This window comes from Bidens hawaiensis, unplaced genomic scaffold (assembly GCF_021521415.1).
Source record: "Bidens hawaiensis isolate Kalapana, Puna unplaced genomic scaffold, B.hawaiensis_p1.1 tig00053960_1, whole genome shotgun sequence".
NCBI lineage: Eukaryota > Viridiplantae > Streptophyta > Magnoliopsida > Asterales > Asteraceae > Bidens > Bidens hawaiensis.
This window is the reverse complement of record NW_027499713.1, coordinates 47,795-110,867: the sequence shown is the minus strand read 5'-3', so window position 1 is coordinate 110,867 and position 63,073 is coordinate 47,795. Positions and strand designations below refer to the sequence as shown.

The 63,073-nt window shown below is 41.0% G+C and overlaps 4 protein-coding genes and 2 pseudogenes across 5 annotated transcripts; 4 read left to right on the top strand and 2 right to left on the bottom strand.

Moving 5' to 3' along the window:
* Positions 1-2,334: 2,334 nt before the first annotated feature.
* LOC143600342 (uncharacterized) lies at positions 2,335-14,306 on the top strand (annotated as a pseudogene). The gene is made up of 9 exons (XR_013147458.1): positions 2,335-2,445; positions 2,538-2,600; positions 2,697-2,810; positions 13,115-13,264; positions 13,327-13,403; positions 13,479-13,700; positions 13,772-13,858; positions 13,948-14,160; positions 14,256-14,306. The product of XR_013147458.1 is annotated as an uncharacterized LOC143600342 (transcript).
* A 2,640-nt stretch (positions 14,307-16,946) lies between these two features.
* LOC143600340 (calcineurin B-like protein 9) lies at positions 16,947-17,929 on the bottom strand (annotated as a pseudogene).
* Positions 17,930-18,106: 177 nt separating this feature from the next.
* Positions 18,107-19,216, bottom strand: LOC143600339 (replication protein A 70 kDa DNA-binding subunit B-like). The gene is made up of 5 exons (XM_077078061.1): positions 19,049-19,216; positions 18,704-18,974; positions 18,526-18,628; positions 18,299-18,445; positions 18,107-18,221 (listed from the first exon to the last, which is right to left on the bottom strand). The coding sequence occupies exons 1-5, from the start codon at positions 19,214-19,216 to the stop codon at positions 18,107-18,109; spliced, it is 804 nt and encodes a 267-aa protein (XP_076934176.1).
* A 24,507-nt stretch (positions 19,217-43,723) lies between these two features.
* LOC143600336 (uncharacterized) lies at positions 43,724-46,551 on the top strand. The gene is made up of 4 exons (XM_077078058.1): positions 43,724-44,035; positions 44,104-44,226; positions 45,245-45,535; positions 46,299-46,551. The coding sequence occupies exons 1-4, from the start codon at positions 43,787-43,789 to the stop codon at positions 46,494-46,496; spliced, it is 861 nt and encodes a 286-aa protein (XP_076934173.1). The 5' UTR covers positions 43,724-43,786; the 3' UTR covers positions 46,497-46,551.
* Positions 46,552-46,874: 323 nt separating this feature from the next.
* LOC143600338 (uncharacterized) lies at positions 46,875-49,839 on the top strand. The gene is made up of 5 exons (XM_077078060.1): positions 46,875-46,940; positions 48,327-48,503; positions 48,585-48,662; positions 49,631-49,665; positions 49,764-49,839. Exons 1-5 carry the CDS (start codon positions 46,875-46,877, stop codon positions 49,837-49,839), a joined length of 432 nt encoding a protein of 143 aa, XP_076934175.1.
* Positions 49,840-52,204: 2,365 nt separating this feature from the next.
* LOC143600335 (ADP-ribosylation factor GTPase-activating protein AGD5-like) lies at positions 52,205-60,098 on the top strand. The gene is made up of 11 exons (XM_077078057.1): positions 52,205-52,321; positions 54,643-54,701; positions 54,803-54,893; positions 55,006-55,060; positions 55,137-55,227; positions 55,314-55,510; positions 56,479-56,658; positions 56,767-56,948; positions 57,718-57,972; positions 59,545-59,603; positions 59,697-60,098. The coding sequence occupies exons 1-11, from the start codon at positions 52,271-52,273 to the stop codon at positions 59,899-59,901; spliced, it is 1,425 nt and encodes a 474-aa protein (XP_076934172.1). The 5' UTR covers positions 52,205-52,270; the 3' UTR covers positions 59,902-60,098.
* Positions 60,099-63,073: the final 2,975 nt, after the last annotated feature.

Below are 63,073 nucleotides of genomic sequence, written 5' to 3'. Positions count from 1 at the left end.
GTAAAATTTGTGTGGTCGCCGGTGTTTCCCCCAGTAGCTGTGGTTGTGGTTACCGGGTCTTCCTGGTAACTCGTTGGCCTTTGGACCGGGAGTAACGTTAACCATCTTTCCAGAAGTTTTGAAAAAACTGGAGAAAAATTAGTTCTAGCTTTTATGCACGGATGGCGCCAATGAAGAAACACTAATCGACCCCGGGCAGATTACGGATAATCTGGGGGTTAAATAGATGTTTCCCACGAGGGGTTAGACCCAGCAAAGATGGTTCTTCTGATAACCTGCAAAACAGACACCGTGAGCTCGTCACTGAGAAGGGGGGGGGGTACCTCCTTGTGACCACCCTCCGGCGTGAGAATCAGACTAGATTGCTATTGAATATAAATGTATATTAAGAGATTGCTAGAGCAGATATCAGGTATAAGATGTAAGATACAAGATAAGATGAGATGATCATACCATTTGGGGTATTTATAGCCGAAGGTAGGTTTCCAAGAGGGTATAGCCGGCTGAATAGTATTCCTGTTCTACCAACTGTGGTCTACGCACGTGCCATGCTGGCAGTTGGTGGGTAGGCAGCGGCTGACAATGACCAGGCCTGCTGTGCACTATTCCTTTTCCACCAACTGCAGGCTATGCACGTGGTATGACAGGAGTTGGTGAGTAGGTAGCGGCTAATAGTGACATACAGTACAAGAGCATGCTGCTCGCCATACTGTTGTCAATGAGCTGTCGTATCTTTGGTCAGATCTTTTGCCCATACCTCGTCAGGTACAGTATAAAAGATCTTCCAGTATCGTACGGACTGGCTCATTTGGGCGGGAGTATTCCCCCTCCCGCCTTTGTGCGGGAGTGTTCCCGGCTTGCTCATTCCTTCAGGTGACATTACTGAATTATTATGAGTTAAGTACCTTGTGCGTGCAGCCTTGCTGCGCGGGTAGCCTTCCCTGATGGCTGGTATCCATAGCTGCGGGAACAGGCGGAGTACTTGGAAACCATTGGGAGGCTTTTCCTGCGGGAACAGCTTGCGTACTGCGCGTAAGGACGTCACGTCTCTGAGCATGGTGGGTCATGCCGATCCAGTTGGTTTCTGCGCAGACGTCTCTCTTTGAGGTGAGTCTTGCGAGTTCAACTGGGCTCTGCTGGGACCTAGAGTTGGATCACATGTATGTCGTCTAATTTATTATTATATTCATCTTAAATTGTTATTATTATACAAATTGTTAGTGGCTTCATTTGAATGTTGTTGCACAATAATAATAATAATAATAATAATAATAATAAGAAGCAGCAGCTTTGCTTTCAGAGTTGTAAAAATTGCTAGTCGGGTGGTGGGGTGGGGACTAGTGATTAAGCGGTATTAATCTTATCGAACTTTAATGTATACGTTTCGGTTTTATATATACAAGCACACATTTTTATATGTAATTTTCAGTTTTATACATACACAAACACATTTCGGCCGGAAATTGATTGGAATCTTGCTGGAAACTGCTGATTTTTGCTGGAATCTTGCCGGAAACCGCTGATTTTGGTGGGAATCTTGCCGGAAACTGGCGATTTTGGCCAGACCTCATCAGAAAAAGCCGATTAATCTTGATTTTGGCCGGATTTGACCATTAACCAATTAATTGGCCAAGTAGCCCAAAATTGGGGATTATTGCTACACTGGCTTCAAGATAATAAAAGTATTTTAGGGGCAAGATGATCATTGATAAGATTTAATGTAAGCGAAAATTTGAGCGGTGACGTTTTCGTAATTACTTTAAGTAGCGTAATTACGCTACAACAAAAATATGAGTAGAGTGATAATAAGTTAATAATTAATCTACACTTTACAAGTAGAGTATTATTATTAGGGATAATGAACAAAATGCCCATGCTAAAGATTATGCCATTCGTTCAAAATAATCTTGTCATGCATCAAAATAATCTAGTTGAACTGACGGTTTTAGGACAAGTGGCAGAATCTGGTTGGCTAAAAGTTCTGTGGAGTTAATGATTAAATGTCTGCATGTTGACATGGTTTAACATGGACATTTTGGGAAGAGATTGGTTAAATGGACATTCTCTTGACGTAGTCAAATGGAGATTTTGGTCATTATCCCTTATTGTTAGTTACGCTACAACAAAATACAAGTAGAGTAATAATAATTACGCTAAGCAGTGCAATTATTATTACTCCACTTGTATTTTGTTGTAGCGTAACTAATATATTCCTAATAATTACAAAAATGCCACGACGTATTTTTTTTTTGTCTTCAATTTGTATGTTTCGCATGATAAAAATCATTTGTGTTTTATTCAACCCCTAAGTTTTTAATGATTATTTTAATTTAGCATTTTGGTGGTTGTACCGGCTATGGTCATGAAGAAGCCGGAGGCCGAGAAGCCCTTGATCAAGCTTTTGCGGAAATATTTGGTGCTGAATCCGCAATTGTTCGATCACAGGTTTTAATTATTTTTAATCAATCATATGTTTTAAAAATTTTATTACCATTTTTGTGTGCACATTTGATATACTCAACACCCTTTAATTGCAGTTTTTCTCAGGGACTCATGCTATTACATGCGCCCTTTTTGCTTTCTTAAGGCCAGGTGATGAGGTAACAGTTCATTGTATTGTATATTTAGTTTTATTTTTGTAATGCATATGCTTATTTTGTTAGTTTTAAACTATTTGTTGATTTTGTTATTGCCAGCTTTTGGCGGTTGCGGGTGCACCTTATGATACACTTGACGAAGTGATAGGAATCAGAGATAGCAATGGATTAGGTTCTTTTAAAGATTTTGGAATCAGTTATCGAGAAGTTGCAGTAAGTTTCTTGTTTTTTTTTTCAGTTCAACATTTATGTAGATGTGGCATTTTGGTCCGTTTCCTTATTAATGCGTTGATTTGGGCTATGTTTTAGTTATTAACGGGTTAAACGAGTGAATAGGTAGGTCCCAGCAGAGCCCAGTTGGACCCGCAAGACTCACCTTGAAGAGGGACGTTCTGCGCAGAAACCAACTGGATCCGCAGGACCAACCATGCTCAGAGACGTGACGTCCTTACGCGCAGTACGCAAGCTGGTCCCGCAGGAAATGCCTCCCGATGGTGAAGGACTCCGCCTGTCCCCGCAGCCTCGGATACAAGCCATCAGGGAAGGCCACCCGCGCAGCAAGGCTACACGCACAAGGCACTTAGCTCTCAAATCACTCAGTGTCACCTGAAGGAATGAGCGAAGCCGGGAACAATCCCGCACAAGGGCGGGAGGGGGAATACTCCCGCCCAAATAAGCCAGTCCGTACGATACGGGAAGATCTTCTGTACTGTACCTGACGAGGTATGGGAAAAAGATCTGACTAAAGATACGACAGCTTATTAACAGTATGGCGAGCAGCATGCTCCTGTACTGTGTCACTATTAGCCGCTGCCTACTCACCAACTACTGCCATACCACGTGCGTAGCCGGCAGTTGGTGGAAAAGGAATGGTACACAGCAGGCCTGGTCACTATCAGCCGCTGCCTACCCACCAACTACCAGCAGGGCACGTGCGTAGGCCACTGTTGGTGGAACAGGAACACTGTTGCAGCCGGCCACACCTCCTTGGAAACCTACCTTCGGCTATAAATACCACAAATGGTATGACCATCTCATCTTATCTTGTATCATCATATTATACCTGATATCTGCTCTAGCAATCTCTTAATATACGTTTATATTAAAGAGCAATCTAGTCTGATTCTCACGCCGGAGGGTGGTCACAAGGAGGAACCCCCCCCTTCTCAGTGAGAAGCTCACGGTGTCTGTTTTGCAGGTTATCAGAAGAACCATCTTCTCAGGGTCTCACCCCTCGTGGGAAACATCTATCTAACCCCCAGGTTACCAGTAATCTGCCCGGGGTCCGGTTAGTGTTTCTTCATTGGCGCCATCCGTGCATAAAGCTAGAACTTTATTTTTCTCAGTTTTTTCAAACTTCCAAGATGGTTAAAGAAATTCCGGTAACCACAACCCCAGCTACTGGGGGGACTACCGGCTACACAGTTTTTACAAACACTACCCCGGCTACCCAAGCCGGGGCAAGTGAAGTAAATTTTACGAACACTACCCCAGTTACCCAAGCTGGGGCAAGTGCAGTAAATGATCGCCCACTGGGATTCACCGATACCCAGTTTGAAAAACGAACAAGACTCCCCCGCCAAACACTCGATGAAGTTAAGGCATGGGCGGAGGAACGTCAGAGGGAATTCCAAGCCGAGTTGGACGAACGCTTACGCTCCGTCCAACAGGCTGACGAATTCGAAGATTACTTGGATGACTCGGAGGAATCCGACTCCGACGCGAACCCTCGCCATAGGGCAAAAGGGAAGCGTAAGGAAACGGATTGCCAACCGAGAAGGCATTTTGGACAAGCCTTCAAACCAAAAAGCACAAGTGGAAGTCCACGAGACTTCTCCAAAACATTCAGACCAAACGTTGCAAATGCGGGAACGTCCAAATTTGCAAGGGACGTTGCAGAAGCAATCGCCCCAAAAAGTGCCAAACAAATGTCCAGCATAGGCACATATGATGGTATATCCGACCCAGATGATCATTTGAACAGATTCATAGCGGGGGCAACCGTCAGTAGTTGGACGGAACCTACATGGTGTTACATGTTCCAAATGACGCTGGTCGGGGTTGCTAGAGCGTGGTTCGATCGTCTACCGGTCAACCACATCTACGACTGGGCTGACTTCCAACAGAAGTTCAGCCAACACTTCAGCCAGCAAAGAAAGTATACCGAGGAGCAATGGACAATCCTCAAATGCATTCGGGAGAAAGATGAATCTTTGCTGGACTTCATCACTCGCTTCAACTCGAAGAAGCTAAGTCTGGGTAACATTAGCGAAGATCTTGTTCGCGCTGCCTTTATTCAGGGTGCGAACGACCCAGAGCTCATCCGCACCTTAACGGGTAAAGATGGCATGCCATCCACATGGGATGCCATCATGATAGCAGCTAAACGCTTTACGGAAACGGAAAAGCAACTGGGAAGAGATCTCCCACAGAGCACAAACCTCTACACCCAGAAAACAAGGGAAGAGAACGTCCTTACCGCCCGATTAAACAAAAAGCGGAAGCTAGGCATTTGGCAGTCAAGGGTAAACTTTGACACCTCATCCGGCTTGCAGCATCGGTTAGGCGGAAGGGATAACGTACAGTCCAACAAGAACTCCAGATGGACGCCGCTCACCAAAAGCGTCACCGAGATATTCGCCACAGAGGAGCTCCCATGGCCAAAGCCTCAAATAATCCGACATCGTCACAATGCTGATCGGAGCAAATACTGTGACTTTCACAGGACGAAAGGCCACAACACCGAAGAATGCATAGACGTGAAGGACATGGTCGAAGCATTCGTCAGAGATGGGACGCTCGCGCACCTCGTGGCGCAATGAACGCTGAGCAGGCTGATGCGTGTAGAACCCCAGCTGGGAAAAACACGAATAAAATTCAAGCTTCAATGTGGAGACTACATGCTGCGTAAAGAACGAGATCCCGAACCAGGTGCGTATCGGCTCGATGGCACTCCCATCCCAGCAACATGGAAGGGAGCTCATTTACACAGTTTGCATGTAAATCAATTCCAAATTTGTAAAGAAAAGGCCAAGAGCCACTTCTAATGGAAACGATTCTCCTTAAAACATTGACGCTGATGATTTTACATTTTTATGAACTATCAACACGGATATGCCGGTTTTCACCGCATAAATACGTGGAAAGTCGTTGCGTGGGGAAGGCGGAAAAACCCGCATAAACCCAAAAAACGACAAACCTTCACGCAGGTCAGTCGAAGGGGAAAAGTTCAGTCCTCCCATTAAATGAAAGTGCCGGTCTATCCGCATGAATCATGAAAAAGGGAACTGAACACTAACCTATTGACAACCGCGCGTCGAACGGTTAATTTATTTAACACGGATATGCCGGTTTTCACCGCATAAATACGTGGAAAGTCGTTGCATGGGGAAGGCGGCAAAACCCGCATAAACCCAAAAAACGACAAACCTTCACGCATGTCAGTCGAAGGGGAAAAGTTCAGTCCTCCCATTAAATGAAAGTGCCGGTCTATCCGCATGAATCATGAAAAAGGGAACTGAACACTAACCTATTGACAACCGCGCGTCGAACGGTTAATTTATTTAACACGGATATGCCGGTTTTCACCGCATAAATACGTGGAAAGTCGTTGCGTGGGGAAGGCGGCAAAACCCGCATAAACCCAAAAAATGACAAACCTTCACGCAGGTCAGTCGAAGGGGAAAAGTTCAGTCCCCATTAAATGAAAGTGCCGGTCTATCCGCATGAATCATGAAAAAGGGAACTGAACACTAACCTATTGACAACCGCGCGTCGAACGGTTCAAGACAATTTCTAACAAAAAGATAAGGAAAACCTACACGCAGGTCAGATGGTAAAGTTTAGCCATCCTACTACGTGCAAGTGACGGTCCTACCCGCACAATCACGGAAGAGGAAGCAAAACTTCACACCTATCTACCACGTTCAAAGGTTAACTTATCCTCAAAAGATGAGGAAAACCTACACGCAGGTCAGATGGTAAAGTTTAGCCATCCTACTACGTGCAAGTGACGGTCCTACCCGCACAATCACGGAAGAGGAAGCAAAACTTCACACCTATCTACCACGTTCAAAGGTTAACTTATCCTCAAAAGATGAGGAAAACCTACACGCAGGTCAGATGGTAAAGTTTAGCCATCCTACTACGTGCAAGTGACGGTCCTACCCGCACAATCACGGAAGAGGAAGCAAAACTTCACACCTATCTACCACGTTCAAAGGTTAACTTATCCTCAAAAGATGAAAACCTACACGCAGGTCAGATGGTAAAGTTTAGCCATCCTACTACGTGCAAGTGACGGTCCTACCCGCACAATCACGGAAGAGGAAGCAAAACTTCAACCTATTATCTACCACGTTCAAAGGTTAACTTATTCTAAAACACTTGGAAAATTGCTAATTTAAACTAAAGTATGCAAGTCATACAACGTTTACCAAGCAAGAAACCCAACGAAAGTAGCGGTCTTACCCGCAAAAAGATTTACATTTCACAATGGTTGATTACAAGAATGGCCGGGTAACTACCCGCCTACAAGAAAATAAATCTATACAAGCTAAATCTATCCTAGCAGCGGGAAGGGATCTTCAGGATCAGGCTTCAGGGCCACTTCCACTTGGACCAGCCCCATCAGTAGAGCGTGGCAGTTCAAGGAAAGCTTTGAGGATAGCTAGCCCATCATCAGCAGCAGCAACTTCGTTTACCTTCTCCACCACCGGATGCGGGAAGGCGGCGTATTGATTTACTGCTTGGTCATATATGGCTTCAGTATCTACATCGAATAAAGGGAAGTTGGAAGGCGGGATGCCTTTCTCAACGAACCCTAGACCAAGCAGGAAGCCGGCCTTTTCCCCGTCCTCGTGAGAAGCGTTGAGGGCTGCGCTCATAGCATCGTCGTAAGATGTCTCTGAGAAGACCCGATGCACAACCTACAAAGAAAAATACAAGTGTCAGAACCTTTTCTATTTATAAGGAAAAGCGTGAAGACATGAAGTTAGACTTACCTGAGACAACGCTTCTCGAAGAAGCCATTCCTTGGCAACCAGAGCTTCTTGGAGGGCAGCTTGAGCTTCGTTACGGGCGCGTTCGGCTTCACTCTTGTTGAGGTTGGCAAGCAACACTTCTTTAGCCGCAGCCTCTTCGACGCCCTTTAGCTTACGCTCGGTATGGTCAAGCACCCCCCTCTGGTCCAAGATTTCTTGAAGCTTCTTAGCATCCTCCATCGCCAAGGCATCATGAGCCTGCTGGAGAGCCTCTAATTTGGCTTTAAGTTCTTCATTCTCCACGCGTAGAGGCTCAGCAACAGCTTCAGCCTTGGTGGCCCTCTCGGTTGCGTTCCTGGCAGTCTCCTTAGCCAGCCGAAGCTGTTCATTAACAGCTTGGGCAGCCTTGGAACGGGCCTCGAGTCGAGCCTGAACTTCAACCTCGAGGGCCTTGAAGGCCTTCTCCTTTTCCGCAGCTATAGCGGAAAGCCTTTGGTTCTCCTCCCGGATGGCCCGCGCCTGAGCAACTTCTTTAAGGCGAGCTGCTTTTAACTTGTCGTTTTCACGACAAAGCAGCTCGACGCTCGGCTGCATCCGAGCTAGGAGAACCCGAAGCTCATTGGTTAGCCTACCCTCCTGGTAGCTAGCCATGGCTTCCCCCAACGCACCACTAGGAGCAGCGTGACGAGCCCATTCCACGCACTCCACAGGGGTGCGAAGGGTTGTTCCTCGGCGAATGTTCCATCGTGGAACATACACTTCATTGGAATCCGACACTGCAAAAAACATAAAGCAGTTAGGAAAAGATAATAAAGAAAATATATATATATAAATGGGCCAAAAGAACCCTACGCACCTGTAGGGTCAATTACAGGCCGATAGCCGCCGAACCCATCACCTGAACCCAACGGAAATCCATCCAAGAGGTCAGGCAGATGGGAAGGTGGCGGAGAGATGCGAGAATCCCCATGCGTACCTGATTGATCGGCCGTCGTTGCCGATGGCGGGGGCATCGTAACAGCCGCCGCGGTCGCTGCCGCGGAATCCGCAGCAATTGTAACCGCCGGCTCAGTGAAAGATGCTGTAAAAATCGCACTCACGGCCGGCGGTGACGTCATCTCGGCTGGAACAGTCGGCTCAAAGGAGTGAGCAACTGAACCAGCGGGCGCAGGCGCAGCCGCCTGGGTCGTCGCCTCAGGTAGGCTGACCGGGCCTACCGTCATTGGCGTGGAGGTACCACTCTGCGCTCCACCCTGGAATGCGTCAACATCCACGCCTGCGTAAAGAAGATAAGTGTTAACGATATTAAGCTATGAAGATAAAAGCAAAAGAAAATTGTACTTACGGGTTTTCTTGAGCCTGAAGGTACGGAGAGGCGGGGACGAACCCGATGGAGCCGGCCTCTTTGCGCCTGTTACCGTCGTCTTCTTGGGCTCTCCGGAGGTGACAGTCACAGCCTCTGGAGCAGTGGTCTTATCACCACCGGGATTCCCCGCCACCTCTTCGCTCTCGGTCTCCGAATCAGACCGAGGCGCTGGATCGGCAGTGGAGGCCTTCTCCTTCCCCTTCCCGCCGGCAGCCTTCTTCTTCCGCACCAACGGAGGACCATCTGCGGATTCCTCATCAGAACATACGATTAGAGGAATTCCAGCAGAGGTTTCAACATTGAGGGGTCGAGGGTCGAAGAGCGCCTTACCTGGCCGACGGGCGCTAAGGATCTCATGGCCTTGCGGATAGACCTCCACGAACCGATCCGCCGTTTGTTCTAGGATGGGCAACTCGTTCTCGTCTAGAGCGCGAGTACCCATCCGAGCGGGACCGTCAGCCTCCCGCGGGTTTAGGAGCGACTGAAGGTCGTTCCCCTCTGAAATAAACAGGAAAGAAGTTAGAAGAAATTCAAAATCAACAAAAGGGAAAAAAGCATACCGTAAGGAACAGAGTTCGAACTGTATTCGAGGACGATTGGGATCTTTTGCGCATCGGCAGCCTTCCACACTCGGCTCATCCCCAGCATCACCATCCTGGACTCCGCAAACCGGTAAACCGGAGATTGGACCCGAGATATCTTCGCAAACCATTCCGCCTCCTGGTAGCTGGAGGCGTGAAGGCTGGGAAGTGCTTGCCCGTTTTTGAACTTCATGGCAATGGGGATGGCGCGAGCGGATATGAAGAAGAACTCCCGCTTCCACGAGCGAAGACTGCGCTCGGTCGCGCAGATCTTTAAACCCTTGATTCGGGTTGTCAACGTGTACCACCCCTGGATGCACCTCCAAGTGTAGAAGGTCATCAGGCGGTCAACGTAGGGCTCAACACCCAAAATCCGGCACACCCACTCGAAGTGGCGAATCTTCGCGATCGCCATCCGGTGCAACTCGGTCAGATGAACACCGTGCCTCTCGAGGACACGGTAAACAAACTTTGTCAATGGGAACCTAAGATTCCCATAAACAAAGAATGCTGCATAAACCCCGATCTTGCCTCTGGGGGCATCGTACACAGTATGGTGGGGTTCAGGAAACTCAGGCTCGAGAGACTCGAGCATGAACTTCCTGACGACATACCGGTACAGATCGCCAGGCAGAGCACACTGGCACTCACCAGCAGTACTCTTGTCATCGGCTATGGATTCAACATCACGAGATGACATCTTGTGAAGGAAAGAAGAAAACGATTTCGGGAGAATGCTTGCCCGAAAAGGGGAGTATTCGCCGGAAATCGCTTAAGAGATGAAGAGAAGAGTGAAAGTGTGGATTACAAAGAACCCTCTCCCCCTTTATATACTAATCGCAATTAATGCGATGAAATTAATGCGGAGGAGAGAGAAATCGAAGGTGCAATGAAACTATGACACGTGGCAAAAAGCAAGCTGGCAACAGCTGTTGACAGGACGCGTACCATTAATTTCGCGGCCACGCGCCCGAAAAATAGCGCCCACGCGCCTGAAAAAGCGTCTGGAATGACCATGTACTGTCACGTCACCATAACTTCCTGCACGTCCTGACACAGTCAGAAGAAACCGTCGCACGACGTTTCAGATGTTTGGACAGTTCTTATCCTCACCAACCTTTCGAATTTCAAAATTCAAAATTCAAAAAGATCAAATAAAAAGCGGGAAAATACCCCTTACCTTGGCGAACAAGTAACCGTAAGACGGATGCGGTTACAGTGTTAAGGCAAAACCCTTCACATACCTAGCACCCGCAGGGAATTGAAGCCAAGAACCTTGGCGAACAAGTAACCGTAAGACGGCTGCGGGTACAGTGTTAAGGCAAAACCCTTCACATACCTAGCACCCGCAGGGAATTGAAGCCAAGAACCTTGGCGAACAAGTAACCGTAAGACGGATGCGGGTACAGTGTTTAAGGCAAAACCCTTCACATACCTAGCACCCGCAGGGAATTGAAGCCAAGTATACATTGGGAACCAAGTAACTATAAGACGGGTGCGGGTACAGTGTAAAGGCAAAACCCTTCACATACCTAGCACCCGCAAGGAATTGACGCCAGGAATACCTTGGAAGTAAAGTAACCGTAAGACGAGCGCAGGTACAGTGTTAAGGTAAAACCCTTCACATACCTAGCGCTCCGCTGGGAATTGAAACCAAGAAGGATCTTCTGGGCAATGCTTGCGGAAACGGAAATAACATCCCCGCATAGCGGGAACGTCGAGAATTACGTTGTTTGAAGCTCCAGGATGGAATTGGTGGTCTTAACATAATTGATCACTATGTTCAAAACTACCAAAACCTCATGGAGAATCCACACAAGTGGGACTCAACGCTCCTGACGTGCGAGGAGGTTACAGCCTACCCGCATCATACCCAAAGACCAAGCAAGAAACTCGGGCATTTCTGCAAGTGACAAGGACTTCCGCGGGAGGAATCCCCATGGAAAACCTTAAAAAACCCTTTTCAAAACCCTCTGCTTAAGTCCAAAAGTTCACCTCACTTTATTAAACACTCATGAGAAGAACATTGGACTGGGGGGACTTGAAGAGGTAGGTCCCAGCAGAGCCCAATTGGACCAGCAAGACTCACCTTGAAGAGGGACGTCTGCGCAGAAACCAACTGGATCCGCAGGACCAACCATGCTCAGAGACGTGACGTCCTTACGCGCAGTACGCAAGCTGGTCCCGCAGGAAATGCCTCCCGATGGTGAAGGACTCCGCCTGTCCCCGCAGCCTCGGATACAAGCCATCAGGGAAGGCCACCCGCGCAGCAAGGCTACACGCACAAGGCACTTAGCTCTCAAATCACTCAGTGTCACCTGAAGGAATGAGCGAAGCCGGGAACAATCCCGCACAAGGGCGGGAGGGGGAATACTCCCGCCCAAATAAGCCAGTCCGTACGATACGGGAAGATCTTCTGTACTGTACCTGACGAGGTATGGGAAAAAGATCTGACTAAAGATACGACAGCTTATTAACAGTATGGCGAGCAGCATGCTCCTGTACTTTGTCACTATTAGCCGCTGCCTACTCACCAACTACTGCTATACCACGTGCGTAGCCGGCAGTTGGTGGAAAAGGAATGGTACACAGCAGGCCTGGTCACTATCAGCCGCTGCCTACCCACCAACTACCAGCAGGGCACGTGCGTAGGCCACTGTTGGTGGAACAGGAACACTGTTGCAGCCGGCCACACCTCCTTGGAAACCTACCTTCGGCTATAAATACCACAAATGGTATGACCATCTCATCTTATCTTGTATCATCATATTATACCTGATATCTGCTCTAGCAATCTCTTAATATACGTTTATATTTAAAGAGCAATCTAGTCTGATTCTCACGCCGGAGGGTGGTCACAAGGAGGAACCCCCCCCCTTCTCAGTGACAAGCTCACGGTGTCTGTTTTGCAGGTTATCAGAAGAACCATCTTCTCAGGGTCTCACCCCTCGTGGGAAACATCTATCTAACCCCCAGGTTACCAGTAATCTGCCCGGGGTCCGGTTAGTGTTTCTTCAACGAGCTACACAAGTAATATAATTTTTGGAATCGTATATGTCATACTGACTAATGATAGTCTGTTTTAGCTGGTACCAAATTACACATCTTGACACGAGCCCACTTCACCTTATCAACTCACCTGCCTTACCCATTTTGCCACCTCTGCTTCAACTACGGGCGTGCATTGGCCGGTTTTGGGCTCAAACCGATTTTCGGTTTTTGAAAAATGTCCGGTTTTCGGTTTTTGATTTTCACAATGGGCTCAGTTCGCTTTCGATATTTTTTGGTTTTACCATTTGGCTTTGAAAATTTTGGGCCAGAAAAAAAACTCAAAATAGTGACTTTGGACCTGAAACGCTGGGCTTACTTTTTCGTTAATTTATTATTACATATTTGAACCTAAAGTTTTTGGACTACACAGTTTATTAATTTCTTATAAATTATTTAAAATTGTTTCTTTTGTTTTTTGGTTGATGCAAAACTTCACCGAAAAAACGGACCAAAATGTCGGTATCTATTGGGTATGGTTTCGGTTATTCCAGTTATGGTTCGGTTTATTTCGGTATCGACTTGCATACTTTGTTTCAGCTTGCAGAAGATGGAGGGCTTGATTGGGATGCTCTTGAGGTTGCTTTAAAACCTCAAACAAAATGTGCTCTTATTCAAAGATCATGCGGTTATTCTTGGCGTAAAAGTTTAAGCGTTGATGAAATTTCCAGAGCAATAAGCATCATCAAGGTGTTTAATTTATTTTTTATAATTTTTGTTCTATGTTTACTGACAATATCAAGTTATTGCAGTCACAAAATCCAAATTTTTGGTTATGGTGGATAATTGCTATGGTGAATTCACAGAAGCCATCGAACCTCCAATGGTGGTATGCTATTATCTTTTCGTTTCGTTTTTTTTTTTAAATGAGTTATTTTTTATTTGGGTGGTAACGAATAAACAGGGTGCAGATCTTATTGCAGGAAGTTTAATTAAAAACCCCGGTGGAACAATCGCGCCATGTGGCGGATACGTTGCAGGAAAAGAAAAATGGGTAAAAGCAGCAGCAGCCCGTCTCTCTGCACCGGTTCTCGGGGTTGACTGCGGGTCAACTCCCGGTGATATGATGAGAACATTCTTTCAAGGGTTATATCTCTCGCCTCAAATGGTTGGCAAAGCAATTAAGGTATTTTAACTTGTTTTTGAAAGGGTAAATAGGTAATTTTGTCAATGACAATCTTGTTTCGTTGTTATAAGGGCGGGTTACTTATAGCTGAAGTTATGTCTACAAAAGGTTACAAAGTGCAACCGCTTCCTCGAGTACCTCGTCACGATATAGTACAGGTTTGTTATGCCAAATTATAATTATAATTTATTTTATATATTTTTATTAAAGAAAAGGAAATGAAGTATTTGTTGTGGTTAATATTCAGGCTGTACAACTGGGAAGCCGAGAGAAGCTTCTTGCGTTCTGTGAGGCGGTACAAAGAAGTTTGCCTGTAAGCTCGTATACAAAACCGATTGCGGGCATGACAGCTGGCTATGCATCGGAGGTGATTTTTGCTGATGGGACGTTTATTGATGGCAGCACAAGTGAGCTCTCGTGTGATGGACCATTAAGGGAGCCTTTATGTGCCTTCTGTCAGGTTCTGATCGTTTTTAACACGAAAAAAAATTAAAAAATAAATAATAATAAATGGTTATACATTGGTGATGATTTTGTTGAAATTTGTGAATGCAGGGTGGTACTCATTGGACTCAGTGGGGACTGGTTTTGGGTGAGGTTTTGTAGAAAGCTAGAAACCATATGAAGGAGGTTACATGAAAAGAAGCTTTGACTTTTTTAGTCAATTTTGAATATGTGATTTTTGAGCTGGTCCTATTATCTTTAACTAGCCCCCAGTTCCCTTGTAAAAATGACTTGTGATGAGTTCGACATGCAATACTAGGAAAAAAATTCATCATGTCTGGAAAAGTTAATATTATTGTGGGACGGAATGTGATTCCGTGATGCTACCCGAGCAGTACAAAATCATGTATCCATCCGAATGGCTTATCCACATAACCAATGCTTGACATCAATGATTAATATTGAGATATGATCAGAGGCATAACATACTTAAAGAGACTTTTAGCACATGCATGTACCTATGGATATTATTATCATGCAAAGCCATATTACATTTATATAATAAAAACGATAAAAAAAATTCATTAATGTTTATTAGATTTCACCAAATTCTAAAATCTAATTAAAATAAAGCATTACAAATACCATTTTTTTAAGAGTTACTATGTTATAAACATATTTATTATACAGATTAATTAAAATAAATATTAGTAATGAAGATTTATAAATTGTAACACATTATTTTTATGTAAAAAGAAAAAAAGATATTATCTAACTACTTGTTCATTTCACCTGTTCAGGTGCCTGGTGATGCTAAAAGGAAGTACGCTCTAATATTAACATGACAACTCACGAGTTTTCTATCTTTTTGTTTTGTTGTAATCCACATTGTCCACTGCAACTTTAGCGCCTAGGGGGCAACCTTTTGTCTGCTTATTAATGTTTAGCGATTCCTTTATTATACGGATTAATTAAAATAAATATTAGTAATGAAGATTTATAAATTGTAACACATTATTTTTATGTAAAAAGAAAAAAAAGATATTATCCAACTACTTGTTTATTTCATTTGTTCAGGTGCCTGATGATGCTAAAAGGAAGCACGCTCTAATATTAACATGATAGCTCACGGGTTTTCTATCTTTTTGTTGTAATCCACATTATCCACTGCAACTTTAGCGCCTAGGTGGGCAACCTTCTGTCTGCTTATTAATGTTTAGTGATTCCTTTCCACCTCGATTCCCTTTTATGTCACAACAACACTTCAATAAACACTTGGATTAAGTTCTCTCATTATTGGATCTTTAAATTTAAATAACTTTATGTCAAACTCCGGTCACCGAAGTAGATGAAGGTAAAAACTTTTGCATAGAATATTATATATAAAACTAGTATAAGAGCCCGCGCGTTGCGGCGAGAACACATTGATGATTCGGTTGGTACGATAACTAACTGAACCATTACCAATCTGCACAAGTTAATATCAAATTAAGACACGTTCAATTACGTCTATCTTAAATTAGGGCTTCAATTAAACGCTTTCAATCCTTCCATTCCAGCCCGATTTGGGAGGAACTCCATAAATATTCAGGTACCAATGCAACATCTCTAAGGTTCTGGTTTCAGTTTAACTGTCTATTGTTTTTCAAGTTTAGTTTCATCTATGAGGTTCAAATTTCGTCTCTGAATGTCAACACCCGTGCTTCGCGGCAGGTCGAAGGAGGGTGTTTGCGAGAATGTATTTGTTTGCGAGAATGCATTTGTTACTTGGTATATTGATGAATTTATATACCATATGCCATTTTCGTATACTGATCAAAAGTTAGAAACCATAAGTGTAAACACGTACTGTCTATAAAACTTGTAGACACAAAAACCGGAAGCAAATACATGCCGTGATATGTTTATTTTGGGTAAAAATTAACAAGTGCAATTTCGTAACCAAATTAGTAAGTGAGGTATGGTGTTTTTAATTGAAATGAACGTTTAGTTGGTTTATCAATCCATCCCTCACGTTGCGACCATTCCAAAAAAATTTAACAGCATTCTATAGGCAAAAGATTTGAAGTACAAAAGTTAGTAAAGTACAATCCATATAATTGAACATAGGTGAACCATAATATGAACATATGAACAGTGGAGATTAATTTTTGTTTTTACCAATTAAATATTGTAACGTTTAATGCAATTACAGTCTCAAATCATTCACTCCATTGCTCTTAAAATACGAACTTGAAAAATAATAACACAACTTTTTTTAAAAAGACCTCACTGTTTGGATAACACAAAACCAAGTTTAACACAAATCTCTAAAAATGAGCAAAAGCATGTCCCTCAATGTAATAACCAAAACACACGTTGCAATCTGGCTTCAATTACCACTACATATCGCACTTCTGTAACAATAACGCAACATTTAGAGCCTATACGGATCAGAACCATGAATGAATACAGGCCACACACCAATGATATTAATGCCTGAATAAAAAAAAAAAGAGAAGAGCCAATATAAACTATCAGATCATGTACAGACCATGTACATACCCTGAAGTTAGAATTAACTTTTTTGTCTACTAATTGCAATGCCTAAGTCACAAAATAAACAAACAAAATAAGTGTTTATTAAATATTAATAAAGATAACTAAAAAGGTTACTTGAGGGCTATGGTTGCATTATGAAGCTGAAAACCTTCTAAAGAAAATGTTAATTAGGCTTCCTTTATAACTAAAAATATGTATTGAGGTTATACATTGCTGAATCATAAAAAAGAACCAACGGAAATAGACTCAAGAAGATCATAACTAATTTGATCTTACTTTGTCAATAATAGCCTCAAGAAGATCATCAGATAAATTCACCTCAAATTCTATTAATATTGCTATCAGCATTTGCTACACCTATTCACATTAAAATGCCAACTTTTGTGCCCACTTTGACATGATAATAAAAACTATATATTATAACAATAATCATATAAAACTTTTGTTTGCATTGGTAAGTTAATGGGTTGAAATTACTAATGTTACAGCATACTTACTTCCTCTCGCTCAATATGCCCTGTCTGTCTCAGATCATAGAGCCTAAAAGCAACTGCAGAAATCAAATCAAACTATCTTATGATATGTATATAATTTAGAGAAAATCACAAAAGTAGTCATTGCCTAATGACTGATTTGTTTCTGCCATAGCAGTATAGGTACAATAGACTCACAAAAACAACTACTTTGTGATATTCTCTATAATTTACTACTGTTTATGAAAGATTCGAAGTATATAAGCTTTAACATCTTACAATTTATTTTTATCTTCTATAGGTGCATAGGGATGGAAGATACTAAGATCATGAACAAATTCCTCAAACTCTATTACACCATTCCTCTTTTCATCAAAAAGATCAAAAACCTACAAACAAAATAGCATTATTGTATGTATTTGTACCAAAACAAGACAAGTTAGCATTCAATTTATAATAGAGCATCTACCCGATCCAAAAATAGGTTGTCGTCTTGAGGGGTATTGAATACTGCTAACCGGAGCTCTTCCTACACCAAAGTATACATCAAATTATTAGCATTGCCTTCATCTATAATATGATGCAATAAGCTTTTATAAAATATAAATTCACTGCTAACCTTGTGTATCAATCCATCATCAATAATGGAGGAACTCAAGCTTTTAAACAGTTCAAAAAGCGCCTCGACTTCATTAACACTAACTGCAAAAGAACATGGAGAATGTGTAAAGGGTAGTTCTTGAAACAATATTCTTAACTCATGCCAGACATTGTCACATGACTACTATAAGCTAATAACAGAAGGCATTTGTGGCATTAGAATATATCATCCTAATCACAAAACAAGTGTTATAGATATATATTTGCAGCTTAAAGACACTCTATTGATTCTCTAATCACCCGGTTAAGTTGCATTAAAACCATTCACCACAATTACACTGTTTCCCATTATAACCTAAATAAATAGGGGTGTAATGAGCCGTCTGAAAGTGGACCCCACAGATTCAAAGTTCGTGACGTCTCCTTCTCGATGATGGTTTTGGTGATTGTTGACAATGTTATACTTAAAGTAAATAATCAACAACAAATAAGCAAGACATAAGTAAACATGGTATGCAAGCATGTGCATTTAAGATATACAGAGGTTGTCTTAATAGATTAACTCCAAAATCAGATACTCTTAGCAATTTGATTGCAACAATTGGTGAGGCATCAAACATGTCCAGTAGTTTGTTACCAATACCGGTGGCAAGGGGGTCCCACAAAGATACAATTACTGACTTCATCCTGAAAGATCCACAAGCAAACCTCACGTACGTATAAAAGGGTATATAAATGTTAAAAGTGACTAAAAAAAGTGGTTTTGCGTGTCATCGGCTATAGTTATGTCACGTTTTGGAACCGTCTCATTATCAACCTTCCTCCGGATGCTCATTGTTGATGATACATGTTGTACGACACCAATAACATCTGCAGTTAATAAATTAAAGAGTTAAAATTTTAAGTCAAACAAACTACAAAGAGGAAAAACTAAAAGTTTGATACCAATTAATTCTTTTTGGTGTACATATGGGCCTAATTGATCAATTGGGACAAAGTTGAACTTCATTTCAGGGATAAAAACTGGCTCGTTAACTGCCTCCTCCACTTGAGAATTTTCATTCAAGGTCATTTCATAATCATTATCAACACGATTGTATGCTTTGTTAGCCCTTTTTAAGTATCCGTTCGATATGTAGTAAACTTTCCCCATGTCAAATACTTCAAAAAACTTCCTTGAAGCGGTGTTAAACATGGTTGCTTGAATTTGAGTACCCTAAAAATATATTTATTCTAATTTCCATTTGGTTGCAGTTATATTTAATGACTATCGAGATAACGGAAACTTACATCGTCGTCAGTTAGCTCGACACTAAAAACATAGCCTTCACCTCGTGTCTTGTTGTAGTGACGCATGGACCCTTTAGCCATGATAAGGACTTTAATGGTCCAGCTTCCTTGATACGGGTTCAAAGAAGCGAAGGGGTAAACCTGCCTTGGTATAGACGTACGTGACATGCTGTAATAAAAAGACCATGAATTACTATATATATAAAAGATTAACAAGTAACAACAGAAGTCATGATAACAAAAACATGGCATAACCAGAAGACATCACCAACATAGTATCATGTATCCAAAATAATATATCCAAATCACATAAAATTTTGTTACAAATCATCACAACTAAAATTTGTGTAAAACATATAAAGAGTTAAAATTTGTGTAAAACATATAAAGAGTTAAAGGACATTTACAACTATCATATATGTTACATTAGGCGACAATTACTTACTTTAGTTATCTCTATGACTTGTATCAAATTAGTTGAACTTACACATATGAATAAGATTTTGGAGAAAAAAAAACCCAAACCAGTATGGCTGGTTGATTCAGCTTGATGGGTTAAAATTTACAGGCGGGTCGACATTGTTCTTGCACCAGGTAAACTCATTGTTCATTTATTTTTTGGTGATTAAACTTAATCCTTTGGTGCAGAGTAATACATAATTTAAAAAGGGTGATCAAATCCTATTCGTGTTGGCTATTGTTACGAATGGATGCGATGCGAGGCCCCGGCATTTTATATGACAAATAAGATGTCACATACTAAATGATTAACAAGTCAGATGCTATAGGCACTAATAAAATGTGACTCGGTTGATATAATTAGTAATAGACTGTTTGCATCAATGTTATGGTAGCTGAGGTAGTCTGGTGTAATTTTAACATGTAAACATACCTAAATATGAGTAATCAAGAATCATGGGAATTGACAATGCATAATACAAAGGAAGAGTATAACATACCTAATTATCCACCAATAAACCCCAATTAAACCCTGGTGATGATGATGATGAAGAATTTCGAGATAGAAAGTAACAATTAGAATGATTATATTGCATAGAAACTGACATCAATTAAACGAAATTGATTGATTGTTGAAGAAGAAATTGATTGAGTAATTGATGATTGAGGCTGTAATTGATTATTTGTTATATAGTAATAACTTGGCGCGTTGTGCAACCGGTCGTTGGTATTACGACCGATGAGTCGACACGAATTCAGCCAATACCAACTTAAGGTATCAGAATTAAAATAAAAGGGTCGGTAAAACTCGGGTGTTACGGTGGTGAATCGGTAAAATTTGAGCGTTGTTGGTCTCGGGATTTGTGGTGGTAAATCGACACAAATTTAATTTGTTTCAATTATGCTCGTTACGATACTGGAACTACGAAACCAAAAAAGAAAAAAAACTTTGTCCAATATCGGACCGCCACTTGGACCAATAAGATGCTACCGTCGCCAAACTTTCAAATTGTATATATTAGATAATTGGGATTATATATTATATTCATAAGAAATTACACATGTACGCTTATTTATCATATAAGTTATTATTATTATTGTTTATAAAATAAGGTAAATTGGATTTTAATAATCCCAACTAATTGTTGTTGTCCGATAATAATCTCAACCTCATTTGTTGCCACTGGTTGTCCAAAATTTAAAAAAACTGGCTCTCAATGGTTTCCTGTTAAAAAAACTTATCGGTGTTAAGTTTTTCCCAAATTTCAAACTGATATTTTGGGCCTTTGATCGGAAGGAGTGTACAAGTCGATTGATATAAAATGTAGCTCGAAATGATTCTCCAAACAGCTTTATTTTTTTGTTAATTTGAAGTTCAAAAACCCGATTTGAAGCACTAATCAAGCCGTTTGGAGCATCGTTTCAAGCTACGTTTTACATCTATGTAATCGTATCATTTTTCCGTTCAAAAGCCCTAAAAAATTAGTTTGAAATTCGGAAAAAAATTAACGTCGTAAGTTTTTTTAACGTAGGACCATTGAGAGCAATTTTTTTTTTAAATTTAGGACCACCAGTGGCAATAAATGAGACTGAAATTATTATCGGCTAATAACATTTAGTTGGGATTATTAAAATCCAATTTGCCATAAAATAAAGGGGCATTTACATATTTCCCCTCTTTAAAGTTATTTATTACATATTTCCCCAATCATTAAAAATAAATTACATATTTCCTCTTCTTAAACTTTATATGTATCATATTTATCCTTTTCATTTAAAATGATGATTAAATAACTAAAATACCCTCATTGCAAATAAAGAATATAATTTTAATACCACTAACAATTTTAACATTTTTTGTTTTTATGTCTGGTTTAGTTTTCTAAATATTTTAATATTATTAATTATTAATTTATACAATAATAGAAACAAGTAGCATCATTTTTTTTAATAGCGTTTGGATCTCATTTTGACGTTTCAGGCCTGACTCACTCAAGAACACCATCAAGGAGGAAACTCACACCACTGTAAGAAAACCCCCTTGAGTCAGGTTTCGAACATAAGACCTCTAGGATCCCAAGCCTTAACCATCATCCCCATGCCATTGAACCAGAAGGTCAATGGCAAACAAGTAGCATCATCATCTTAATAACTGTGAAAAAAAATCACATTCAAAATGGTGCCCTCCAAGACTACTGTTACTTTTTGGAGTTCTTTGCCCAAAAACCACCGTAGTTGACTCACGTTGCCGGTGGTTGACTCACTTTCCCCTCTTCACCTTCCTCTCAAGGGCCGGCTCAACGTCCTCAGAGGCCTAAAACTAACTAAAATGTTGAGACCTTTTTCTTTTATTTTCTTTATGCGTATAGCGCTAGAGAGTATACAAGGTTTATATAATATGGATGATATACAGTGATAATGAATATGAAGCAATCCTTCTTGCTTGTGGTCCATCAATAAATTACTAATTCTAAAATAACTTTACTTTCAAAATCTCATAATGCATAGCTTCTATTTAAGATGAAGACCCTATAAAAGTGGAGGCCAAAAATTGTTGCCATATTTAGCTTACCCACTAGACGACCCTGTTTCCCCCGCCGGTGGTTGCAGGTGGTTCGACGATGGCCGGAGGTGGGAATTTCAGATCTGAAAATCGGCGATGGCGGACAAAGATGGTGGAGCGGCGATGGTTCCGGCCGGTCAGAAACAAACCTATCTACGAATTCGGGTTTGAAAATTAGAAGGTGTGGTTTCCGGTGGGTAAAGTCATTGTTTAGTTTTTACTTTTTATCTTCATTATGTTCAGACACCAAAGGTTATTATAAATTATAAAAGGGTAAATAGGTAATTTTATATGAAAATAGGATATATGTAAATTCACTTTTTAGGTTGAATAAATATGTAATTAATAGTCTTAGCAATAGAATATATGTAAAAATCCCAAAAATAAACATAAACAATAGTGTTAGTAAGCTCAAATTATTTGTTTGTATGGGGAGATTGGTAGACCCCCTTAATTGATGGATATTGAGATCTACACTTTGCTTCAATTATGCTACGATATAATCCCATGCCATGTGTATGACCCACAATCACCTTTATTTTCGTATGTCAATGGAAACACGGAACCTTATTGATTAAGAAATTATTATATAAAAATGTAATATAGACACCACAATGAGTATAACTTGTGTATTTTTATCACAACCGTCCCATATGTTCTAAATCGACTCAGACCGATGGTTTTGATTTTCAGTTTAGTGGGTTCTAACTTTCTACCATTGAACCTATTAAAACTAATCATACTTATTTTGTTGTAATTGCAATACTTTAATTGATGTAATGTTTAATCATACCTTTATCTACATATTTACTAAGTTGTATTCAGATTCAGTTTAATTTTTCAAATTGCAAATATTACTCTATTTTATACCAATAATTCTAAACTACTCATTTGCTCAATGTGTAAAGTCGGTCGGTTTGGTTATGGGGGCTTAACCATAATCATATCGGAATGGTTGGTTAACCGTAGTTCGGTCAACCGTCGGTTACGTGTAAGTTTTGATTAATTTTAGTTAATTGTTCAATGCATTTTTATGTTTTTCCCCTTTGTTCTAGTTAAAATTGGCCTTGTTATGACATTTTAAGCTCAATTATGAAGTTTCGAAACTGAAATATGTCGGTTCCAAGCTATCTTATATATATACACACTGTTGCAACATAATAAATGTTCGGAGTTGGATAAAGAGGTGTAATATTGAAATGGATATAAAAAATTTGGAAAAAAAACATAAACATACAAGGTTTTATCTGCTTCGGTTAAAGCTGGTTAACGTAGACACATTAACCGTAACCATAACCGAATGATCGGTTTTGCTCGCTTATAATTAATTTCGGTCAATTTTCCGGTTAAGTCTTCGATTTTTTGTTATGGTTCGGTTTTTGCTCGTCTCTGTCTAGGTGATTCTTTTTATGACTCTACCAAGTGTGTTAGCCCCAAATTGACTTATTTTACATATTCGAATTTAAAGTTCCAAATCCACTACTATAAGGGGGTGTTTGGCCTAGCTTTTATTTTTTGGCTTATGCTTATATTTTAAAGTAGCCTATAGCTTATTTTTCATTTATTTGATAAGCTCTTTTTAAGTGTTTGGATTAGCTTATATTCTACAAGTTGAATAAGTTGTTAAATCCATCATTCTTTAATTTGTTATATTAATAAGTTGTTTCAATAATTAAATCCACTATCATTTGAGAGCAAATGTGAAACTTACACCCTTTGAAGAGGTAGGTCCCAGCAGAGCCCAGTTGGACCCGCAAGACTCACCTTAAACAGGGACGTCTGCGCAGAGACCAACTGGATCCGCAGGACCAACCATGCTCAGAGACGTGACGTCCTTACACGCAGTACGCAAGCTGGTCCCGCAGGAAAAGCCTCCCAATGGTGAAGGACTCCGCCTGTCCCCGCAGCCTCGGATACAAGCCATTAGGGAAGGCCACCCGCGCAGCATGGCTACACGCACAAGGCACTTAGCTCTCGATCAGTGTCACCTGAAGGAATGAGCAAAGCCGGGAGCAATCCCGCACAGAGGCGGGAGGGGGAATACTCCCGCCCAAATAAGCCAGTCTGTATACTGAAGGATCTTTTACTGTACCTGACGAGGTATGGGCGAAAGATCTGATCAGAGATACGACAGCTCACTGATACAGTATGGCGAGCAGCATGCTCCTGTACTGTATCACTATTAGCCGCTGCCTACTCACCAACTACTGTCATACCACGTGCGTAGCCGGCAGTTGGTGGAAAGGGAATAGTATACAGCAGGCCTGGTCACTATCAGCCGCTGCCTACTCACCAACTACCAGCAAGGCACGTGCGTAGGCTACTGTTGATGAACAGGAACACTGTTGCAGCTGGCCATACCTCCTTGGAAACCTACCTTCGGCTATAAATACCCCAAATGGTATGATCATCTAAACACATTACATTATCTTATATCATCATAATATACCTGATATCTGCTCTAGCAATCTCTTAATATACTTTTATATTTAAAGAGCAATCTAGTCTGATTCTCACGCCGGAGGGTGGTCACAAGGAGGAACCCCCCCCCTTCTCAGTGACGAGCTCACGGTGTCTGTTTTGCAGGTTATCAGAAGAACCATCTTCCAAGGGTCTAACCCCTCGTGGGAAACAGCTATCCAACCCCCAGGTTACCAGTAATCTGTCCGGGGTCCGGTTAGTGTTTCTTCATTGGCGCCATCCGTGCATAAAGCTAGAACTTTATTTTTCTCCAGTTTTTTCAAACTTCTACAAAGATGGTTAGAGAAATTCCGGTAACCACAACCCCAGCTACTAGGGGGAATACCGGCAACACAGTTTTTACGAACACTACCCCGGCTACCGAAGCCGGGGCAAGTGAAGTAAATTTTACGAACACTACCCCACTTACCAAAGCTGGGGCAAGTGCAGTAAATGATCGCCTACTGGGATCCACCGATACCCAGTTTGAGAAACGAAGACTCCCCCGCCAGACTCTCGATGAAGTTAAGGCATGGGCGGAGGCACGACAAAAGGAATTCCAGGCTGAGTTGGACGAACGCTTGCGTTCCGTGCAACAGGCCGACGAATTCGAGTACTGGGAGGATGACTCGGAGGAATCCGACTCCGACGCGAACCCTCGCCATAGGGCAAAAGGGAAGCGTAAGGAAACGGAATCCCAACCGAAAAGGCATTTTGGACAAGCCTTCAAACCAAAAAGCACAGGTGGAAGTCCACGAGACTTCTCCAAAACGTTCAGACCAAACGTTGCAAATGCAGGAATGTCCAAGTTTGCAAGGGACATTGCGGAAGCAATCGCCTCAAAGAGTGCCAAACAAATGCCTAACATAGGCACATATGACGGTTTATCTGATCCAGACGATCATTTGAACAGGTTCATAGCGGGGGCAACCGTCAGCAATTGGACGGAACCCACGTGGTGCTACATGTTCCAAATGACGCTTGTTGGGGCTGCTAGAGCTTGGTTTGATCGTCTACCGGTCAACCACATCTACGACTGGGCAGACTTCCAACAGAAGTTTAGCCAACACTTCAGCCAGCAACGGAAGTATACCGAGGAGCAATGGACAATCCTCAAATGCATACGAGAGGAAGATGAATCTCTGCCAAACTTCATCACTCGCTTCAACTCAAAGAAGCTAAGTTTGGGCAATATCAGCGAAGATCTTGTTCGCGCTGCCTTCATCCAGGGCGCACATGACCCAGAGCTCATCCGCACCCTAACGGGTAAAGATGGCATGCCATCCACATGGGATGGCATCATGACAGCAGCAAAACGCTATGCGGAAACAGAGAAGCAACTGGGTAGTGATCTCCCACAGAGCACAAACCTCTACACTCAGAAGACGAGAGAAGACAACGTCCTCACCGCCAGACTAAATAAAAAACGGAAGCTAGGCATTTGGCAGTCAAGGGTAAACTTTGACACCTCATCCGGCTTGCAACATCGAGTGGGCGGAAGGGATAATGTACAGTCGCACCGGAACTCCAGATGGACGCCACTCACCAAAAGCGTCACTGAGATATTCGCCACTGAAGAGCTCCCATTGCCAAAGCCTCCAATAATCCGACATCGTCACGATGCTGATCGGAGCAAATACTGTGACTTCCACAAGACAAAAGGCCACAACACTGAAGAATGCATAGACGTAAAGGACATGGTCGAAGCATTTGTCAGAGATGGGACGCTCGCGCACCTCGTGGCACAATAAAGGCTGAGCAGGCGGGTGCGTATAGAACCTCAGCTGGGGAAAACACGAATCAATTCCAGCTTCAAAATCGAGACTACATGCTGCGTAAAGAACGAGATCCCGAACCAGGTGCGTATCGGCTCGATGGCACTCCCATCCCAACATGGAAGGGAGCTCATTTACACAGTCTGCATGTAAATCAATTCCAATTTGTAAAGAAAAGGCCAAGAGCCACTTCTAATGGAAATGATTCTCTTTAAGAACATCGAAGCTGATGATTTTACATTTATACTTTTCTGAACACTAATATGCCGGTTTTCACCGCATAATTACGTGAAGTCATTGCATGGGAAGGCGGTCCTACCCGCACGAACCCAATAACGTGACAAACCTTCACGCAGGTCAGTTTGGGAAAAAGTTCAGCACCCAAAAATGAAAATGCCGGTCTATCCGCATGAATCATTAAAGGAAACTGAATAATAACCTATCAACAACCGCGCGTCGAACGGTTAAACTATGCAACACTGGTGACGGCGTTCACATTACGTGAAGTCATTGCGTGGGAAGGCGGTCCTACCCGCACGAACCCAATAACTTGACAAACCTTCACGCAGGTCAATTGAAGGGGAAGAGTTCAATTATCCCATTAAATGAAAGTGCCGGTCTATCCGCATGAATCATGAAAGGAAACCGAACACTAACCTATCGACAACCGCGCGTCGAACGGTTCAAAACAAAATTCTTAAAAAGGATAAGGAAAACCTACACGCAGGTCAGATAAGGGTAAAGTTTTGCCATCCTACTAAGTGCAAGTGACGGTTCTACCCGCACAATCACGAAAGAGGAAGCAAGACTTCCTGTTATCAACCACGTTCAAAGGTTAACTTATCCTCAAAAGGTGAGGAAAACCTACACGCAGGTCAGATAAGGGTAAAATTTTGCAATCCTATTAAGTGCAAGTGACGGTTCTACCCGCACAATCACGAAAGAGGAAGCAAGACTTCCTGTTATCAACCACGTTCAAAGGTTAACTTATCCTCAAAAGGTGAAGAAAACCTACACGCAGGTCAGATAAGGGTAAAGTTTTGCCATCCTACTAAGTGCAAGTGACGGTTCTACCCGCACAATCACGAAAGAGGAAGCGAAAACTTTAATCCATTATCAACCACGTTCAAAGGTTAACTTATCTTAATGCCTTAGAAATTTCGAAAAGGAAAACCTACACGCAGGTCAGATGAAGGTTAAAGTTTAGCCATCCTACCAAGTGCAAGTGACGGTTCTACCCGCACAATCACGAAGGAGGGAGCGGAACTTTAACCCATTATCAACCACGTTCAAAGGTTCTTATTCTAAACACTTGGAAAATTGCTAATTTAAACTAAGTATGCAAGTCATAAGTTTATAAAGCAAGGAACCCAAAGAAGGAAATAACAATCTTATACGCAAAAAGATTAATATTTCAAGAATATATTACAAGAATGGCCGGGTAACTACCCGCCTAAAAGAATAAAACTATACAAGTCTATCTTAGCAGTGGGAAGGGATCTTCAGGATCAAGCTTCAGGGCCGCTTCCACTTGGACCCGCTCCGTCAGAAGAACGGGGTGGTTCGAGGAACGCTTTGAGGACAGCTAACCCATCATCAGCAGCAGCTACTTCGTCCACCTTTTCCACCACTGGATGCGGGAAGGCGGCGTATTGGTTCAATGCTTGGTCATAAATGGCTTCGGTATCCACATCGAACAAAGGGAAGTTGGAAGGCGGGACGCCTTTCTCAACAAACCCTAGACCAAGCAGGAAGCCGGCCTTTTCCCCATCCTCATGAGAAGCGTTGAGGGCTGCGGTCATAGCATCATCGTAAGAGGTCTCTGAAAAGACCCGACGCACAACCTACAAAGAAAACACAAGTATTAGAACCTTTTCTTACAAAAGAAAAGCGTGAAGATAAAACTAAACATACCTGAGGCAACGCTTCTCGAAGAAGCCATTGGAGGGCAGCTTGAGCTTCGTTATGGGCGCGTTCGGCTTCGCTCTTGTTAAGGTTGGCAAGTAAAACTTCCTTTGCGGCAGCCTCTTCGACGCCCTTAAGTTTCCGCTCGGTGTGGTCAAGCACCCCCCTCTGGTCCAGGATTTCCTGGAGTTTCTTGGCATCTTCCATTGCCAAGGCATCATGAGCGCGTTGGAGAGCCTCTAATTTGGCCTTGAGCTCCTCATTCTCCACACGCAAAGGCTCAGCAACGGCTTCAGCCTTGGCAGCCCTCTCAGTTGCGTTTCGCGCAGTCTCCCTGGCCAGCCGAAACTGTTCATTCACAGCTTGGGCAGCCTTGGAACGGGCCTCGAGTCGCGCCTGAACTTCAACCTCGAGGGCCTTGAAGGCCTTCTCCTTGTCGGCGGCAGCTGCCGCCAGCTGTTGGTTCTCCTCCCGAAGAGCACGCGCCTCAGATACGTCCTTGGCGCGAGCTGCTTTCAACTTGTCGTTTTCACGACAAAGCAGCTCGACGCGCGGCTGCATCCGGGCCTGGAGAACCCGAAGCTCATTGGTTAGCCTACCCTCCTGGTAGCTAACCATGGCTTCCCCCAACGCACCCGGGGGAGCAGCGTGGCGAGCCCAGTCCACGCACTCCACAGGTGTGCGAAGGGTTGTTCCTCGGCGGATGTTCCATCGTGGAACATACACTTCATTGGAATCCGACACTGCAAAAGAAACAAAAGCAGTAAGGAAAAGATAATAAAAAAACATAAGGGAAAAAGAAAGGAACCCCACGCACCTGTAGGGTCAATGACAGGCCGATAGCCGCCAAACCCATCACCTGAACCTAAAGGAAATCCATCCAACAGGTCAGGCAGACGGGAAGGTGGCAAAGATCGGCGGGAAGCCCTGCGCGTACCTGATGATCCGGCCATCGGTGCCGGTGGCGCGGGCATGGTGGCAGCCGCCGTGGTCGCCGTTGTGGTCGCCGCCGTGGTCGCCGCCTCGTAGTCAGCAGCAGCAGTAACCGCCGGCTCTGTGAAGGATGCTGTAAAAATCGCACTCACGGCCGGCGGGGACGTCATCTCAGCTGGAACAGTCTGCTCAGGAGCAACTGAACCAGCGGAAGCAGGCGCGGTCACCTGGGTCGACGCCTCAGGTAGGCTGACCAAGCCTACCGTCATTGGCGGAAGGGTACTCCTCTGCGCTTCACCCCGGAATGCGTCAACATCCACGCCTGCACAAAGAGGAGAGTGTTGGATAAATTTATGAAGTGATAAATCTACAGACATTATGATTGTACTTACGGGTTTTCTTGACCCTGAACGTACGGACGGGCGGGGAGGAACCCGATGGAGCCGGCCTCTTGGTACCGGTCACCGTCGTCTTCGTTGGTTCTCCGGAGGTAACGGTCGTAGCCTCCGGAACAGTGGTCTTCTCACCACCGGGCTTCCCCGCCACTTCTTCACTATCTGACTCCGATTCAGATAGAACCACTGGATCAGCTGTGGAGGCCTTCTCCTTCCCCTTCACGCCGGCAGCAGCCTTCTTCTTCCGCACCAACGGAGGAGCATCTGAGGATTCCTCAGAAGAAGACGGGTCAGGAATTCCAGCAGCGGGTACAGCATTGAGGGATTGAGGAAAGAATATCGCCTTACCTGGCCGCCGGTGGCTCAGGATCTCGTGGCCCAGCGGATAGACCTCCACAAACCGATCCGCCGTTTGCTCCAGGATGGGCAACTCGCCCTCGTCCAGAGCACGAGTACCCATCCGCGCAGGACCGTCGGTTTCCCGCGGGTACAGAAGCGACTCCAAATCATTTCCCTCTGAGAATAAACAGTTAGAAGACAAACGCGTATCAAAAAGAAAGACAAGACATACCATAGGGAATAGAGTTCAAACCGTATTAGAGAAGGATGGGAACCTGAGACGCATCCTTCCACACCCGGCTCATCCCTAACATGACCATCCCGGACTCCGCAAACCGGTAAACCGGAGATTGGATCCGGGATATCTTCGAAAACCATTCCGCCTCCTGGTAGTTGGGGGCGTGAAGGCTCGGTATCGCTTGGCCATTTTTAAACTTCATGGCAAGGGGGATGGCGCGGGCAGAAATGTAGAAGAATTCCTGCTTCCACGCGCGAAGACTGCGCTCGGTGTCGCAAATCTTCAGACCCTTAATACGGGTCGTCAAGGTGTACCACCCCTGGATGCACCTCCAGGTATAGAAGGTCATCAGGCGGTCCACATGGGGCTCGATGCCCAAAATCCGGCACACCCACTCAAAATGGCGAATCTTGGCGATCGCCATGGGGTGTAGCTCGGTCAAATGAACACCGTGCCTCTCAAGGACACGGTAAACAAATTTTGTCAATGGGAATCTAAGATTCCCATAGACAAAAAATGCAGCATAAACCCCGATCTTGCCTCTGGGGGCATCGTACACGGTCTGGTGGGATTCAGGAAACTCAGGCTCGAGATGATCGAGCATGAACTTCCTGACAACATACCGGTACTGATCGCCGGGCAGAGCACACTGGCACTCGCTAGCAGTACCCCTGTCGTCAGCTATAGCTTCAGCATCACGAGAAGACATCTTGCAGAGGAAGAAAAGAACGATTTCGAGAGAATGCTCGATTGAATAAAGGAGTATTCGCCGGAAATCGCCTTAAAGATGAAGAGAAGAGTGAAAAGTATTGATTACAAATAACCCTCTCCCCCTTTATATAGTAATCGCAATTAATGCGGTGAATTTAATGCGGAGGAGAGAGAAATCGAATGTGCAATGAAACTATGACACGTGGCAAAAAGCAAGCTGGCAACAGCTGTTGACAGGACGCGTGCCAGTAATTTCGCGGCCACGCGCCCGAAAAATCGTGCCCTCGCGCCAGAAAAAGCGACTGGAATGACCATGTTCTGTCACGTCACCATAACTTCCTGCACGTCCTGACAGTCAGAAGAAACCGTCGCACGACGTTTCAGAGGTTTGGACTGTTCTTATCTTTTCACCAACTCTTCGAATTTCAAAATTCAAAATTCGAAAATATTAAAAAGTAAGCGGGAAAATACCCCTTACCCCTTGGCAAACAAGTAACCGTAAGACGGATGCGGGTACAGTGTAAAGGCAAAACCTTTCACATACCTAGCACCCGCAGGGAATTGAAGTCAAGAACCTTGGCAAATAAGTAACCGTAAGACGGATGCGGGTACAGTGTAAAGGCAAAACCCTTCACATACCTAGCACCCGCAGGGAATTGACGCCAAGTAAACCTTGGTGAACAAGTAACCGAAAGACGGATGCGGGTACAGTGTTAAGGCAAAACCCTTCACATACCTAGCACCCGCAAGGAATTGAAGCCAAGTACCTCGGCAACCAAGTAACTATAAGACGGCTGCGGGTACGGTGTTAAGGCAAAACCCTTCACATACCTAGCACCCGCAGGGAATTGACGCCAGGAATACCTTGGAAGTAAAGTAACCGTAAGACGAGCGCTGGTACAGTGTTAAGGCAAAACCCTTCACATACCTAGCGCTCCGCTGGGAATTGAAACCAGGAAGGATCTTCTGGGCAATGCTTGCGGAAACGGAAATAACATCCCCGCATAGCAGGAAAGTCGAGAACTACGTTGTTTGAAGCTCCAGAATGGAATTGGTGGTTTTAACATAATTGATCACTATGTTCAAAACTACCAAAACCTCATGGAAAATACATACAACTGGGACTCAATGCTCCTGACTTGCGAGGAGGTTACAGACCTACCCGCATCATACCCAAAGACCAAGCAGGAAACTCGGGCATTTCTGCAAGTGACAAGGACTTCCGCGGAAAGAATCCCCATGGAAAACCTTACAAAACCCTTTTCAAAACCCTTTGCTTAAGTCCAAAAGTTCACCTCACTTTATTAAACACGCATGAGAAGAACATTGGACTGGGGGGACTTGAAGAGGTAGGTCCCAGCAGAGCCCAGTTGGACCCGCAAGACTCACCTTAAACAGGGACGTCTGCGCAGAGACCAACTGGATCCGCAGGACCAACCATGCTCAGAGACGTGACGTCCTTACGCGCAGTACGCAAGCTGGTCCCGCAGGAAAAGCCTCCCAATGGTGAAGGACTCCGCCTGTCCCCGCAGCCTCGGATACAAGCCATTAGGGAAGGCCACCCGCGCAGCATGGCTACACGCACAAGGCACTTAGCTCTCGATCAGTGTCACCTGAAGGAATGAGCAAAGCCGGGAGCAATCCCGCACAGAGGCGGGAGGGGGAATACTCCCGCCCAAATAAGCCAGTCTGTATACTGAAGGATCTTTTACTGTACCTGACGAGGTATGGGCGAAAGATCTGATCAGAGATACGACAGCTCACTGATACAGTATGGCGAGCAGCATGCTCCTGTACTGTATCACTATTAGCCGCTGCCTACTCACCAACTACTGTCATACCACGTGCGTAGCCGGCAGTTGGTGGAAAGGGAATAGTATACAGCAGGCCTGGTCACTATCAGCCGCTGCCTACTCACCAACTACCAGCAAGGCACGTGCGTAGGCTACTGTTGATGAACAGGAACACTGTTGCAGCTGGCCATACCTCCTTGGAAACCTACCTTCGGCTATAAATACCCCAAATGGTATGATCATCTAAACACATTACATTATCTTATATCATCATAATATACCTGATATCTGCTCTAGAAATCTCTTAATATACTTTTATATTTAAAGAGCAATCTAGTCTGATTCTCACGCCGGAGGGTGGTCACAAGGAGGAACCCCCCCCCTTCTCAGTGACGAGCTCACGGTGTCTGTTTTGCAGGTTATCAGAAGAACCATCTTCCAAGGGTCTAACCCCTCGTGGGAAACAGCTATCCAACCCCCAGGTTACCAGTAATCTGTCCGGGGTCCGGTTAGTGTTTCTTCATTGGCGCCATCCGTGCATAAAGCTAGAACTTTATTTTTCTCCAGTTTTTTCAAACTTCTACAAAGATGGTTAGAGAAATTCCGGTAACCACAACCCCAGCTACTAGGGGGAATACCGGCAACACAGTTTTTACGAACACTACCCCGGCTACCGAAGCCGGGGCAAGTGAAGTAAATTTTACGAACACTACCCCACTTACCAAAGCTGGGGCAAGTGCAGTAAATGATCGCCTACTGGGATCCACCGATACCCAGTTTGAGAAACGAAGACTCCCCCGCCAGACTCTCGATGAAGTTAAGGCATGGGCGGAGGCACGACAAAAGGAATTCCAGGCTGAGTTGGACGAACGCTTGCGTTCCGTGCAACAGGCCGACGAATTCGAGTACTGGGAGGATGACTCGGAGGAATCCGACTCCGACGCGAACCCTCGCCATAGGGCAAAAGGGAAGCGTAAGGAAACGGAATCCCAACCGAAAAGGCATTTTGGACAAGCCTTCAAACCAAAAAGCACAGGTGGAAGTCCACGAGACTTCTCCAAAACGTTCAGACCAAACGTTGCAAATGCAGGAATGTCCAAGTTTGCAAGGGACATTGCGGAAGCAATCGCCTCAAAGAGTGCCAAACAAATGCCTAACATAGGCACATATGACGGTTTATCTGATCCAGACGATCATTTGAACAGGTTCATAGCGGGGGCAACCGTCAGCAATTGGACGGAACCCACGTGGTGCTACATGTTCCAAATGACGCTTGTTGGGGCTGCTAGAGCTTGGTTTGATCGTCTACCGGTCAACCACATCTACGACTGGGCAGACTTCCAACAGAAGTTTAGCCAACACTTCAGCCAGCAACGGAAGTATACCGAGGAGCAATGGACAATCCTCAAATGCATACGAGAGGAAGATGAATCTCTGCCAAACTTCATCACTCGCTTCAACTCAAAGAAGCTAAGTTTGGGCAATATCAGCGAAGATCTTGTTCGCAGCTGCCTTCATCCAGGGCGCACATGACCCAGAGCTCATCCGCACCCTAACGGGTAAAGATGGCATGCCATCCACATGGGATGGCATCATGACAGCAGCAAAACGCTATGCGGAAACAGAGAAGCAACTGGGTAGTGATCTCCCACAGAGCACAAACCTCTACACTCAGAAGACGAGAGAAGACAACGTCCTCACCGCCAGACTAAATAAAAAACGGAAGCTAGGCATTTGGCAGTCAAGGGTAAACTTTGACACCTCATCCGGCTTGCAACATCGAGTGGGCGGAAGGGATAATGTACAGTCGCACCGGAACTCCAGATGGACGCCACTCACCAAAAGCGTCACTGAGATATTCGCCACTGAAGAGCTCCCATTGCCAAAGCCTCCAATAATCCGACATCGTCACGATGCTGATCGGAGCAAATACTGTGACTTCCACAAGACAAAAGGCCACAACACTGAAGAATGCATAGACGTAAAGGACATGGTCGAAGCATTTGTCAGAGATGGGACGCTCGCGCACCTCGTGGCACAATAAAGGCTGAGCAGGCGGGTGCGTATAGAACCTCAGCTGGGGAAAACACGAATCAATTCCAGCTTCAAAATCGAGACTACATGCTGCGTAAAGAACGAGATCCCGAACCAGGTGCGTATCGGCTCGATGGCACTCCCATCCCAACATGGAAGGGAGCTCATTTACACAGTCTGCATGTAAATCAATTCCAATTTGTAAAGAAAAGGCCAAGAGCCACTTCTAATGGAAATGATTCTCTTTAAGAACATCGAAGCTGATGATTTTACATTTATACTTTTCTGAACACTAATATGCCGGTTTTCACCGCATAATTACGTGAAGTCATTGCATGGGAAGGCGGTCCTACCCGCACGAACCCAATAACGTGACAAACCTTCACGCAGGTCAGTTTGGGAAAAAGTTCAGCACCCAAAAATGAAAATGCCGGTCTATCCGCATGAATCATTAAAGGAAACTGAATAATAACCTATCAACAACCGCGCGTCGAACGGTTAAACTATGCAACACTGGTGACGGCGTTCACATTACGTGAAGTCATTGCGTGGGAAGGCGGTCCTACCCGCACGAACCCAATAACTTGACAAACCTTCACGCAGGTCAATTGAAGGGGAAGAGTTCAATTATCCCATTAAATGAAAGTGCCGGTCTATCCGCATGAATCATGAAAGGAAACCGAACACTAACCTATCGACAACCGCGCGTCGAACGGTTCAAAACAAAATTCTTAAAAAGGATAAGGAAAACCTACACGCAGGTCAGATAAGGGTAAAGTTTTGCCATCCTACTAAGTGCAAGTGACGGTTCTACCCGCACAATCACGAAAGAGGAAGCAAGACTTCCTGTTATCAACCACGTTCAAAGGTTAACTTATCCTCAAAAGGTGAGGAAAACCTACACGCAGGTCAGATAAGGGTAAAATTTTGCAATCCTATTAAGTGCAAGTGACGGTTCTACCCGCACAATCACGAAAGAGGAAGCAAGACTTCCTGTTATCAACCACGTTCAAAGGTTAACTTATCCTCAAAAGGTGAAGAAAACCTACACGCAGGTCAGATAAGGGTAAAGTTTTGCCATCCTACTAAGTGCAAGTGACGGTTCTACCCGCACAATCACGAAAGAGGAAGCGAAAACTTTAATCCATTATCAACCACGTTCAAAGGTTAACTTATCTTAATGCCTTAGAAATTTCGAAAAGGAAAACCTACACGCAGGTCAGATGAAGGTTAAAGTTTAGCCATCCTACCAAGTGCAAGTGACGGTTCTACCCGCACAATCACGAAGGAGGGAGCGGAACTTTAACCCATTATCAACCACGTTCAAAGGTTCTTATTCTAAACACTTGGAAAATTGCTAATTTAAACTAAGTATGCAAGTCATAAGTTTATAAAGCAAGGAACCCAAAGAAGGAAATAACAATCTTATACGCAAAAAGATTAATATTTCAAGAATATATTACAAGAATGGCCGGGTAACTACCCGCCTAAAAGAATAAAACTATACAAGTCTATCTTAGCAGTGGGAAGGGATCTTCAGGATCAAGCTTCAGGGCCGCTTCCACTTGGACCCGCTCCGTCAGAAGAACGGGGTGGTTCGAGGAACGCTTTGAGGACAGCTAACCCATCATCAGCAGCAGCTACTTCGTCCACCTTTTCCACCACTGGATGCGGGAAGGCGGCGTATTGGTTCAATGCTTGGTCATAAATGGCTTCGGTATCCACATCGAACAAAGGGAAGTTGGAAGGCGGGACGCCTTTCTCAACAAACCCTAGACCAAGCAGGAAGCCGGCCTTTTCCCCATCCTCATGAGAAGCGTTGAGGGCTGCGGTCATAGCATCATCGTAAGAGGTCTCTGAAAAGACCCGACGCACAACCTACAAAGAAAACACAAGTATTAGAACCTTTTCTTACAAAAGAAAAGCGTGAAGATAAAACTAAACATACCTGAGGCAACGCTTCTCGAAGAAGCCATTGGAGGGCAGCTTGAGCTTCGTTATGGGCGCGTTCGGCTTCGCTCTTGTTAAGGTTGGCAAGTAAAACTTCCTTTGCGGCAGCCTCTTCGACGCCCTTAAGTTTCCGCTCGGTGTGGTCAAGCACCCCCCTCTGGTCCAGGATTTCCTGGAGTTTCTTGGCATCTTCCATTGCCAAGGCATCATGAGCGCGTTGGAGAGCCTCTAATTTGGCCTTGAGCTCCTCATTCTCCACACGCAAAGGCTCAGCAACGGCTTCAGCCTTGGCAGCCCTCTCAGTTGCGTTTCGCGCAGTCTCCCTGGCCAGCCGAAACTGTTCATTCACAGCTTGGGCAGCCTTGGAACGGGCCTCGAGTCGCGCCTGAACTTCAACCTCGAGGGCCTTGAAGGCCTTCTCCTTGTCGGCGGCAGCTGCCGCCAGCTGTTGGTTCTCCTCCCGAAGAGCACGCGCCTCAGATACGTCCTTGGCGCGAGCTGCTTTCAACTTGTCGTTTTCACGACAAAGCAGCTCGACGCGCGGCTGCATCCGGGCCTGGAGAACCCGAAGCTCATTGGTTAGCCTACCCTCCTGGTAGCTAACCATGGCTTCCCCCAACGCACCCGGGGGAGCAGCGTGGCGAGCCCAGTCCACGCACTCCACAGGTGTGCGAAGGGTTGTTCCTCGGCGGATGTTCCATCGTGGAACATACACTTCATTGGAATCCGACACTGCAAAAGAAACAAAAGCAGTAAGGAAAAGATAATAAAAAAACATAAGGGAAAAAGAAAGGAACCCCACGCACCTGTAGGGTCAATGACAGGCCGATAGCCGCCAAACCCATCACCTGAACCTAAAGGAAATCCATCCAACAGGTCAGGCAGACGGGAAGGTGGCAAAGATCGGCGGGAAGCCCTGCGCGTACCTGATGATCCGGCCATCGGTGCCGGTGGCGCGGGCATGGTGGCAGCCGCCGTGGTCGCCGTTGTGGTCGCCGCCGTGGTCGCCGCCTCGTAGTCAGCAGCAGCAGTAACCGCCGGCTCTGTGAAGGATGCTGTAAAAATCGCACTCACGGCCGGCGGGGACGTCATCTCAGCTGGAACAGTCTGCTCAGGAGCAACTGAACCAGCGGAAGCAGGCGCGGTCACCTGGGTCGACGCCTCAGGTAGGCTGACCAAGCCTACCGTCATTGGCGGAAGGGTACTCCTCTGCGCTTCACCCCGGAATGCGTCAACATCCACGCCTGCACAAAGAGGAGAGTGTTGGATAAATTTATGAAGTGATAAATCTACAGACATTATGATTGTACTTACGGGTTTTCTTGACCCTGAACGTACGGACGGGCGGGGAGGAACCCGATGGAGCCGGCCTCTTGGTACCGGTCACCGTCGTCTTCGTTGGTTCTCCGGAGGTAACGGTCGTAGCCTCCGGAACAGTGGTCTTCTCACCACCGGGCTTCCCCGCCACTTCTTCACTATCTGACTCCGATTCAGATAGAACCACTGGATCAGCTGTGGAGGCCTTCTCCTTCCCCTTCACGCCGGCAGCAGCCTTCTTCTTCCGCACCAACGGAGGAGCATCTGAGGATTCCTCAGAAGAAGACGGGTCAGGAATTCCAGCAGCGGGTACAGCATTGAGGGATTGAGGAAATAATATCGCCTTACCTGGCCGCCGGTGGCTCAGGATCTCGTGGCCCAGCGGATAGACCTCCACAAACCGATCCGCCGTTTGCTCCAGGATGGGCAACTCGCCCTCGTCCAGAGCACGAGTACCCATCCGCGCAGGACCGTCGGTTTCCCGCGGGTACAGAAGCGACTCCAAATCATTTCCCTCTGAGAATAAACAGTTAGAAGACAAACGCGTATCAAAAAGAAAGACAAGACATACCATAGGGAATAGAGTTCAAACCGTATTAGAGAAGGATGGGAACCTGAGACGCATCCTTCCACACCCGGCTCATCCCTAACATGACCATCCCGGACTCCGCAAACCGGTAAACCGGAGATTGGATCCGGGATATCTTCGAAAACCATTCCGCCTCCTGGTAGTTGGGGGCGTGAAGGCTCGGTATCGCTTGGCCATTTTTAAACTTCATGGCAAGGGGGATGGCGCGGGCAGAAATGTAGAAGAATTCCTGCTTCCACGCGCGAAGACTGCGCTCGGTGTCGCAAATCTTCAGACCCTTAATACGGGTCGTCAAGGTGTACCACCCCTGGATGCACCTCCAGGTATAGAAGGTCATCAGGCGGTCCACATGGGGCTCGATGCCCAAAATCCGGCACACCCACTCAAAATGGCGAATCTTGGCGATCGCCATGGGGTGTAGCTCGGTCAAATGAACACCGTGCCTCTCAAGGACACGGTAAACAAATTTTGTCAATGGGAATCTAAGATTCCCATAGACAAAAAATGCAGCATAAACCCCGATCTTGCCTCTGGGGGCATCGTACACGGTCTGGTGGGATTCAGGAAACTCAGGCTCGAGATGATCGAGCATGAACTTCCTGACAACATACCGGTACTGATCGCCGGGCAGAGCACACTGGCACTCGCTAGCAGTACCCCTGTCGTCAGCTATAGCTTCAGCATCACGAGAAGACATCTTGCAGAGGAAGAAAAGAACGATTTCGAGAGAATGCTCGATTGAATAAAGGAGTATTCGCCGGAAATCGCCTTAAAGATGAAGAGAAGAGTGAAAAGTATTGATTACAAATAACCCTCTCCCCCTTTATATAGTAATCGCAATTAATGCGGTGAATTTAATGCGGAGGAGAGAGAAATCGAATGTGCAATGAAACTATGACACGTGGCAAAAAGCAAGCTGGCAACAGCTGTTGACAGGACGCGTGCCAGTAATTTCGCGGCCACGCGCCCGAAAAATCGTGCCCTCGCGCCAGAAAAAGCGACTGGAATGACCATGTTCTGTCACGTCACCATGTTCTGTCACGTCACCATAACCCTCTCCCCCTTTATATAGTAATCGCAATTAATGCGGTGAATTTAATGCGGAGGAGAGAGAAATCGAATGTGCAATGAAACTATGACACGTGGCAAAAAGCAAGCTGGCAACAGCTGTTGACAGGACGCGTGCCAGTAATTTCGCGGCCACGCGCCCGAAAAATCGTGCCCTCGCGCCAGAAAAAGCGACTGGAATGACCATGTTCTGTCACGTCACCATAACTTCCTGCACGTCCTGACAGTCAGAAGAAACCGTCGCACGACGTTTCAGAGGTTTGGACTGTTCTTATCTTTTCACCAACTCTTCGAATTTCAAAATTCAAAATTCGAAAATATTAAAAAGTAAGCGGGAAAATACCCCTTACCCCTTGGCAAACAAGTAACCGTAAGACGGATGCGGGTACAGTGTAAAGGCAAAACCTTTCACATACCTAGCACCCGCAGGGAATTGAAGTCAAGAACCTTGGCAAATAAGTAACCGTAAGACGGATGCGGGTACAGTGTAAAGGCAAAACCCTTCACATACCTAGCACCCGCAGGGAATTGACGCCAAGTAAACCTTGGTGAACAAGTAACCGAAAGACGGATGCGGGTACAGTGTTAAGGCAAAACCCTTCACATACCTAGCACCCGCAAGGAATTGAAGCCAAGTACCTCGGCAACCAAGTAACTATAAGACGGCTGCGGGTACGGTGTTAAGGCAAAACCCTTCACATACCTAGCACCCGCAGGGAATTGACGCCAGGAATACCTTGGAAGTAAAGTAACCGTAAGACGAGCGCTGGTACAGTGTTAAGGCAAAACCCTTCACATACCTAGCGCTCCGCTGGGAATTGAAACCAGGAAGGATCTTCTGGGCAATGCTTGCGGAAACGGAAATAACATCCCCGCATAGCAGGAAAGTCGAGAACTACGTTGTTTGAAGCTCCAGAATGGAATTGGTGGTTTTAACATAATTGATCACTATGTTCAAAACTACCAAAACCTCATGGAAAATACATACAACTGGGACTCAATGCTCCTGACTTGCGAGGAGGTTACAGACCTACCCGCATCATACCCAAAGACCAAGCAGGAAACTCGGGCATTTCTGCAAGTGACAAGGACTTCCGCGGAAAGAATCCCCATGGAAAACCTTACAAAACCCTTTTCAAAACCCTTTGCTTAAGTCCAAAAGTTCACCTCACTTTATTAAACACGCATGAGAAGAACATTGGACTGGGGGGACTTGAAGAGGTAGGTCCCAGCAGAGCCCAGTTGGACCCGCAAGACTCACCTTAAACAGGGACGTCTGCGCAGAGACCAACTGGATCCGCAGGACCAACCATGCTCAGAGACGTGACGTCCTTACGCGCAGTACGCAAGCTGGTCCCGCAGGAAAAGCCTCCCAATGGTGAAGGACTCCGCCTGTCCCCGCAGCCTCGGATACAAGCCATTAGGGAAGGCCACCCGCGCAGCATGGCTACACGCACAAGGCACTTAGCTCTCGATCAGTGTCACCTGAAGGAATGAGCAAAGCCGGGAGCAATCCCGCACAGAGGCGGGAGGGGGAATACTCCCGCCCAAATAAGCCAGTCTGTATACTGAAGGATCTTTTACTGTACCTGACGAGGTATGGGCGAAAGATCTGATCAGAGATACGACAGCTCACTGATACAGTATGGCGAGCAGCATGCTCCTGTACTGTATCACTATTAGCCGCTGCCTACTCACCAACTACTGTCATACCACGTGCGTAGCCGGCAGTTGGTGGAAAGGGAATAGTATACAGCAGGCCTGGTCACTATCAGCCGCTGCCTACTCACCAACTACCAGCAAGGCACGTGCGTAGGCTACTGTTGATGAACAGGAACACTGTTGCAGCTGGCCATACCTCCTTGGAAACCTACCTTCGGCTATAAATACCCCAAATGGTATGATCATCTAAACACATTACATTATCTTATATCATCATAATATACCTGATATCTGCTCTAGCAATCTCTTAATATACTTTTATATTTAAAGAGCAATCTAGTCTGATTCTCACGCCGGAGGGTGGTCACAAGGAGGAACCCCCCCCCCCCCCCTTCTCAGTGACGAGCTCACGGTGTCTGTTTTGCAGGTTATCAGAAGAACCATCTTCCAAGGGTCTAACCCCTCGTGGGAAACAGCTATCCAACCCCCAGGTTACCAGTAATCTGTCCGGGGTCCGGTTAGTGTTTCTTCACCCTTACACAAATAAACTTTTTCAAATAAGCTAAAAACCATCTTCAAATAAGCTAACACCAAATTAAACTTATTTTGTAAAAAAAGCTAAAAAAGCTAGTATAAGCTTGCCTAAAAAGCTAGGACAAACACATTTAATTATGCCATAATTAAATTTGAGCAGCAAATTTGTTTTCATCCATGGGCTTAAAATTCACACGGACTGAGAAATAAATCGGGTTATAAGGCGTTCAAATATTATTAATGAAAGTGATTCAGACTTTGTCGACACCACCTACCTACCTACCTACCTTGTTTCATATTGGTTATATCATTTACGTTTACACTCACACCACCTATCCTCGGTACTTTCGTGGCACAACGAAGCAGGTACCCTTCATTATTTTCACAATTAAAGATGAACCCATGTTTTAATCTGACTTTAATTGCTTGTTTTCGATCTTTATGCGTTCGAAATTGACTTGAGTTTTTGTTTGAAATCATTTCACTATGTCTGGTATACACGTAGTCAACTCTACTCAACTTAATTACTAGGTTATTATTATTATTATTATTATTATTATTATTATTATTATCTTGCATACCATTAATCGTCATTAACACACTGCAAGTTCTTTTGTTTCTTTTGTTAATTAGACTATTTTCATGCTTTAACTGATTATCACTCATTAATCAATCTAGATCTTGTAAGTTCAAGATCTAATTAGGGGTGTTCAGTATTCGAATCGTACACGAAAAACTCAAGATTCGCTTTGATTCGAATCCCAGATTCGTATTCGAATTTTGATTGAAATACGAATTTGTGATATTCAATTTCGATTGGTTTCTGCCCCGGAGGCTGTGAATTTTCTGAACAGGATTCAGCGTGTCGTACATGGTACTTTTTCGGCTCCTACGGCCCAACGCTTCGTTTTTAGTAGGATTGGTTTTGCTATTCAAAAGGGGGTTGCGGCGCAGCTTGTTGCCCGTTTGCCTGCCACTTTATTGTAATCGTTTTGATTTTAATGAGAAATAGCAGTCAAAAGATTTCGATTCATAATTCGAATTCAAATTATACATTATATCTTAAATCTTAAATATGTATAAACAAAACATTTAAAAGCTCTATGGTTGCTCCCTAAATTCTAAATTCTCTCAAGCCACTAGATTGCTTTATTTGTAAATAAAGACTTCTCATGCGTTTGACCCGAATTCACAGGTATGGGTCTCACCAAACCCAGATAGCCCTTAAATGGTATATAACATCTCATTAAATTAAAAATTAACCTCGCCAAAAATTTGATATGCAAATCCTATAAAATTGGGATATATTAAAAATTAATATTCGATTATTACAAAAAGGATATTATTTATAATGAAGAAACAATTTTGTAGTAAAAAAAATAAGCGGGTCATGGGTTTCACCAAATCCATATAGCTTTTAAACGAGTTTTAACATCCAATTTATTTGTGAATCACTTTCATAATCAAACACTAAGTATATTATTAACTTTCTTACAATAAATAAAATTAAAATTCAAAAAATATATTCACAATATTATAAACGAAAAATGTAAAACAACACTGTAATACGGGGACAAAAGCTAGTATTTTTATATAATATATATACACATCTCTTCTTAGACTTTTTAGAAAACGCACATTTAATATTCAATCTAATGATCAACCCAAGAAACAATTACCTTACATCACAAAATGTGTGAAAATCCAAATCCATAACTAGTAATCGGCTTTAAGTTTTTTGTATTTAATTTCTTGTTCATTCAGTTTGTTACTTGGTCTAATGGTTTGTTATTTGATTTCTAGAGCACTTTGTCAACTAAGGGTGTTCAGTGATCGTATCAAACTCGAAAAAGTTGATATAAAATTCGAGTTTAGTAATAGAATTTGGGATCGAATTTGAATCCAGTTTCAGAATTTTAAAAATTAGAATAATTCAAACGCCTCTAGATCTAATACAATATATTTATGCAGGTTTGGTGATTTTCTAGTCGGCTAGCGTTGAAGATCACCAAAATGACTCATAAACAAGAAACTTTGCTCGTATCTGGAGCTTTCGTAGCGATTACAGTCCTTTTATCGTTGAAATTGTTTAGAGATCATCTTTCTCATTGGAAGAAACCCAAAGAACAAAAGGCGATTCTAGTTATTATTTTAATGGCACCAATCTATGCTGTTGATTCTTATGTCGGGTTGCTTGATATTCGTGGTAGTGAGACGTTTTTCGTGTTCTTGGATTCGATCAAAGAATGCTACGAGGGTCTGGTAAGAATAAAAATGTTTTTTTTTTTTTTTAATTTGAAGAACTTAACTGATATTGTTATGAAATGCAGGTGATGGCAAAGTTTTTGGCTTTGTTGTACACTTATTTGAATATATCTATTAGCAAGAATATAGTCCCAGATGAGATCAAAGGAAGAGAGATTCACCATTCATTTCCCATGACTCTTTTTCAAGTAAAGTTACATTTTTTCATTCTTTTTATGAATTATTTTTAGAAAAATGATATATGTTTAGAATGGTGTTTAGGCATATAATGATGGAATGAATAGTGGTATGTGTATATTTTACATGAAATTCAAAGACCGCAATACTATCTAGAGGTGCTAAGATGGCTGGGTCAGTTTTGAGCTCAAACCACCGAAAATTCGGTTTTTGAAATCCGTTTGTTTTCGGGTTTGTCGCTTTTTCTTAACGGGTTTGGTTTTTTTGGTTTTCTCAATGGGTTCAGTTTTTTCGGTTTTACCATTTGGCCTTGAAAATTTTGGGCTGAAAAAAGGCCCAAAATAATGAATTTGAGCTTGAACTTTGGGCCTAAATTTTTTTTAATGTTAATTAATGATAAATAATATTACATGCTTGGACTTAAAATTTTTGGGTTACTCCATTTGTTAATTTCTTATAAATTACTTAAAATTGGTTTTTCGGTTCGTTTTTTGGGTTTTTGGTTGATGCGAACCGATACCGAACCAAAAAGTTGGATCTTTAAAAACTTAAAACCAAAACATCGGTTTTGTATTTGGTTCGGTTATTTCGGTTTAGTTCAAATTTTGGCTGATATAAAACAGAAACCGAACTGCGAAGTCAGATTTTTTGAAAACTTATAACCAAACCGTTGGTTTATTATTGGGTTCGGCTACGCCGGTTACCACAGTTCGGTTATTTCGTTTTCGTGCAGACCCTAGTGATTTTTTTTTTATTATTTTTTATATATATACGGAAAAATGGGTCAGTTTGGATTCACCCGCAAACACTTTTTGATCATTACTTTATTTTTTCTGATAATTTAATGTGTTAATAATTTTTACAGCAAATTTAATGTGTTGACCCGTTTCCTTTTAACTCTTTTTATTTCCAGTTTGACCCATTTGGATAAAAACACAAGCCAAACCGACCCATTCATAACTAAACAACTTGAAATTGCCATATCATATTATCCCCTCTATCACTAACATATTTACAAATGGAATGCAGCCTCATTCAGTCCGTTTGAACCATCAAAACCTGAAGCTCCTCAAGTATTGGACATGGCAATTTGTTGTTATCCGCCCCGTTTGCTCTGTTTTAATGATAGTTCTTCAACTGCTTGAGATATATCCTGATTGGCTAAGCTGGACATTCACCATGATCTTAAACGTATCGGTTTCGTTAGCATTATACGCGCTTGTGGTATTTTATCATGTATTTGCTAAAGAATTGGCCCCACATAAGCCCCTCGCTAAATTCTTATGTGTCAAAGGAATTGTCTTCTTCTGCTTTTGGCAGGTATAATTCTTGCCTTACGTTAGGGGTGTGAATTTTCAACACACACGAACCTGTCAGGATACTTGCGAGTTTGAGTTTAGTATAAACAGGTTCGGGTTAGTTTCTGGTTGAACCCGCAAACCCGTCTAGCTAATGGGGGGGGGGGGGGTAGTGTTCATGTCACACGGCGGTTTCGTGGGTTTGAGCTTACTATAAACGAGTTTGGGTCAGTTTTGGGTCAAACTTGCGAACCCGTTTAACTGAATGGGTCGTGTGCACGTCAACCAGGCAGGTTGACCCGTTTGACCCATTTATTTATTTCATATTTAAAATTTTATTTTGTCATAAATTAAATTGGTTTGGGTATTTTAAGCCAAAATTTAGAGCATAAAAAAAATTAACATATTGCAATTGTTTTATATACATTTTTATTTTTAGTTGTAAAGTTCTAATTTTAAAGTATCAGTATGCGATGAAAATAAAAAATTCAGGTGGAGCGTGTCATATCTGTGTCAACCCGGCAGGTTTACGAGTTGTTTTATGTCTTAACCGAAATTGGTTGGGTATTTTAAGGCAAAATTTAAAACTTAGAAAAGAAATTAACATAAATGTAATTGTTTTATATACATTTTTATGTTTTGTTGTAAAGTTTTAATTTAGAAGTATCAGTCTGTGATATAAAAATTCACGTTTAGGTGTCAACCTGTGAAAATCCGTGTTGTGTTCAGGGTTCACATGCCTGACACAATTTTCGGGTTTGATATTGATGTGTGATTATTTGCAGGGAGTTGTGTTGAGTGGTCTTGTGGCAGTTGGGATAATCAGATCCGATCACTTCTGGCTTGATGTGACACATATTCAACAAGCGTTGCAAAACGCGTTGGTGATTGTGGAGATGGTGTTTTTTGCAATCTTCCAAATGTATGCATACACTGCTGCGCCATACAAGGATCTTGATGTGAAAGAGAAGAAGAGTGAGTGATTAAAAGTATTCATATTAAGGGTGTTACGGTATTTATGTAAGAGGTTCAAAACATATATGCAATAATAACTATTTCATCTTACAAAGGGGTTGTATTTTGATTAATGCAAAGGTGTAATAGGTTTTGAGTGAAGAGTACTTTATGGTGTTTTGTTACACATTTGTATGATGCAATTTCTTTAAATAATAAAAAAATTTCTATTATAACCGAAACGAAATATCAAATTTGACGCGCTGTAGTTTTTTTTAAGAAAATACATTCAAATTTGACGCGCTGTAGTTTTTTTAAGAAAATACATTAGTCAGGGTTTATTATTTTAACTAACGTTAAAATATGTTGTGGGTTGGAGAAGAAATAAGAGACGGGATGGAAGGATCATGGGCAAAGGCGGCGCCCGTGGATGGGACATGATCAAACGTGTGCTCGTGGAGGCTCCGGGGATGGTATATTAGGCTTAACCCTAATTTATGTTAGCTATTACTTTCTTTCATTGCAGCTTCACAACAACTTTTGACACTCCACATTGCCACCAGATGATGAATGCCAACAACAAACTGTGCGTTATCATTTGGGATAGACTATACGCACACCAATAACCAATTACATATCATATGGGTCGTATGGTCACACCGACTGTATGAGTATTATAGACGACCATCTGAGTATATGGTTACTAACCACATGGCCTAAAACGTTCATATAAACCATATGAGATGTTCTTATAAATTATATTATACAGCTTGTATGATGTATCGGTCTATTATAAAAGTAACGCACACCATAGACGCGGGGCATTCGACCCGTTTGTTGCCCTTTTATTTTCAAAGAAACACCCCAGAATAGAGGTGCACAATAACCCGAACCTGGAATCGGGCCTGAAAAAAAATTCGGAACCTGGTTTTTTTACACCTGGGTTTTTAATGCCAACCCGTACCTGACCCTACCCGTAGGGTATGGATAGGGAATGCATTTCAGTACCAAAACCCCTAGTCAGAACCGGACCCAATTTGTACCTGGTAATACCTAAAAATCGGAACCGGGTTTTTTCAATACCCGATCTATACCCGAAATTAGCCGAAAAGTACCTGAAAAATGCCCAAAAAATACCCCTAAAAAGTGCAATCTTAAAAAGCCCGAGAGAACCCGAAAATATGGTTTTTTAATACCCGGGAATATGGTACTCAAATATCCGGTTTTAGAATACCATGTTGTATACCGGACCCGAACCCGACTCGGGCATTGCCAATACCTGGATATACCTGAACCTGGTTTCATATCCGAAACCTGGTATTTGAAAAACCGATTTCTACACCTCTACCCAAGATGAAAGTAATTGATTAATCTACTGTCAAAGTGATTGTTCATTTGTTTGTTCTAACTTCTAAGTTCTAAAGGTAATTGATCACACAGTTAAAAATAAAAAAGAGAAATAAAATAACACAATTTCAACAAACCTGAAAGACATCCGTACTCCAAGAAAAAACATATCCTTTTTTAGTTAAACAGACACTTCAACTCTACACTACACTACACATTCATTCATTCATTCATTCATTCATTCATTTCAACAAAACCATGACCCTCTTCCAATATTCATAAACCCTTTACCCACTTCCATCTTCACAACCATGACAACATTAATCATAATCCCACAAATCCTCACCAATCTCACAAAACCACCAAAACCCATCAATCCTATTAGCAAACACATTTGTTTTTACCATCAACAACTGGGTTTTCAATCCAATGGCAAGTTATTATTTAACGAGAGTATAAACAACAACAACAACAACAACAACAATAATAATAATAATAATAATAATAATAAGAAAAGACTGGTTCTTGTAAGATTTAATAACCTTAAATTCAACGGCGGCGGCGGCGGCGGCGGTGATGACGGTGGGACGTCAAGGGTTTTGGGTAATCTTGCTTTGGCTATTGGGTTGACTTATCTTACGTTGACTGGTCAACTCGGGTGGATACTTGATACTATTGTTTCCATTTGGGTATGTGTGTTGAGTTTAAATTTGGTTTAAAGATTGTGAATTTGAAGTAATTGTGTGTGTATGTTGCGGTTTTGATGGCAGCTTTTCGTGGTGATTGTTCCGGTTGTCGGTTTGGGAGCTCTTATTTGGTGGGCTAGTAAAGATATGGTTGAAATCAAAGTAAGATTATTAACTCACAACATTCAGTTGCTTTGGCAGTTAGTTGTTTGTTTTGGAAGTGCGGGAAGTTAGTTTGCGTTTGTCTGTTTGATAAATGAACGAACATAACAAGGAATTTCGTTTGATTAGTTAAATGAATAAGCATGAACAAAGGTTGCGTTTGTTCGTCTGTGTTCGTGAACATTAGCTAGCGTGTTCGTGTATGTTCGATCATATACGTTCGTTTATGTTCATTACTTCATTTATTAAAGGCTTCTTATATCTTATATTTTGTAGTTATATCTAAACATTTAAACTTTTTATACTTTTAATTTTTATTATTTTACTAGCTTAACTTGCTTCCTCTCGTATTTAAGTTAACCTTGATGTATCTTTCGGGTGGTTATGTCTAATGCTTGGGATAAACAATGTTGTTTTTTTAATTTTCAAATTGATATATCTTGCTTGTGTTCGTGAACGTTAGCTAGCGTGTTCGTTTATGTTCGATCATAAACATTCGTTCATGTTCATTACTTCATTTATTAAAGGCTTCTTATATCTTATATTTTGTAGTTTATTATCTAAACATTTAAACTTTTTATACTTTTTAATTTTTATTATTTTACTAGCTTAACTTGTTTCCTCTCGTATTTAAGTTAAACTTGATGTATCTTTTTGGGTGGTTATGTCTAATGCTTGGGATAAAAACTGTTTTTTTTTTTAAATTTCAAGTTAATATATTTCGTTTGTGTTCGTCTATGTTCACTTAAGTTTGTTTGTGTTCGCTTAGCAAGTTAACGACCGAACATGAATGAATACGGACAAATTCATTTTCTTAACGAACGAACACGAAATTTCGTTCGTTTGTGTAATCATGAACTGCCCGTTTGTTCGATAAAAGCAATGAACAAAGCCTCGTCCGGTTTGGTTTGTTTACATCCCTAATGGCTATAAGTAACTTCTGAGGTAACGTTTTAATTTTTGTGCAGTGCCGGAGTTGTGGAAATGAATTTGAAGTTTTCAAGTAAGAAACTCGATCCGATTGTTATAATTCTTATTGTTAAAGATTGTATGGACTATGGAACCTTGTTTGTGATTCGGTTATTATATTGTTGGTTGCAGATCTATGTTAAATGATGAACCGCAGCTTTGTCCTTATTGTAATAAACCTTTTTCAGGTAACATATTCAACATTTGACTCGACAAGTAATTTAAAAGAATACTAACTAAAATGTGTAATGGAGACATTTAGCGAGTTGTTTTCGACAATTCTTATGAGTGAATGTTTATTGGATTTCGGTGGTGGGTGACGCTATGAAATCCTCCAAGGAATCTACGACATTTGGTGAAACATTTAGCGATTTGTTTTCGCAGCAAGAGAAAGGTAAACCGATTTGCAATGATTAAACGCTCAGGTTTTGATAATACGAGGTTTTGTTTGTGTTACTAATAGATATAATTTTGCAGGGAAGGCTTCATCTAGAGCTGTTATTGATGTTGAAGCCGAGGTTAAGGATGTCGAATGATATATAAATGTTAGCGCTCTTGTAATTTTGTTAAGTTGTTAATATGTATTATATAATTTGTTGTAGAACAACACATAAGTAGTTGTTAGAACCAAAACAAATGTATAAGTTTGAGCTTGTATTTTAAGATATGGGAGTGTCAAAGGGTGTCATTGTTTCATAACATATTGGCATTAAGTTAACTTTGTTCAGGAGTGTGTTGCCTTTGTGAAAGTCCGTGCCGCTCGTACTCTTGACACATTGGCTTGCATATGTCTTCATCATAAGTTTGCTATAGTAGTTACTCTTAGGCTGTGTTATGGTTGCAGGAGAGAGTGCAAGGTAATGAGCAGACGAGGGAGAGCGAAGAACATCGCTCCCCCACCCCCTGCCCTCATGCTGTGTTTTTAGTAATGAGCGTGGTCATCATCTCGCTTGTCACGCATTTGGATTCGACCATTGAGTGAGGTGGCACAGGTTGAGTATAGCTAGGTTTTATTCGTTTACAATATCAAATACCGATTTAGGGAACATGATCAGCATCTTAAACTTCTAGAGAAATTTTTGTTTAGGTCACGTGAAGCCTTCTCAAATTGCCTGGCATGGATGTTATGGCAAAACAAGATCCCTTTGTTTTTGAACATTTTTGTTTTTTTTGAAAAGGGGGGGGGGGGGTTAAACATTCACTTAGTTACGTTTTTGTTCCCCCGAGGAAGAATACATTGAAATGCGTTTCTCCTTTGCCCTTTCGCTAAAGGCTTATGGAATTGGATGTCCTTGTGGTTTGGTATTATCGTATTGACTTCTTGGTGTATCCTCAGTAAATTAACTTGCGGCTTACTTCAAGTCTATAAAATTTGATAAAGGAGGCAAAATCTCCATTCTATTCTTTACACCACCTTTTGGTATTGCGGAGATTTAATGCTTTGGCTTTTCTAAGGTTAAATAACAAACCTTTCTCCAACTGTGGGATGACATCAAAGCTCAATCGTTCTCATAATGCAATCCATCATTCGTTGCTTCCTCATATTCTCGCTCCTACTTACGAAATGCTTAGCTTTTGTTCAAAAACTTAAAATTTAATTTGTTTATTGCATTTCGTCACTTCTCGCTAGCTTTCTTTAATTTTCCATTCTTAAAAAAACAAATTCTGTTATAATTTGACTACTAAATTATAACAAGATTATCAATGTAATCTTTGAACTTGAAGATGACAAAAACAAGAGAATATGAGATATATAAAACCGGTAACTTTTCGATATGTGTATTTTCATTGTCACATGTGATAGATATATATACACTATTATAATTACTATTTAGGAGGCAAACGTAATTAATTGGGTTGAAAATCTTTCATTCATTCACATGGATATGTTTTCATCCATTCACATGAATACCACGTTTATAACAAATTCGCAGTTTTCACTTTTCATTAACTAGCACACATATTACTGTTTGTGTCCATGCGGTTTTAAGGCGGGGGCACAATGAGTCCCTGAAAATTTTTTTGAACTGGTTGAGTCCACGTGGTTTCAGAAACGAACCATTTGAGTCCCTGTGATTTCAGAAACGAACAATTTGAGTCCTGTGGTTTCGGTAAAATGAAAGTTTTACACTGAAAGTTAAGTAACGGCAGAGACTCAAATGGTTCGTTTTTGAAACCATGGGGACTCAACCAGTTCAAAAAAAATTTTGACGACTCATTGTGTCTCTGCCTTAAAACCACAGGGACGCTAACAATAATTTTCTCTAAATCTTAACATTTATATAAATCAAAAGTTTTACATTTTTCTAAACTCAAAATATCAAATCATTACACAAAATTTATAAAATAATAATAAAAAAAACCATATATCACAGTGAGTAGGTGTAGGACCGGACCGAGGCAGTGCGCGTAGCCTCCATCACACGTGTAAAACCAAACCCGTACCCAATAATCACCCCCCTTCACACGCCGCAAGCAGCAGGAGTCAGTAGTCAGAAACCAACAACCAACAGCCAAAATATCTATCTGTCTATCCCGATCTCACTCCGGCGATCCAATTCATCGCCGTCGAGTCACCACAGATCTCAATCTCAAACTCAATCGGAACCGATTGTTCGTTATAAATTACATCGGCAGATATGAACGAGAAGGCTGGCGTCTCAAAGGAGCTCAATGCTAAGCACCGAAAGGTATTGTGCTTGATATTATTTCACTTGATCTGTCTTTAATTGTTCGTGTTTTAGGTTAATTGTTGACTTTAGGTTTAGCTGATCTGTTTTTCATTTAGTTTTAAGTAGTCGTGATATAGCGGTTATTGGAACTGGATCGAAGGTGTTCGCTCGGTTATTTGATTCGGTTCGGTTTGATTCTTCGGTTGCAGCTGCTTAATAGGCTTTTAGGTTAATTGTTAGTTTGAGATTAGAGATCTGAAGCTTGTTGTATAGTTGAATTATAGCTTTGTATAATTTGTTTTGGAATATAAGAAGTATTTAAGGTCAGTATGATTGGCAAGTTGATTGGCTGATTGATCCTCTGTGAGCAATTTATTTAAGTTTAGTTGTTAATAAGAGTTTTAGGTTAATTGTTAGTTTAGGTTTAGCTGATTTGTTTTTGATTTAGTTTGAGTGCTTGTGATGAATGGCTATTGGAACTGGATCGAAGGTGTTCGCTAGGTTATTCGATTCGCATCGGTTGTAGCTGTTTAATAGGTTTTTTGTTTAGTGATTTTCGAGACTGAAGCCTGTTGAATAGTTGAATTGCAGCTTTGTACTATAACAAGTATTTAAGTTTAGTATGATTGGCAAGTTGATTGATTTGATTCTCTGTGAGAAAGCTATCTGAATTTAGTTGTTAAAGAGTTAATTTGTGATCTGTAGGCAGAACATGTGATCTGTAGGCAGAACAGCTTGTATATATTTAGTTAAATAAAGGAGTATTTCCATTCACTAAAACCATGCTTATACTAATGGATCATGTAATAAAAACTTTTGCATCATTAATTGTATGAAGAGAAAGATTGCAGGGACTAGAAGATTATTTGAATGATTTTGATTCAGCTAACTACTAGGCATTCTTAGAGATCTGCAGCTTGTTAGGTTATTTGATTTGATTTGATTCATCGGTTGCAGCTGGTTAATAGGTTTTTTAGGTGACTTTTAAGATCTGCAGCTTGTTGAATAGTTGAATTGCAGCTTTGCATCATAAGTTTTGGAATATATTTATTAAGTAATTAAGATCAATATGATTGATTGGCAAGTTGATTGATTCTCTGTGAGGATGTTATCTAAACTTAGTTGTTAATACTTAATTTGTGATCTGTAGGCAGAAAAGATTTTGTATTTAGTCAAGTAAGAAATGAGTATTTCCATTCATAAATTTACTAGAAAGTGCTTTTGATCACTTGGAAAATATGGTTTTGTTACAAAAATGGGCTATAACAACGGATAATTGTAACAAGAGAGATTGTGGGCACTAAAAGATAATTTGAATGATTTTGATTCAGCTAACTACTAGGCATTCTTGCATTGGCTCATAAGGAAAGGGTGAATAAAGCGGCAGCTATTGTATATATAATTCTGCTTGTTACAAATGGTCTATCTATCCACTAACTTGTTTTGAATTAAAAGAAAGTGACTGTTACAACTTATTAGGTGGACTCCAATTCTCTATTACTCTTTGGATGCTAGTGCTATCAAAATGATGAAGATAAGCTATAGAAGATAAACCATTATGAGTTTGTAGATTTGGTCATTAAGATTGAGCGTTGTTTACTGTTTAGTGATTTCAGAGATCTGCAGCTTTGCATCATATGCTTTTGAATATAAGAAGTAATTAAGATCAGTATGATTTGCAAGCTGATTGATTCTCTGTGAGGAAGTTATCCAAATTTAGTTCGTAAGAGTTAATTTTGTGATATGCAGACTGTAGATAGAAGTTATAGAACAGCTTTTATATGTATATGTAGTCGATAAAGTTTTCATATGTAAATTTACTTACAAGGCTTTTGATCACTTAGCAATCATGATTTTACTATACACTGGGCTGTATTGATGGATCATGTGATTAATCAAACTTATGCATCAATGATTGCAACAAGAGAAAGATGGCAGGCACTAAATGATCATTTGAATGATTTTGATTCAATTGCTCAAACTCCTAGGCATTCTTGCATTCACTCATCAGGAAAGGGTGAATCAAGAGACGGTTATTGTAGATATAGTCATATAATTGTGCCTGTTACAATCGGTCTATCTATAAAACATTTCTTTTTATTTAAAAGAAAGTGATTGTTACAACTTCTTAGGTGGACTCCAATCCTTTATTACTGTTTTAGTATTAGTTCTACCAAATTGAGATGATTGGATGATGAAGATTAAGGATATAGAAGAGAAACTATCATCTGTTTGTAGATTTGGTCATCAAGATTGAGCATTCTAGATCTAAAAGTGGTGTTCTATGCATAAGGTTGTGCAGGCGTTTGACTGGTTTTATGTGACTTTCTCGTTTTCAGATACTAGAAGGGCTTCTTAAGTTGCCTGAGAACAGGGAATGTGCTGATTGCAAAACCAAGTATGTGAAGCATTAATGACATTGTTAATCAAAGTGTATTTATTAATTATTATCTAGTTATATCAGTACATCAGATGCTTATACTGACCTTTCCATGGCAGAGGTCCTCGATGGGCTAGTGTGAATTTAGGCATCTTTATATGCATGCAATGCTCTGGTATCCACAGAAGCCTTGGGGTCCACATATCAAAGGTAATAATAACTAATAGTAATGACTGTTAGTTTTATTTGCTAAATATTAAACTGCCTGTTAGCAAAAACAAATATTTGTTTTCTTATTATCCATTGATGCACCTCTTTGCAGGTGAGATCGGCTACATTGGACACATGGCTTCCTGAACAAGTTGCATTCATCCAATGTAAGACATATGCTTCTCATGTTTTCTATGTTTCTCATTAAAATTGTGTTATATGATTTTGCGTTATTTTTTTCAGCTATGGGAAATGAGAGGTCCAATAGTTACTGGGAAGCCGAGCTGCCACCGAATTATGATAGAGTAGGCATTGAGAATTTCATTCGTGCTAAGTATGTATCTTTGACGTAACAATTTGATGCCACTTTATTTTCATATATTTTATGGTCTATATTATTAACCCATATGCTTTATAAAGATATGAAGACAAGAGATGGATTGCTAAAGTTGGAAGACCAATCTCACCTCCTGCAGCCCAAGAAGAAAAAGGCCCTGTTAGGCCCGTCGAGAGTCCTGCTAATGAAAGGAAGAGTTTTCAAGCACATACGAACAAAAGCAACACACCCGTTGGAAGAATCAATCTTCGCGTGCCTCCAAAAGGACCTGATCATGTATGTAACCTTGTTTCTCACTCAATTAAGGGTGGCAATCTGGGCGGGTTGGGTAATGGGTCAAAACAGACAAATGTTGAAACGGGTTATATATTAGTGTAGGCTGAAAGCCAGAAACCAAGGGTGTGTATAGATCGGTTTTGGCTTGGGTTGGTTTTGGGCTCAAACCGAACCAAAAACTGAAAATTTGGGTTTGGTTTTCACAATGGATTCTTTTTGGTTTCATTTTTACCATTTGGGCTTGAAAATTTTTGGCTGAAAAAAGTAGCCCAAAATAATGACATTGGGCCTTATAGATTGATGTATTATTACACATTTGGAACTAACATTTTTGGACTGCACCCTTTATTATTTTTATTTAAATCAGCATATTTTTCTATTTTACGCACCTGCAACTCTTTCTCAGCCAGGTACTAAAAATTGGCTTTCGGATTTGGGTTTTTCGGTTTTTGTCATAGCAAAATTGAAACCGAACTGAAATATTATTTTTTTAAAAGACTTAAAACCAAACTTTCGTTTTTTATTGGGTTTGGTTATTTTGGTTTTTTACATTGGTTATCCGGGTTATGGTTCGGTTACTTTGGTTTTGTGCACACTTTAGCTGAAACAGTCTGGGTTGGTTGGCTAACAACATTTTTTTTTCATTTGTTAAAAATTTATTAATAGTTAATCTGTTAATTGTGATTACACAAACAGTTTTACTACAGTAGCATTTTAAATCTTGAATGAAACAATTTTAAAGATTGTATATTTGTGTGTACTAAAAGTAAACTTTGGGTTACGTTCAACCTGTTTGAGATTAAACACAAACCAAATTGACCCGTTCATAAGTAAATCGGTCACAATGACCATCTTTACAACAAGCTTTTGTAACATCAGTGATTTTCTCAACGCTCTTTTAATATATAGGTTTCATCTTGTATTTGTCATATGTTCTATGTTCTGAAAAATTATTAATAACTCAACAGGTAGTAACTAAAGTTGAGCCATCGGTTCCGTCTGCTGAGGTGGCAAAGGAGGTTGTTGAAACTGTCACTCCTCCCAAAGTTGATTTTGCTACTGATCTTTTTGACATGCTATCTATGGATGATGCTCCTACTGAGAAAGTCCCAGAAGCAGCTTCTACAGATGATCTATGGGCGGGATTTCAATGTATGTTTCACTTTATTGTTGTTGTTATTATTATTTAACACTCTATTTTCAGAGTTGACTTATCGATGCTGACTGACTTTCATTGTGATGTGTTTTGACTATTTGCAGCTGCTGCTGTAGAAGCACCAACCACAGGGACCACAGACCTTACAAAACCTGTTGACAATAAGCCAAAGCCCAATTCTGGAATAGAAGATCTGTTTAAAGATTCACCTGCTGTCTCACTACCTATTGCATCAGAAAAGCCTAAAAAAGATGTTAAAAATGATATTATGAGTCTTTTTGAGAAGGTATGTATTCATTTTAATTTTTTAGGCCCATTACAACATAGTCATGCATTATGAAATTAAAATATCACACATCACAAATTAGACTAGTTTTAATATTATATTTTTAGGCCTTCACGTTTACTTTAATTAGTGTTCACTCAGTTATGTTTGTTTATATTCGTTAATTTATGTACAGTTATGTTTGTTCGTTGGTGTTTGTCAACACTTCATTTATGTAGTTAATGAACAAACACGGACACATTCATTTTCTTTACAAACGAACACAGACAAGAGACCATTGTGTGTTTAAATGTTTATGTTTGGTCGTTTTGGTTAAAGTTAAACGAACTATCACGAACATGTCCTGTGCGTGTTTGGTTGGTTCGTTTACGGGCCTAACAGAGGTTGCTTGTTTCAACCTGTTCACTTATAATTGAGTCAATTTGGCTTGTGTTTTTCTTTAACAGAACTTGGCTAACGTGGATAGAATTTTCCAGAATTTACTTTTAACTATAAAATCTCGTAAATCATTATATTCAAAACTTGATTTATTGGCAGAATAATATAGTTTTTGTTTATCATATTTGACGCACTAATTTATTTATAAAGAAAGTTAAAAACTAGTGCACTATAAGCTTGTTTGTTTTCACCATTTATCATTAACAAAGTTGATTATACTGGTTGTTTATTAGCTACATTTTCAATTGGTGAACATTATTTTTCTTTTGTTTAGATAACCATCATAGATAACAAATAATAATTAATTTATATTCTTTTATGAACTTAGCAGGGTAATACTACTACATCACCGTATGCTCTTCATCAACAGCAACTTGCTATGCTAGCTCAACAGCAGTACCTGCTTATGGCTGCTGCAGCTAAATCAGGCGGGTTGCCAAATTTAGTCGGGAATGGGCAACAAGTGCCTGGTGGCACTGCTACAAATTCGTCCAATCAAAATTGGCCAAATATCGGCTATCAAATCCCAGGAATGCAGCAGATGCCAGCTCCTGGAAAAATTGAATTAGATAAATATTTGCAGCAGGTATAATGCTCATTTACTGTGGTTTTGGTTTTTGGTAGGTCTGGCTAAACGGGTGGGTTGGGTTGGGTGGTGGGTCAGAATGGGCCGATTTAAAAATTGTTCAATTTGGTTTAGGTCAAAACGGGTTCTTATCAATATAGGTCGGGTCAAAATGGTCCATGTTAGGAAAACGTGATTTACATCATATGTGCCATCTTTGGTGATTTCACTTTATAATTTCAAAGTTTAGAAACTAAAATTTGGAAACGAAATCGTTATGCGGAATTAGAAACTAAAGCTTGGAAAGTAAAATTTGGAAACAAAAACTAACCTTTGGAAAGTTTTAAATTTGTACAGCTAGCTTGTGCACCATCCATCATGTATATAATATGTTTATTATTAATGATTATTAATTATAATTATAATATGCATATAACACGAGCTATCAAGTCGAGCCTATGTGTCGGGCCATCGAGCCAAGCCACCCCAGGCTTGAGCTCGACTCGATTACAAAACGAGCCGGCTCGCTCGATTTTATATCGAGCTTTTTTCGAGCGAGCCATGAGCCGTGGGTTTTTTGAACACCCCTACACAATTCTAACAAAACTTTTGATTGAAATTTCACTTGATTTTCAGAACAAAATTTTGCAGAAAAGGGGGATACTTTTAATAATTTAAATAATCAAGGATAGATAGAAAACCTAATTACTAGTGAATTTAAAAAAAGCAAACAAAACACCCATAAACATTCAAAGTTTCAAACATAACTTTTAGAAAACATAACAATCAACGAAGGATTTAATTCGCTGGGAGGAACTTGATGAAGAAAAAAGGCACCTAAATCAGATCAGAAAACAAAATTACCTTGTCTTCATTTGTGTTGATTTCATAAACCATTGAAACGACCAAACTATCTAAATCAAAGCAGGTTGGCCGGTTTGAGATTTGTACGCTTTGGTTTTGGCTGTTTAACTATCCGTTTGATGGTTTAGAAAACTTGGAACTGCTGAACCGCCCCCCGTTCAACCTTTATTTCACTTTTTGAATCTTCAGTTATGTTTATGTATCATATAAATATTTCATAAACCTTCTATATCATTTTATAAGTTTAATTCTAACTACTTATTTCCGATAAGAAAATATCGGTTCAAACGGCTAAAACCGCCCGACCAACTCAACCTGGATGGCTTGGTTTTTACTTTGTCCCAAAAACTGGCCAAAATGGACCCTAAACACCTCTATTGGCTTCATCTGAAATACTTCTTGTTTAGAGGCTTATCTGTTAACACTTTTAACAGTCAGCTAGCAAATAGTAATTAGTAAATATCAATTGTTTCAATGATATTTTAATTTTTTAATAAAATGAGGTTTTAACATTTTTAAAGCGGTTTATTCTATTCAACTTGTTTGACGGTTAGAGTTAAGACATAACATATTTATGGGTAAATTGGTAAAATTTTTTGTCTAGGTTTAATTCCGTCTATTTCTTTTTCCCGAATATTTTCCATTCAAATGTTAATACCGAACAAAACAGTAGTGCCGAATAAACGAGAGTTTGCTTGCATTCTCATATAATTTACATATTTTAACCAGATGGGAAACATGGGAGCCGCGAATCCAGTCGGGAATTCATTTCAGGTTCCACAATCTGGGTATAATTTTAACTTGATTATGTTTACACCAAGCTTTTATGTTTTTTTGAGAATTTTAGTTTAACTAGCTTATTTATTCTTGGGTATAATCAGCGTATACACAATGGGCATGAACACTAGTACCAATGGCATGACGCCACCTGGAATTATGGGGCAAAATTCTTCTTTTAGCATGGGGTCATCTGGAGCATCCAAACCGCAGTCTAGTACTACCCAGGTATCGTCTACATCTTCATCCCAGTCGGCAAAAGATTATGATTTCTCATCGTTAACTCAAGGGATGTTCTCAAAACCGTGAGCGGTGGTTAAAGTGTATGATAAAGCGCGATATTCATAAAGGAAAAGCATCAACTTATTTTCCCTGTGTTGGGGATTGTAAACCATTTGTAGAGGGAAGATACAGTTTTCAACTTTTTCTTTGATTTCATATGTTTCTATGATACATTGATGAGGATGATTTATTTTGTTTTAACTTTTATTTTGCTTTATGTATAATGATAAGACCATGCTCTACCTATTTTAATGTTGATATTCCATTTGTTATATAGTGTATATGAAGGAGAGAGAAGTTTTCTAGACGCGACATAATTCGAACCGATCAAATTATAAATAGATGGGTTTAAATTGCATTTGGGTTTATGGTTTATGAGGAAAGTTAACTTGAAATAAAATTAGCGTGCTAGAGTAGTTATATATACAAATAGAGTAATTATGTAAATACTCTAATGTAATTACATAATTACTCTACTTGTATATATAATTACTCTACTTGATTATCACAATTAGCATGTTAATTTTATTTGTATTTGATTCAAACCCATGGCTTATAATACATACAGCGACCTTAAGTTAAGCCGTAGTGAGCGAGCACCACATGAGTGTGTTCATGAGTGTAGGAGTGTGACACTCGATAGCATACCATGCCAGGATGTGAGAGAAGAGTGACGAAAGAGCATCCGGTGAGTTTGTTCATGTGAGATGATGTTTGATAAGCTAGTCAACCAATTATATGAAGATGCCTTATTTATTAATATTTTTTAATATTATATCTGTTCATATATCTGTTCTCCAATATTGGTTCTTTTAGTCATGTGCTAAACAAGTAAACTCAAATCCGTGTTATTTGAGAATACGAGATAAGAAATGAAAACTATAAGACACTAATTACAAAAGAAAAAACACAAGTTTCATTTGAGATGGACTCATTAGTTGTTTAAATTGTTATTAAGTCACTAACAATACCTTTAATTCATAAATGAAAAGGGCCAACTTGAAACACAACTAGATATTCAGTGTTTGGGGGTTAAAGTTAATGTGTTTAACGTTAATAACTATCTGAGTTGTGTTCGAGTTCAAACCGCCAACCCAACAAATGTGGCACCCTAAGCAAACCGTATTGAGAATTCATTTTGAGTTCAGACATACTGGCTTTGGCTTTTGTTATTGAAAATCAGTACTTATTATAACGTGTAGCATATACAGTTATACACTATGGGTCTCTTTCCCGCATTAGCTGTTTTCATCATGGATGTTGTCGGTTTGTAACGATTATCCGTCTTTAGTTGGAATTTGTTTGAATAATTGATAGGTTGAGAGTTCAAATATCATATTTTCTGAACTAATTTTTTATCTTTTTACTAAAATGAAAATTTGTTTGGATAACTTATATGTATTGAGTTCATATATCATATTTCAGAGGTGAAATTTTGTATTATTTTGTTACAAATGAGTTGATTATGATCATGATTATGCTTATTGTATGAAAATGATTATACAACTATTTTATAACCATTTTTATACAATATGCATATATTGTCTTATCTATCTTACATAAGATGGTTATACAACTGCATAATTTATTATTTCTTTTTCTTATTAAATGTAATCAGCACTAAACACAATTACTTAAAGATATCTATATTGAAAATTGTTAATCTTATTGAACGGGCTCTAAAAAGTTGGATATTTGCTATAATGGGGCTTATCATTTTGGGCTTTAAGGCTATTTTATATGTGCATTTTGACCCTTGGAAAATCGAATGAAATCATCATATGTGCTGTTGTTAATCTTAGATTTGTTTCGAGTAATAAATTTGATAAAAACTAACTCGTAGCTTTGACTTTCAATAGCTTAGGTCATTAATAATATCACTATTTTGTAAAGTACATATATAAGAAAATATATTTTTTGCTACGTGCACACACATATATTAATGTCTAATTGTAAGCTTGTTATTTTTTTTTTTAATATAAGTTCTATGCAAATTTTTGTTTAATCAGTAAAATATAGTTAGTAATAGGTAATCTTTTTCAGTTCTATTAAGTTGATTGTATTAAAATGTGTATTATAATTGTACGTATCAAACTAAAATTCTTATCTTCTAAGTTAATCAAATTTAAAATTACTGTTATTTTAGATAACGGACTGAAAGATAAGACTGTAAGAGTATAGATTATTTATCTTCACAATTTTCTGTTGAATAATCAGTTTTTGTCATGTAGTAAATATAAAAATTTTTTGGCAGTAGTTTCATAGGTCTTTAAAATATGGAAAAATACTGAGGTTGACTTCTTGATGTCAAAATAAACTAGTAATAAACTAATGATTGTTTAAATGCAAAGATGTATAGGTGTAAACATTATATTAAGAGCAAGATTTGGCGTGAAAATTGGATAATCCACATGCTACTTTCACAAGAGCCCACATGCCATGCTACAACCGTGTATTTATTTCATTAATCGTATTACTTTTATCATAAAAATAGAGATCATACGCGTACCCACTTTACTAAATTGACTTGAATATCATATACCAAACAGGCATGTAAAATGAATACTAAAGTACTTATTGTAGTTATGAGGCATTTCGATATCTTTTCTTTCTTAAATCTATTTATTACATATATACCCAGCCCAAAAAATAAATTATATATATCTCCTTACTTAAAGCTAAAAATATTAAATATACCCATTTTACAACTTACAAAAAGTTAAAAACTCCAAACATATATCCCATTCTTATATATATATATATATATATATATATATATATATATATATATATATGAGTTAGGTTAAAATAAAAACTCACTTGAGTTGTGAAAACTCTAGAAACCCATTCTCAACCACATGTTTTTAATTAAAGTTTAAATCTTGTGGTCCACAATTAAAGTTAATAAAAAATATAAACATATATATAACATTTTCTCCCTCCTGAAAACATATATAAAAATTTGTAAAAAAAATGTTAAAAAATAGCAAAAAAAATGTTTTTTGATTTTTCGATATTTTGTATTAAATGTAACAACATATATTACATGTGTAACAAAAAAAAAAGCAAAAAAAAAAAAAAAAAAAAAAAAAACGATGTCACATAGGTGTTTTGGTCAAAAATCAGTCTAAGGATCACGTAACCAAATTCGTATGTGAGGATTGGTGCTTGCATGAACAAAATAATCAAAGTAGTAATT

What these genes read in the sequence shown, in the direction of transcription:
- LOC143600336 (XM_077078058.1), top strand. Translation starts at nt 43,787, where the DNA reads ATGACTCATAAACAAGAAACTTTGCTCGTATCTGGAGCTTTCGTAGCG. An exon ending in AAGAATGCTACGAGGGTCTG is followed by an intron (nt 44,036 to 44,103) that starts GTAAGAATAAAA and finishes TATGAAATGCAG; the next exon opens with GTGATGGCAAAGTTTTTGGC. An exon ending in TCTTCTTCTGCTTTTGGCAG is followed by an intron (nt 45,536 to 46,298) that starts GTATAATTCTTG and finishes GATTATTTGCAG; the next exon opens with GGAGTTGTGTTGAGTGGTCT.
- LOC143600335 (XM_077078057.1), top strand. Translation starts at nt 52,271, where the DNA reads ATGAACGAGAAGGCTGGCGTCTCAAAGGAGCTCAATGCTAAGCACCGA. An exon ending in TCAATGCTAAGCACCGAAAG is followed by an intron (nt 52,322 to 54,642) that starts GTATTGTGCTTG and finishes TCTCGTTTTCAG; the next exon opens with ATACTAGAAGGGCTTCTTAA. An exon ending in ACAAGTTGCATTCATCCAAT is followed by an intron (nt 55,061 to 55,136) that starts GTAAGACATATG and finishes TATTTTTTTCAG; the next exon opens with CTATGGGAAATGAGAGGTCC.
- LOC143600339 (XM_077078061.1), bottom strand. Translation starts at nt 19,216, where the DNA reads ATGTCACGTACGTCTATACCAAGGCAGGTTTACCCCTTCGCTTCTTTG. An exon ending in TCGAGCTAACTGACGACGAT is followed by an intron (nt 18,975 to 19,048) that starts GTAAGTTTCCGT and finishes ATATATTTTTAG; the next exon opens with GGTACTCAAATTCAAGCAAC. An exon ending in AATCTATTAAGACAACCTCT is followed by an intron (nt 18,222 to 18,298) that starts GTATATCTTAAA and finishes ATTTACTTTAAG; the next exon opens with TATAACATTGTCAACAATCA.
- LOC143600338 (XM_077078060.1), top strand. Translation starts at nt 46,875, where the DNA reads ATGGGCAAAGGCGGCGCCCGTGGATGGGACATGATCAAACGTGTGCTC. An exon ending in ATACTATTGTTTCCATTTGG is followed by an intron (nt 48,504 to 48,584) that starts GTATGTGTGTTG and finishes TTTTGATGGCAG; the next exon opens with CTTTTCGTGGTGATTGTTCC. An exon ending in AAGATATGGTTGAAATCAAA is followed by an intron (nt 48,663 to 49,630) that starts GTAAGATTATTA and finishes ATTTTTGTGCAG; the next exon opens with TGCCGGAGTTGTGGAAATGA.